The sequence below is a fragment of the Aegilops tauschii genome, chromosome 1, assembly GCF_002575655.3.
Source record: "Aegilops tauschii subsp. strangulata cultivar AL8/78 chromosome 1, Aet v6.0, whole genome shotgun sequence".
Taxonomy (NCBI): Eukaryota; Viridiplantae; Streptophyta; class Magnoliopsida; order Poales; family Poaceae; genus Aegilops; species Aegilops tauschii.
This window is the reverse complement of record NC_053035.3, coordinates 21,933,378-22,005,466: the sequence shown is the minus strand read 5'-3', so window position 1 is coordinate 22,005,466 and position 72,089 is coordinate 21,933,378. Positions and strand designations below refer to the sequence as shown.

General features: G+C 46.0%; 3 pseudogenes; 2 read left to right on the top strand and 1 right to left on the bottom strand.

Annotated features, from left to right (window-relative positions):
* The first annotated feature begins 14,468 nt into the window (after window positions 1-14,468).
* LOC141026974 (uncharacterized) lies at window positions 14,469-38,089 on the top strand (annotated as a pseudogene).
* Window positions 38,090-45,004: 6,915 nt separating this feature from the next.
* LOC141039260 (uncharacterized) lies at window positions 45,005-50,377 on the bottom strand (annotated as a pseudogene).
* Window positions 50,378-58,884: 8,507 nt separating this feature from the next.
* On the top strand, window positions 58,885-64,079 carry LOC141039259 (nucleobase-ascorbate transporter 2-like; annotated as a pseudogene).
* The last annotated feature ends 8,010 nt before the right edge of the window (window positions 64,080-72,089 follow it).

Genomic DNA, 72,089 nt, shown 5'->3' with positions numbered 1-72,089 from the left:
GGAACAGAGGAGCTCGGGGCCGAGCGAGCGCCGGCGCGCTCCGGTGACTCCGGCCGTCTCTGACTGTGCTCGGGCCAACGGAGAGCTCGGGGGAAGATACCGCGCTCGACCAGAGGGAACACACGCGCCGGGAGGACTAGGGCGGCCGCAGCTGGAGACAATAGAGGATGGGGCGGCGGCGGCCTTTTGAGCGGCCACGGTCAAAAGTGGCTCTGGAGATGAGGCGAGGAGGTGGGGAGGATCTCCGGAGTGCAGGGGAGCTAGTGGTGGAGAGAATTGGAGAGGAGAGGGCCTGGTTCACCGGAATTCAGCCGGTGGCCGTGGTGGCGGGGCGCTGAGGAGGGCTCTTGAGCTCGGGTGAGTAGCTAGGCAGGACCAGAGGAGGATGGGGATGGTAGTGGTGAGGTCGAACGGGCTCGGGGGTGGCTAATATATATAGCCAGGGGAGGAGGGGGTTTGACCCGGTGGTTATTGTGCGCATCTGGCCGAGGCTCTGCCGAGCTCATCGATCACGGGGAGGGCACGGGAACATGACGAGGCAACGATGCAGCGGTCACGGAGCAAAGTAGCCCAAGGGGGCACGGGGAGGAAGAAGACCACCACTGTTCGCCCGCGGGCACGTGGCGGCGAGCGCTAGCGAGCGAGCTGTGGGAGGGGGAACGGGGTCCAGGGAGGTATCAACGACAAGGCAGAGCTGCTAGACATGGTCACGTGTGCGAAGACGATGAGAGGGAGAGGGGCCGGAGCTAGAAGACATCCTGGACGCGGCCGCTGCGAGCAGAGCGTGTGAATTACCATGCCAGTGGCGCAGTCACCACGCGACATGTCACGGGGGCAACTGGAGGATATGGCAAACCTTGTCTGGGGTGTTGTCTCTCTACCCTGGAGGCTTTAGAAAGAGAAAGCTCGACAGAAGGCGCTCTGTAGCCAAGTGAGGCATCGACGAAAGTTTGCTGCATTAAAATTTATGAAGCCACTGTGCTCAATAGAGAACTGATTGGGGGCAAAGCTGTTGTCTGGGGTGATTAACTTATGAAGGACTATAATCCTGGGGCTTTTGGAGTACAATGGACCACAAACTAATATGGTTGTTGTGCAACTCACTTTATGGTCCAGAAACTTGATCTAGATGATCCACTCACTTGGAGTAGCCACTTGAGCTCAAAATTGTCAACGGAGCAAGTTTTGGACATATAGAGATGCTGTAAAAATTTCATACCAAATGGAAAAGCCAAAATGGTACTTGCTTCACAAACATCCTCTCTGTCCAAAAACTTGGAATAATTTTGGAGAGAAAATGGCTTGTTGAAATGATCCCAAATTTTGTGGATAGATGTTATAAGGGTAGGAGCTTGATCTGGTAATTTTTCAGAATTAATGAAGCAATACAAAATATACTTGCTTCATGTGACGCCCCCGATTCAATCGTACACTAATCATACACGCAAACGTGTACGGTCAAGATCAGGGACTCACGGGAAGATGTCACAACAGAACTCTAATAATAAAATAAGTCATACAAGCATCATAATACAAGCCAGGTGCCTCGAGGGCTCGGATACAAGTGCTCGATCATAGACGAGTCAGCGGAAGCAACAATATCTGAGTACAGACATAAGTTAAACAAGTTTGCCTTAAGAAGGCTAGCACAAACTGGGATACAGATCGAAAGAGGCGCAGGCCTCCTGCCTGGGATCCTCCTAAACTACTCCTGGTCGTCGTCAGCGGCCTGAACGTAGTAGTAGGCACCTCCGGTGTAGTAGGAGTCGTCGTCGACGGTGGCGTCTGGCTCCAGGGCTCCAACCTCTGGTTGCGACAACCAGGTAAAAAGGAAAGGGGGAAAAGAGGGAGAAAGCAATCGTGAGTACTCATCCAAAGTACTCGCAAGCAAGGATCTACACTACATATGCATGGGTATCTGTGCAAAAGGGCAATATCGGTGGACTGAACTGCAGAATGCCAGAATAAGAGGGGGATAGCTAGTCCTGTCGAATACTACGCTTCTGGCAGCCTCCATCTTGCAGCATGTAGAAGAGAGTAGATGGTAAGTTCACCAAGTAGCATCGCATAGCGTAAACCTACCCGGCGATCCCCTCCTCGTCACCTTGTTAGACTGCGATCACCGGGTTATATCTGGCACTTGGAAGGGTGTGTTTTATTAAGTATCCTGTTCTAGTTGTCATAAGGTCAAGGTACAATTCCAAGTCGTCCTGTTACCAAAGATCACGGCTATTCGAATAGATAAACTTCCCTGCAGGGGTGCACCACATAACCCAACACGCTCGATCCCATTTGGACGGATACACTTTCCGGGGTCATGCCCAGCCTCGTAAGATTAACACGTCGCAACCCTACCTAGGCACAACAGAGAGGTCAGCACGCCGGTCTAAATCCTATGGCGCAGGGGTCTGGGCCCATCGCCCATTGCACAAGAGCAGGCTTACGTTCCAATCCGGCGCGTGCCGCTCAGTCGCTGACGTCACGAAGGCTTCGGCTGATACCACGACGTCGAGTGCCCATAACTATTCCCGAGTAGTTGGTTAGTGCGTATAGGCCAGTGGCCGGACTCAAATCAAATACCAAGATCTCATTAAGCATGTTAAGTATCCTCGAATGCCGACCAGGGCCAGGCCCACCTCTCTCCTTGGTGGTCTCAACCTGCCCCGTCGCTCCGCCACAAAGTAACAGTCGGGGGCCGTCGGGAACCCAGGCCCACCTCTACCGGGATGGAGCCACCTGCCCCTTCAGCCCCCATCTCCGAACAGTATCATAAGTAATGTAACAGTATAAATTATATATCATATGCCCGTGATCACCTCCCGAAGTGATAACGGCCCAGTAGTATAGCATGGCAGAGGGACAAGAGTGTAGGGCCACTGATGGAACACTAGCATCCTATACTAAACATTAGGATAGCAGGTAAAGGTATCAACAATTGTAGCAACAATGACAGGCTATGCAGCAGAATAGGATTAACCGAAAGCAGTAACATGCCATACTACTCTATTGCAAGCAGTAGAGAGAAGGAATAGGCGATATCTGGTGATCAAGGGGGGGCTTGCCTGGTTGCTCTGGCAAGGAGGGGTCGTCAACACCGTAGTCGTACTGGGTAGCAGCGGCGTCGGTCTCGGTGTCTAGCGAAAGAAGAGGGGGAAGAAACAATAAATGTAACGCAAACATATGCATGAAAAGACAACGAGCGGTGCTAGATGTGCCCTAACGCGGTAGTAGGTGATACCGGCGAAGGGGGGAAACATCCGGGAAAGTATTCCCGGTGTTTCACGTTTTTGGGCAGATGAACCAGAGGGGGAAAGTTGCATGTTTGCTATGCTAGGGATGTGTGGCAGACGAACGGGCTGCATATCCGGATTCGTATCATCGTTCGGAGCAACTTTCATGTACAAAGTTTGTCCATCCGAGCTACAGTTTATTTTATATTGATTTTAAAAGATTTAAATCATTTTTAGCATTTATCTAATTATTTTAATTCGAAAAAGATTTATGACATCAGCATGATGTCATGCTGACGTCAGCAGTCAACAGGGGTTGACTTGTCAACCTGACCAATGGGTCCCACTGGTCAGTAACACATTTTGGTTAACCAATTTTAATTAACCTAATCAGGAGTAATTAGGGGTGGGCCCCACTGTCATTAACTGATTAATTAATTAACTAACAGTTTAATTAGTCTAGTTAATTGATTAGTTTAATTAATTAAAATTAGTTTAGTTAATTAATTAATTAATTATATTATTTTTTAAATCCTTTTTTTAAAACGTTCCCAGGGGTGGGCCCCAGCTGTCATTGGCCCATAGGCCAACCGGGGCGATTCGTTAGCGGGTGCGGGCGGGCAACTGTAGCGCAGCAGCTAGCGGCAGAAGAAGGAGAGCGGGGGCGCGCGCATGCGCGCGCTGCTGTAGCGAGTGCGGGCGCACGCCGGGCGGGGCGGGGCACGGCCGAGAGCGGCAGGGGGGCGACGACGAGCGGTGTAGCGGGCGAGGCCAGCGAGGCCGGTGCGCAGCGCGCGTGCAGTGGCGGCGCGGCGCGGCTCGGCAGGTGCGGTCAGGGACGCTAGCGGGGCGCGGGTGCGCGGCGCGCGCGGCCAGAAGCCAGCAGAGGAGTGAGGGGGCGCGGACGGGTGTGGCCACGACGCAGTGAGCGCGGTGATCGCGGGCGGGGGACGGCAAGCAGGAACAGGGAAGGAGAGGAGGGCCACGGATCACGGCGGGGAGTACGGATGGGGCAGTGGGGGTCGGGGTGGTCGACGGGGATGACGCGGCGAAGCGGGAGGCAGGCCGGCGGGGTAGACGACGAGGTGGAGGCGGCGGCGTCGCGGCGAGGCGGCATCGGGCGGCGTCGGCGGCCTCCTCCTCTCGATCCCGATCCAATCGGGAGAGAGAGGGTGGGAAGATATTTTGGGGGGTGTGGGGGTGTCGGTTGGTGAGTGGGGGAGTGGGGGGAGGTTATGGGGTGCGGGGTGGGCCGGCCAGGTGGGTTGGCCCAATGGCCTGCTGGGCCGGAGCCCCGGGGGGTTTCTTTTCCCCTTTTTTCGTTTGTTTTCTCTTTTGTATTTTCTTTCTTTTATTTATTTTCTCTTCTGTTTTAATTCAATTTAAAATATTTATGCATTTTATAAAACTGTGTCTTCTACACCATAATTATCTATGTAATATTTAATACAAACCGAACATTTTTTTAATGTTTGAAAACTTTTATTATTTACCAAATTTTGAATTTGAATTTTGGACCGGTTTTGATCTAACGATAGATTAGCAACAGTAACGGAGGTAACGTGGTCATTAGCAGAGTATCACTGTAGCATGATTATCCGGGCGTCACAATTCTCCTCCACTACAAGAAATCTCGTCCAGAGATTTTAAGAGGTGAAGGGGAAAAGGGATTTGGTTACGAAATTCTAACGAGTCTTCTCGGTCTTGGTTGCTCTTCTCGAAGATGTCGATCCATTACTTTGATGTCTTCATTTCTCTGCTTCAGGTGTTCATGATGCAGTCGTCATCCTTTTTTCGGGAAGAACTCCATCTTACTTACGATTAGGTAAGGGGCAGCTTGACAATGATAGGATGCTATAAGGGGTAATCATCTGAGGGCTGTCCCGTGCATGAGCACATGACCATCTCTCGAGTTGAACAAATAAAACACATCGAGAGCAAAGTAAGAAGACACAATATGAAGTTTCGAACGGATAGACAATCGTTCGATGTCGGAGAGAAATTGTGAAAAGGGGGTCCAGCAATGAGAATAAGTTTTGTGCTTGATGCCAGAATAGATCACTAGGCAGGTGGCCCGTGAATTACATACGAAGTCAAGCGCGAGGAATAACTTTGACAACAGGGTGTACAGGAGAGTCAGGTTTCGATCCTGGGGAACAGTGGGTTATGGGCCCACCATGTGGGTTAAAGTAGAAGGAGCGGTGACATCTTGCACGATCATGATAGCAAGGCATGTCAGAGGATAGTTTATCAGTTATGTTGGTAACAACATCGGTACCAAGGGAGAGGGACGAAGAGAACCATTTTCTGCTCGTAGAATGAGGCGGACCAATAGGCAAAGTTCTCATCCATCTGTGGTTACCGGAATGTTTCCAACAATAGTAGCAGGGTCTTGCTGACAGAGTTGTACACTGAGGTGTTTACATAAGCAGGATAATATTACTGCTAAAATCATATAGATCACAAGAAACGTTAAACCAACCAATGAAAAGGAAAAATATGATTATCTGATTAAACAGAACAGTGGGAAGGAAAATGTGTTTAAACACATTTTTCAGGGGTATATCCTTCACAAGGACAAGCAGAGCATGATATCCCTGGCATGATAAAAAGTAGGAAACCATTTAGGTAAGGGGAGAGGAATTTCATAACATTACCCATACAACGGTGTTTGGATAATCGATAAAGAAATTTTAGCATGGTGCTTTAAATGTTCTTATCAAAGATCGGAGTACCAGAGACATGCTTCGAGATAGCATTGACAAGGTATTCAAGCAAAGGTCAGACTTTGGACACACAAAGGATCCATCAGGAAAAACTTATTAAACAAGTCATTCAATTTCCTCATGAAAGAATGGTTAACCTTGTTAAAAGGGAAATTATAACACTAGGTCCTCCGGCCACGTGTGCTAGGATGACATCACCTTACCGGGTCATATAAGGAACAATGTTATGACTCTTGGAAAAATGTTCCAACCATCATATCTGACCGAGATTCAGGTCTGATTGGTGTTAGGATAACTCAGACTCAGGATGCCTCAGAAGAAAGGTGCAACACAATTTGTCGAGATGACATTGTAAGATTTTCGGGAATTGAACTACGGAAGCGAGTTCCGAAACAAGAGTTCATCATTAAACCAAGGAGAGGATGAGGAGGTGGCTGCTGGACTCAGCCACAATTCATTGAGATTTTCAAAAGATGGATTTCCACACTTATGTGAACAAGGAGATAACATTTGTCTGATCAAATGATATAATGAGGTATGTTCGAGGAAAACATACACAATTAAACATTGGTTAAAAAGGTGCACCTGAGATATGGGCTGGGTTGCATGACTAACGTCGGAATGGTGATTCAATAATCAATAGTCTAAGAATGAACGGCCGACCATTAACTTCAAAGTAATAGGTTGCTAGAAGGGCAGAATCCAAACAACACCGTTCACTTGTTGGTACCCCTGTTGGAATCAACACGAGGGCCAAGAAAGAATGGTGATGCTAAGAAGTATCACTATGCCAAGAAATTTTAAGAGGCGGAGCAATTCTCACAACCCTCTTGACATAAAAGATGGTAATACTCCAAGGTGAAGAAGAACAGATGCTGGATAGCGAGGAACTCAAGATTCAATCCAAAACATGAACACGTTTTGTGTTGAGGGAAGACAAGGATGCGGTCGATGATAACACAAATCATCTAGGGCAAGACTGGTATTTCTCACCATGAATTCAATTGATATCGTGGAAGAGCTCAGAATGCTGATGATGGTCACGACACATTTGTCGAGAGATTTTATGAAGATGTAATCGATCGGCGATGACATCAAGTCAAAGGAATTCTGAAGGAAAAAGGGGGGCGACGGCGAGCGGCGTAGCGGGCGAGGCCAACGAGGCCGGCGCGCAGCGCGCGTGCGGTGGCGGCCGGGGCGATCGCGGCGCGGCCCGGCTCGGCAGGTGCGGTCAGGTACGCGGGCGAGGCGCGGGTGCGCGGCGCGCGCGGCCAAAAGCCAGCAGGGGAGAGAGGGGGCACGGACGGGCGTGGCCACGACGCAGTGAGCGCGGTGATCGTTGGCGGGGGACGGCAAGCAGGATTAGGGGAAGGAGAGGAGGGGCGCGGCTCACGGCGGGGAGTAGGGACGGGGCAGTGGGGGTCGGGGTGGTCGACGGGGACAACGCGGTGGAGCGGGAGGCAGGCGGCGGGGTAGACGACGAGGTGGAAACGGCGGCGCCGCGGCGAGGCGGCACCGGGCGGCGTCGGCGGCCTCCTCCTCTCTATCCCGATCCAATCGGGAGAGAGAGGGGGGAAGATATTTCGGGGGGGTGTGGGGGTGTCTGTGGGTGAGTGGAGTGGGGGGAGGTTATGAGGTGCGGGGTGGGCCGGCCAGGTGGGTTGGCCCAATGGCCTGCTGGGCCGGAGCCCCGGGGGGTTTCTTTTCCCCCTTTTTTTGTTTGTTTTCTCTTTTGTATTTTCTGTCTTTTATTTATTTCCTGTTCTGTTTTAATTCAATTTAAAATATTTATGCATTTTATAAAACTATGTCTTCTACACCATAATTATCTATGTAATATTTAGTACAGACCGAACATTTTTTTTATGTTTGAAAACTTTTATTATTTACCAAATTTTGAATTTCAATATTCGACCGGTTTTGATCTAACGATAGATTAGCAATAGTAATGGAGGTAACGTGGTCATTAGCAGAGTATCACTGTAGCATGATTATCCAGGCTGTGCTCACATAGATGATGGGATAGGGCTTAAAATTGGAGGAGTGTGATGATATGAGCACCTGAAGGAGTGTGCAAAATTTCAACTCATTTGGGTACTCCTAGCTAGTACTTCCTTCACACTGTATTCTGTCTGATAGAAACTTCAAAAAATTGCTGAGGAAGATTCACTAGGCAAATGGAGCTGAATTTTGGTATGGAGTAATTATTTGGATGATATATCATGCCCAAAAAGTTTGGGAGCAAACAAGATAAGATAAATGACACTTCCTTCACAGAAAGTCACTCTGGACATAAATGAAGAAATAATATTGGGCAATTATTTTTGGGCTAGCACAGGAAAGTTTAGGCACATTTGACGAACATATGACCCAAAGAAATAATGAGAATTATTTGGGAATTTTGGGAGTGACAGAAATATAAGTTGCTTCACAACATAGGGCAAACATGACTATTCCTTTAATAGAAAAACGAATATTCCTCAGAAAAGAATTTTAGGGTTGGGCGAGAATGGAAATGACATGATCTTGGGAAATATTTAAGAATGATGAGTCACTTCATAGAATAAATGATGATGATTTCCTAGGTTGCAAGGCAACAGATCCACTCCACAATGAAAATCAGAGCAAAAAAAATCCAAAAGAAAAAGAAAGGGCCAAAAACTAGGTTGTTACAATGCTCAACCAAGTATGATGCATGACAAGGCTACATGATGCTAAACATGGGAAGAGATGGTGCAAACAAGAACATCACTTCAAAGCAAGTTTAAATGAGGCCGGAAACAACATATAACAATTCTGGTAAGTCCTCATATGCATATTTCGAAATTGGTCCAGATCTGAACAATCCTTATGTTAGATATGTTAAACAGCAAGTTAAGATGCTCAATGATGATCTACAAAACTTTCTAGTCAAGTTACATATAAAGTTCATTTAATTCGTCACTACGGCCTAGAAGATATGAGCAAAACAAGTTAAACATGTCATTGAAGCAACATGCATTCAAACATCAAGCACACGCACTCCAAACATGGATGTAACATGACATGATGCATCTACATGCAAAACCAAGCAAGTTTCATACAGAGCATGCTCCAAACGGAGCCACGGTTCAACACATACACATGAAACAAGTTTAAATGACAAGTTGTCCAAAACAGCAACTAGGCATATTGCAAGCATCAAAACAACATGCTACAAGAACAAGATTGGCACAAACATGATATGCTCTTCAAGTAAATGATTACCTGCTTCAAATATCATTAAGGTTCAGGTTCATAGGCATCAAGATTAAACCAATATGATCAATGCAAAAATCAACTTTATAACACATATCAGGACCGTGAAAAACATGGCGTACATGTGAGCAAGAATAACATGTTGACATGTTGGAGGCATGAAACAATGATGCTATAGTGCATGAACATAGCACAAAAAACGTGGCATGAAAGTACATGTTAAACACGGCAACACATGATTACTAAGCATCTCCATAGAACCTCTAGATCAATTTCATTCATCAAGACAAGTAGGCAAGTCATAACAGATTCTCAGACTAGTGAAAAACAGTTCGACTGAAACAGATTCATGTGCATACTTTGAGACAATAAAAGTATATTCTAGAGGAACTATTCATGGCATCGAGGAGCATGGCAAGCAGTTCATAAACACCCTTAACAAAACATCATTAATAAGCATGATCATTGGAGCAACATATTTGATGATAGCTTCAAGTGAACATGGAAAGATAATGTAATAGACTTGGTAAAATCTAGGCATGCTGACAGTCATATTTTCAAGAAACTTGAGGGCAACGAAAGAACCATATGCAGCAGGTTATAATTGCAAACAAGGGCATGGACGATAGATCATAATATTGTGTTCAAAACATGTTTACTCGACATCTCCAAAATATGCATAGATTTCATGGTAGCATCAAGTACACATGGCATCGCAATATAACAGATTCAGACTTCGCAGAATTCACTATGTCTCTGAAAACAACAAACAGTGAGTAGGCTACTTTGTGACCTCATGGCACTCACATCATAGAACATCATGGCACGAAATAAATACTAAAGGTAAGGGGACATAAAAATGCACCACACACATGTTGACAAGATGCTCATCTGATGCACGCATCAAATCACACGAAAATGACAATATGGCAAGTTATAACAATTTTTAGCAGTTAACAGCAACATGCCTTTTGCAACAGAGATTAACATGGCAAGATGGACTCTAATATGAATGCAACCAGCACCATCGTGTAGAGCATTAAGAGCTGAACACTTTGACATATAGAACATCACCATAGGAATAACATGCACAAAGTTATGGCATGTCAAACATGCTTATAAGATAACTCTCAGAAAAAGGACTTACGAGTTCTCTACCTCCCAAGATAACTGGATGGGGCCAACTTGGGACGGAGAGATCCGGGACGGCGGAGGCGTTTGGATGGCGGGAGTGGTGGATCTGATCCACCCGAGTGGATCCGGGGCGGAGGAGCTCCGGTGACGAGGCGGCGAGGCAACACAGCGACGGGGAGGCGGATCCGGCCGGCGCCGAGATCGGGGCAGCGCGGGCGGCGGCGCTTGGCGGCGGGGCGAGCTGAGGCGAGGCCGTGGCAAGGTGAACAGCGGCGGCAGCGCGATGGGGTGCGGTGCGGCGGCGTGGGGTGGCGGGGTTCGGCGGGGACGCGCGGGGCGCTCGATCCCAGATCCGGCCCGGGGCGGGCCGCTTGCGGGCTCCGCGGACCGCGGTGGCGGGGAGGCCGGCTTTGTGACGTGGCGGCCTCCGATTGGCTATAGCCGTCGGCGGGTGGCGGTGCTGGCCTCTAGGCTGGCGACAAGTGGCGGCGGGGCAGGTGGCTGGCACGGAAATTGAGGAGGGAGTTAGGGTTTCCAGCTTTAGAGGAGGGGGACGTTTTTATAGGGATAGGGCTATGGAGGTGCCGTTTTCGCCCACACGATCGTGATCCGATGGTGAAGAGCATGGAGAGGAGTTAGATGGACTAGTGGGCTGTTGTGGAGAGGTGGTGGGCTGCAAAGAGAAGGACAGAAAAGGTCCAATTTGTCTCGGAGTACCGAAACGTCCGGCGGTTAATGCGGTTAACCGTTGGGATATGAAATGACCTCCAAATGGAATGAAATTTGACTGGCGGTCTACCAACAACATAACTACACCGCAAACCAACTTTCAACCCATTCCGAGAACATTTTTATCCCACTTATAAAATAATATTTCGGAGGTGCCGCGGGCGCGTGCAAGTGTGGTTGGGCTCAGAACGGATAACAGAGAGAACTGGGAGATGGGCAACCACGAACGGATGCATGTTTTGAAAAAAACATGCAGATGCAATGCACATGATGACATGGAAAAATGCAAGACGCAAGCGAATGACATGGCAAAGACGGTGAATAAACGGAAGACATCTGGTGCATCGGTCTCGCGGCGTTAAAGTAGGTCCCAAAATATAGATTTCTTCTTCCACATGGGCGCGCGTCCCTCAGCGTCATTTGGAACAGATTGCCCGCCAGGAGCCTTTCCAAAGATTACATGTAAATCATTAACCATGGCAAGTATGTGATCCCCAATATGGAGGGCGGGCTTCTTCCGGTGATCTGCCTCACCTTTGAAATGCTTGCCTTTCTTTCGACCTTCATACTGCTTTGGAGGCATGCCATCTTTTTCGTGCACACATTGCTAGTCCTCCCATGCCTCTGGTTTATCTTTTGTCTTTCCATACACACCCAAGAAGCCTAGCAGGTTTACGCAAAGTTTCTTCGTCACGCGCATCACGTCAATTGAAGAGCGGACCTCCACGTCTTTCCAGTAGGGTAGGTCCCAAAATAAAGATTTCTTCTTCCACATGGGTGCGCGTCCCTCAGTGTCATTCAGAACAGATAGTCTGCGGGGACCCTTTACAAAGATTACTTGTAAATCACTGAGCATATAGCAAGTATGTGATCACCGATACGGATGGCGGGCTTCTTCCGGTGATCTGCCTCGCCTCTGAAATGCTTGCCTTTCTTTCGACATTGATGGTTGGTCGGAAGAAATCGACGATGCCCCAGGTACACATTCTTCCTGCATTTGTCTGGGTATATAATTTCGGTGTCATCTAAACAGTGCATGCATGCGTGGTATCCCTTGTTTGTCTGTCTTGAAAGGTTACTGAGAGCGGGCCAACCATTGATGGTTACAGACAACAACGCATGTAGGTCAAATTCCTGTTGTTTGTGCTCATCCCACACACGTACACCTTTTCCATTCCACAGTTGTAAAAGTTCTTCAACTAATGGCATTAGGTACACATCAATGTTGTTGTCGAGTAGCTTAGGGCTTTGGATGAGCACTGGCATCATAATGAACTTCCGGTTCATGCACAACCAAGGAGGATGGTTATAGAAACATAGAGTCATGGGCCAGGTGCTATGATTGCAGCTCTGCACCCCAAAAGGATCAATGCCATCCGCGCTTAAACCAAAACATACATTCCTGGCATCACCTGCAAAGTCCCCGCACCTTCTCTCGATTTTTCTCCACTGCGACCCGTCAGTGGGTCCTCTCAATTTCCCGTCCTTCTTACGGTCCTCTTTGTGCCACCGCATCAACTTGGCATGCTCTTTGTTTTTGAACAGACGTTTCGACCGTGGTATTATAGGAGCATACCACATCACCTTGGTAGGAATCCTATTCCTGGGGCGCTCGCCCTCAACATCACCAGGGTCATCTCGTCTGATCTTATACCGCAATGCACCGCATACCGGGCATGCGTTCAAATCGTCGTACGCACCGTGGTAGTGGATGCAGTCATTAGGGCATGCATGTATCTTCTGCACCGCCAATCCTATAGGGCATAGAACCTTCTTTGCTTCGTACGTACTGTCAGGGAATTCATTATCCTTTGGAAGCTTCTTCTTCATTATTTTCAGTAGCTTCCCAAATCCATTGTCAGATACACCATTGTATGCCTTCCACTGCAGCAATTCCAGTGTGGTACCGAGCTTTGTGTTGTTATCTTTGAAATTTGGGTACAACCTTTTTCTGTGATTCTCTAACATGCGATCGAACTTCAACTTCTCCCTTTCAATTTGGCATTTTCTCTTTGCATCAACAATGACCCGGCCAAGATCATCATCACGCACATCGTAAGGTTCCTCTTGATCTTCAGCTTCCCCCGTTGCAGCATCACCGTATTAAGGGGTGGGATAGTTGTCATCATCCTCTTCTTCTTCATTGTCTTCCATCATAACACTAGTAGAAAAAGGGTCAAATGTCAAGCACATTAGTGCCGGTTTGATTTTGAGCCGGCACTAATGTGTGCATTAGTGCCGGTTCCAACGGCTAGCCAGCCGCTTTCATTAGTACCGGTTCACGGCCGACCTTTAGCACCGGTTCGTGCCGTGGACCGGTACTAAAGTGAGTGCTGGCAGGATGTTGTCAGTCCGGGGCCCCTCCAGCACCTTTAGTGGTCGCTCTGTTCTTCCCCTTTCCCCTCTCCTCTCTGTTCTTCCCCTCTTCCTCTCGAGCTCATCACTCATTTTGCCCAAAACTTGTTAAGATTTGAAGGCCCCCATCCATTCAAATGATCACAAAGGTTAGAAACTTTGTCCTTTCATCTCTCATTGCTAAATTAGCTCTTGCAATGCTTTGTATAGTGATTAATTTACGAGTTTAGTAATTTGGTAGAAAATATATGTGCTAGTATTTGATTTATACGCAAATTGTGGTCAAAACTAACACTTAGTTTGCATATGTAGGTGTGGTTTACTTAGTGCCTTCTAAATCTCCGTCGTAACCACGGTCGATCGCCCGCACCGTTCCGTCGCCGGCACCACCTTGTGGTGAGCCTCTTGTTCATGAATGTTTTACATTACCAAATTGATGTTTGTGTGATTTGGATATATAGTTACTCGTATAATTATCTTACCCGTACGTTGTTTGTTATACATAGTGCCATGGTTTTGATATCCGTCCCCGTCGGCCCTCGTCCTTGTTATGATTCGGATGTGGTATATTCTCTTTTAAAACTAGTTGTTGCATTTCATGTTTATGACAAATTATGCCCATAAAGTTGACATAGATATTTTTGTCTAGGAGGTTTGTGAACCGGAAATTCCAACCGACCCTATTGTCGAGAGGTTAAATTTAGTTGAAAGAGAAAATGAGTATTTGAAAGAAAAATTACAAAGAATTGAGGGGGAGAAGATGGAATTGGAGTTGCATGTTGCCGATGTCGTCGATGATCACAAGATCAAGATGGAGAAAATGCGCTTGAAGATTAGAAAGATTAGAGAATATGCCATTGATAGTGAGGCTTGGTATCATTATGTTGTTGGATCAATTGTTACCTTAGTTGCGATCTTGATCGCATTTGTTGTTGCATTTAAATTCTTTAGTTAGAGACTTATTTGTTTGTTGCATTTAAGTCTTGTATCAACTTTATGCATGAACTTTATGTATGAACTTGTATTAATTTGGTTTATTCGGTGTTGTGTAATGAAGATGAGCCGACAATGGATGTACGATGACCGATGCTCTCCCGAGTTCATTAATGGCGTGCAAACTTTTCTGCTTGCGGCTGAGGCAAACAAGCAGGCGGATGGTTTTATGCCTTGTCCATGTTTAGTCTGTAAGAATGATCACAATTACTCTACGTCAAGAACCATTCACGTCCACCTGTTTAAGTCCGGTTTCATGCCCCACTATAATGTTTGGACCAAGCACGGAGAAAGAGGGGTTATGATGGAAGACAATGAAGAAGAAGAGGACGACGACAGCTATCCTGGCCATGGGTTCCCTGAATACGATGATACAACAATGGGGGAAGAAGCTGAAGAAGAGGCATCAGATGAGCCCGCTGATGATCTAGGTCGGGCCATTGCCGATGCAAAGAGAAACTGCGCAAGTGATTTGGAGAAGAAGAAGTTGCAGCGCATGTTAGAGGATCACAAGAAATTTTTGTACCCGAATTGCGAAGCTGACAAGAAAAAGTTGGGCACCACACTGGAGTTGCTCCAATGGAAGGCAGAGAATGGTGTATCTGACAAGGGATTTGGGAAGTTGCTGGTAATGATAAAGAATATGCTTCCAAAGGACAACGAATTGCCCGAGAGTACGTACGAAGCAAAGAAGGTTGTCTGCCCTCTAGGGTTAGAGGTGCAGAAGATACATGCATGCCCTAATGACTGCATCCTCTACCGCGGTGAGTACGAGGATTTGAACGCTTGCTCGGTATGCGGTGCATTGCGCTATAAGATCAGGCGCGATGACCCTGGTGATGTCGAGGGCGAGCGCCCTAGTAAGAAGATTCCTGCCAAGGTCATGTGGTATGCTCCTATAATACGACGGTTGAAATGTTTGTTCCAAAACAAAGAGCATGCCAAGGCGATGCGATGGCACAAAGAAGACCGTAAGAAAGACGGAAAGTTGAGAGTACCCACTGACGGGTCACAGTGGAGAAAAATTGAGAGAAAGTACGGGAAGGAGTTTGCAGATGACGCAAGGAACGTATGGTTTGGTCTAAGCGCATATGGCATTAATCCTTTTGGGGAGCAGAGCTGCAACCATAGCACCTGGCCTGTGACTCTATGTTTGTATAACCTTCCTCCTTGGTTGTGCATGAAGCGGAAGTTCATTATGATGCCAGTGCTCATCCAAGGCTCTAAACAACCCGGCAACGACATTGATGTGTACCTAAGGCCATTAGTTGAAGAACTCTTACAGCTGTGGAATGGAACAGGTGTACGTGCGTGGGATGAGCACATGGGGGAAGAATTTGACCTAAAGGCCTTGTTTTTCGTGACCATCAATGATTGGCCTGCTCTCAGTAACCTTTCAGGACAGACAAACAAGGGATACCGCGCATGCACGCACTGTTTGGATGATACCGACAGTATATCTTTGGAGAATTGTAGGAAGAATGTGTACCTGGGACATCGTCGATTTCTTCCGAGCAGTTATCCCGTAAGAAAGAAAGGCAAGCATTTCAAAGGTGAGGCGGATCACCGGACGAAGCCTCGCCACCGTACTAGTGCTGATGTACATGATATGGTCAAGGATTTGAAGGTAGTCTTTGGAAAGGGTCCTGGCGGACAACCTGTTCCGAATGACACTGACGGACGCGCACCCATGTGGAAGAAGAAATCTATATTTTGGGACCTGCCTTATTGGAAAGATCTAGAGGTCCGCTCTGCAATCGATGTGATGCACGTGACGAAGAATCTTTGCGTGACCCTGCTTGGCTTCTTGGGCGTGTATGGGAAGACAAAAGATACACCTGAGGCACGGGAGGACCAGCAACGTATGCATGGAAAAGACGGCATACATCAGGGGCATGCCAGCTACGCTCTTACCAAAGAAGAGAAGGAAATCTTCTTTGAATGCCTGCTTAGTATTAAGGTACCGTCTGGCTTCTCGTCGAATATAAAGGGAATAATAAACATGGCAGAGAAAAAGTTCCAGAACCTAAAGTCTCATGACTGCCACGTGATTATGACGCTATGTGCATTCCTCAATGCAATCTCTCAGAAGGTAATCGATCCAGAAATCATACCAAGGTTAGAGAATGATTTGGTGCAATGTCTTGTCAGTTTCGAGTTGGTGTTTCCACCATCCTTCTTCAACATCATGACGCACATCCTAGTTCGATTAGCCATTGTGAAGCTATGTGCATTCCTCAATGCAATCACTCAGAAGGTAATCGATCCAGAAATCATACCAAGGTTAGAGAATGATTTGGAGCAATGTCTTGTCAGTTTCGAGTTGGTGTTCCCACCATCCTTCTTCAACATCATGACGCACATCCTAGTTCAGCTATGCGAAGAGATTAGCGTTTTGTGTCGTGTATTTCTACACAATATGTTCCCCTTTGAGAGGTTCATGGGAGTCTTAAAGAAATATGTTCATAACCGTGCTAGGCCAGAAGGAAGCATCTCCAAGGGCCATGAAAATGAGGAGATCATTGAGTTTTGCATTGACTTTATTCCTGACCTTAAGCCGATTGGTGTTCCTGAATCGCGGCATAAGGGCAGACTGGATGGAAAAGGCACGCTAGGAGGGAATCAAAAAATATGTATGGACGGACATTCTCTCATTGAAGCACACTACACAGTTATACAGAATTCCGCCTTGGTGGCTCCAAACACCCGGAGCGGTCTGATGACTGGATTACACGTGAACAAACCAGGAGTTTTGCCGGCTGGTTGCAGACACATACCATGCATGACGCCTCTATTGAAGATGACATGTACTCGCTGTCCCAGTTACCATCTTCGAATATAATGACTTTCAAAGGGTACGTACGAGATAAATGGTAATACATTTTACATGATTGCCCAAGATAAGAAGAGCACCAACCAAAACAGTGGTGTCCGCTTTGATGCAACAACCAAGGCGGGAAAGGAAACATATTATGGTTACATAGAGGAGATATGGGAACTTGACTATGGACGTGATTTGAAGGTCCCTTTGTTTCGGTGCAAATGGGTCAATATGACATGATATGGGGTAACGGAAGACCCGCAGTATGGAATGACAATAGTGGATCTCAACAATCTTGGGTATGCAGACGAACCATTCGTCCTAGATAATGATGTGGCACAGGTTTTCTATGTGAAGGATATGTCTACCGAGCCAAGAAAAAGAAAAGATAAGGAAGCGAATGCATCATACGATGAGCCAAAGCGCCACATAGTTCTTTCTGGGAAGAGAAACATCGTGGGAGTGAATGACAAGACAGACATGTCAGAAGATTATGAAAAGTTTGATGAAATAGCTCCATTCACAGTGAATATTGACCCGAGGATCCAGTTAAATGATTAAGATTTTCCATGGCTACGGCGCAAAGGGACATACGGGAAAAAAAGTTGCACACCCAAAGATCTGGGATGTGATCGGCTTCGCTATCATCAATTTCTTCTGTGTTTCACACCCAGGAGGGAATCTCTGTAATAGTTAGGGTAGTTATGTGTTTTGGCATTTGAAACGCGAAGAAATTTTATGTGCAAACAAATTCTTTCATGCATTTACTGATTTTTTCCAGCTAAATGACCCTGAAATTGAAAAGCATTTCAAATGAACTCAGAAAAGGTTGAAAGTTGGCATGGTACCATAATTTCACCCACATAGCATGTGCAAACAAGTAGAGAGGGTTACCGCAAAAACTGGATGCACTTCATGTATAAAATGGACAATCTCTTTCGAAGTATCAGGGTTTCGGACGAAAACTCATCCGTTACAAAGGGATTTCATTTTTTAAATAACCTAAGCATTACCAAATTGAATATAATGATAAAACACACTAATATTAAACATAAGAAAAAAGAATCACTGAAAATCTATTTTCAAAGTTAAGTTATTCACAAACTAGTGATTCACACAAATTTCAAATAATTCAAAATGTAAACTATTCAAATTTGTAAACTACCGGCACTAACAGAAAGTTTGTAATTTTTTGTACCTAAAGCAAAAATAATCCCAAAGAAACTCTAAATACAGAAGAAAAAACAACTCAAAAATAAATAAACCAAAAATAAATAAAGCAAAAAAAATAAGAAAATAAAAAGCCCACCTACTGGGCCAGAGCGGACTGCATACGACTAGAAACCCAACCTGTAGTTGGGCCAGGATGCAGGCCCGCAAGCCCAGTAGGCCCACAGGCAGAGTAGGAGAGGTAGGCCCAGAAGGCCTGCTATTGAGAGGAGCTCAATGAAGTGCCCGCGTCGGGGCTTATAAACTGGTCCTGGCGCTCCTCAACTAGCGAGGTGGGACTAAACTTCTGCGCCCCTCGTCTGGCAGCGCACACCCTTTAGTACCGGGTGGTGGCAGCAAACGGTACAAAAGGGTGGGCTGTTAGTACCGGTTGGTGCCACCACCCGGTACTAAAGGTGGGCGCTTCCCGCCACCTCGCCTGGCCAAAATCGACCTTTAGTACCGGTTGGTGGCTCCAACCGGTACCAAAGTACCATCCTATATAAGAAACACTTACGAAAATTTCGTCAGTTTCCTCCCACTTCTCTCTGCTTCATAGCCGCCGCGCCGTCCCGCGCCGTCGCCGCCGCCGTCGCGCCGTCGCCATCGACTCCGCGCCGCCCCCGTCCTCGTCGCGCCGTCCGCGTCGCCGGCCCATCCCCATCCCCGCACCGGCCTGCGTCCCCGTCCCCGCACCGGCCCGCGTCGCCGTCGCCTCGACCTCGCCCGCGCTGTGAGCCTCTGTCCCCCCTCTCCTCTCCCTCCAATCGAAGCCGCCGCGCGCGCCGCCGGTGCCGTCGCCTTGGCTCGCCGTCGCCGTCGCCTGCACACACAACACATACACACACATACACACACACACACCATACACACACATACACAATTTTTGTTCTGTTTTTAGTTTTTAGTTTTTCTGTTTTTAGTTTTTAGTTTTTCTGTTATTAGTTATTAGTTATTAGTTTTTTCTTTATTAATGTTATAGAAATGTTAGTTATATAGAAATGTTAGTTATATATAGAAATGTTAGTCTCTTCTGTATTAATGTTATAGAAATGGTTGTTATATGGAAATGTTAAAGAAAAATTAGTTATACAATTTTAGTTATAGAAATGTTAGTTTTAGATATGGTCGATGTTTTTTTAGTTTATTATATTTTTAGTTAGAAAATTTAGAATTTGCATATAAGAAATCACAATCCAATCATTTAAAAAATGTTATTTTACTTTTGCGGCATATAGTATTTGTTGTCGATGATGCCTGGCCCGCATCCTCGCCGTCGACCCGTTCGCGACGACGTCCTGCTTCAGAGGACCCATGTCCGGGATTGGGCTCCGCCGGGCTGGCACTGGGAGGTGCTACTTGGAGGGGCGCGACGCTTGGTGAGGAACCCGGCCTCGGGTCCCGTCGTCGACCCTAATCTCCTTTGGTGGCGTTCGCGTGGGCAACATTCGGTGCAGAGGGAGCCGGCCCCGCCGGAGGTGGTGCGTCGTCGTGTCAGGGAGGAGGACGAGCACGTCCATCGCTACATGGCTACTATGGACGTCAGGTTCTCCAATACCTGGCAGGTTCTTTGGGCAGATGACCGGAGATATGATCCTGTGATGGTTCCTTGTCTTTGGGTGTCCACCGCCCGCGCCCCAGGAACCACGACTGGCCTAGATTCTTCTATAGTATTCGATCTTTATTAGCTACCTAGCCAGTGATGTATTCGAGATTATATATTATTTGAGGCGATGTATTCGAGATTATATATTATTTGAGACGATGTATTCAAGATTATATATTATTCAAGACGATGCATATTATGTACTGTATGATTCAGTTTTTCCTTATTGATTGCATCCATGCATTGTAATTTGACTACTAAATTGTTTTATATTTCTTCTGTATTAGTTAAATAAAAGCTATGGCGGACAATACCGGGAGAGAGGGAGAAGAGGCCCTGTTCGAGATCATACGCAGCCCTAGCAGGCCAGATGATCTGAATGAAGCAAATGACGGCTCCCAATATCTGAACAATACCGGGGAGGGTGATGATAAGATATTCGATCTCGACGACCGAGCTGATGAAGTCATGAACTATGATTATGATTATGATGACGCAGACAATGATTATGATGACGAATACAATGTTGATCTGGAAATAACAAAGACTACTGGCGAGGTATATTTATATAAGCATGCATCTAGTGATCATCACATGTTTTTTTATTTGAAGATATATTAACGAATCGATCTTTCTTCTTTCAGCCCTCCGGATCGAGCAAATCTGCTTCTACAGATAGCAGGACAAAGTGCGGCCCGAGCAAAAAGTTGAAGGAGGGTGTAAAGTACAACATCGATTCCATCAAAGCTAGTGGCGAACCCCTCACGCCTAAGAACATTGCGAGCAAGTTCGTTCGTCAGTGCGGAGTTCATGTGAAGGACCAACTCCCGATCTCCATTCAAGAATGGAAAGAGCCAAAAACTAAACGCCCATATGTTACTTGGGTCAATGACAGAGCAAAACAAAAGCTTTGGGAATCTCTGATGGAACATTTCACCCTACCAGATTATTTCACTGATGCAGATGTGTAGAAAGTCATGGACGCTGCTCTTAAGAAGATGGCAATTGCATTCAACACCCACAAGAAAACTGTATGGGCCAACTACCTCGCTGCAGAAAGGAAGACTCCAGAATTCAAGAGAACACTAGAGAAGCAAAGAGAACACTGGCCTGCTTTCGTGAAATTCAAGGAATCAAAATTATCTAAGGAACGGTCGAGAAAAAACAAGGCCAATGCCTCAAAAAAGACGCAGTTCCATAGGCTGGGTCCAGGTGGCTACGCGGTGGCAACGCCTAAGTGGGATAAGTCTGAGCAAGAGATCGAGGATGCAGGGGTCACTCCGGTTACTAGGAGCTGGCCCCCAGGTGCAGAACTTGGTTCTATGCGCATGGGGGGCGTTGGACCCGAAGACAGGCCTGGTTTCGAAGAAGGCAAGTCTAGAAGGAATAGAACAAAAGTTACTTGACGCAATAGAAGATGCTCGAAAGGCGGTGTTCACGCCCAACAGAGAGAATGACGAGCTTACGCGCGCCCTGGGAAATCCCGAACACCCGGGAAGAACACGAGGCAAGGGCGTTATTCCCTGGTATGAGGGCTTTTCAGAATGGAACGACGACTACATGACCCGTGCAAGAAAGAAGATGGAGGAGGAGAAGAAGAGGAAGCTGGAGGAGGAGAAGAGGAAGCAGGACGCGGAACGCCTTCAAGGCCTAGAAGCAAGGCACGCGGACTTGGCACTCAAATTCCAGCAGCAGATCGACTCACTTAGCCAGGAAAGGGGGTCTCAGCAGCGGCAGCAGCAAGCGGATGATCATCCAGCATTGGATAGGACTGTCCCATCCATGCCGAGAAGAAGCGTTGGTTCCGCCCCGGGCGACACACTACTGGATACATACCCTGTGGATGACATCATAGAGAACACTAACTGTGAGCTGCACTTCAAAATGAAGAACATATCCATGAAGGTGGCGAACGTCGTTGCTTTTACAATTACCCTCGAAGCAACCTTCCATTGTGCCCCGATTCCAGCGGGCTATGCTCGTGTCTTGGTTGATGAGGTGGTGGGCCCATATTCGGGGCTAGAGCTTGACATTCCTGGAGGTGACGACGAGCAAACACAGGGAGAGGCCATACATCGTATCATCCTATGGAAAAAGGATTGCATCATCTCTCAAAGTCCACCGACACCGCGTCTACCGACTCCTCCTCGAAGTCCGCCACCGTGTCAGCAGACTCCCGCTCCTCCAAGTCCACGAACGCGTGAGTAGACTCCTGCTTCAAGTCCGGCATAGCGTCAGGCCACTCCTCCAGTTTCAAGTCTGACACCGTGTCAGGCCACACCTCCTGCTTCAAGTCCGGCACAGCGTCAGGCCACACCTCCTGCTTCAAGTCCGACACCGTGAAAGTCCACACCTCCTGCTTCAAGTCCGGCACAGCGTCAGGCCACTCCTCCTGCTCCAACTAAGCCACGTCAGCCGTCTCCGCCGCCTAAGCAATCGCAGAAGAGACACGCCGCAGCTATGGTGCGTAGCGGTACGAGTCGAGGTAGTACAGAAAGTACAGGCGGAGACAAGCGATATAAATATGGTCCAAGCAGCCTCGCTCCTCTTCCTCAGAGGCCTTACAACATGACCGAGGAGCAAAACGATGCAATAGTGCGGGCCGAAGTGGACGCTCATTTTCGACCAAACCGGCAACGCCGCCGAGGGAGAAAGTGCCTGACGAAAAGATTGACCACTTCATTCGTATGGCTAGACCACCAGCTCCCAAGCCTGTTGACTCAGACTATGAGCGCCAAATCAGGAAGGCACATCGAGCACAACTACAGAAAGAAGCGAGCTCGAGCTCGAGCCAACAAGCAGCTGTCAAAAAATGCGGGAAAACCGTTCCCCAGCTTGGAAAACAGGCGGCGCAATCGAACCCCCCCCCCCCCCCCCCCCCCGCTTGTTGTGCCAACAACACATGAGAGTACGCGCGCCCAATATTATTATGGGCAAACCGTTTACGTTCCCGAGCTGGGCGATGTGGTAATAACCGGGGAGCATATAATGCAGGCTGAAATGCTCAAGATCACTGTTGGACAACTCCTCGATATCGAGCCCATGCCTCCGCTTAGAGAGGAGGAAATAAAACGGAAATATGTCCGCGGCGAACCTTTGGTCAAGCCCGAGGAGGTTAAGAACCTGCCAACGAGAATGTATGAATTGCATGATTGGTACATGAAAATTACCAAGATCTCTAATCGAGAGTCCCTCATGGTGCAAGTCGAGGAAGATCATTACTTCCATAAGAAAGCTCTGGCCGTTGAGTATTCAGAACTATTTCAGTTATTCAATCAAGATGCACTCGACAAATCTATCATCAGTTGCTATTGTCTGTAAGTGATTTCTTTCTGTAATTTAAGTCTCAAGCTAGCTCTAGTGCTCATTGATTGATCATTAATTATCTGTAATTATATATCCTCACTATATATTCTTTTCTGTGGTATTATGCAGGATGAAGATGTATGAAATGAAAAAAGCTGGACGCTATGGCATTGGGTTCATTGACCCAAATACCGTTAATGAATACACATGGAAATTGGAATGGTGTAGATAAGATGTAGAAAAAAACATGGTAGAGTTCTTGAAGCGCCTCAATAGCAATGAAGATATACTACTTCCTTACAACTTCGAGTGAGTCACACTGTCTTGTACTACAAATTCTGTTTTTGCTTACTAGCTACATGTTAATAAGTGTATAGGGTTTAGGGTTATAGTTGATTAGTGTTATGCACATGCCCGCTTAATTTATACATGCAAACATATGCGCATGCAGCTTCCAGTGGATCTTGTTAGACATTAAAGTTGACGAAGGAAAAGTTGAAGTACTGGACTCACTACTTCAAAAAAATAGTGACTACACCATCGTGAAGGGGATAGTCGACAGGTTATTTCAATCATTATTAACTATATCTCGGCCTATTTAGTTCGTCATTTCCTGATATGAACTATTTTTAGTAACTCCTTTATTAATTTTCTTTGCCGGCGGGTAGGGCTTGGGCAAACTAAATCAAGGTGACTCCAGGAAAATGGCGACAAAAGCTATGATGGTATCGACCCAAGGTAAGTAATGAAGTAGTACTAGCTAGCTAGCTACCATCTCTTTAATTCTTGTTTCAATACCATTAATTAATTAACATGCTTGATTAATTATTATCTGATTAAATTCTATTGTCGTAAAGGCCCTGAAGCAGGCGCCGGGGACTGAAGTGTGTGCATACTACGTTTGCAAGAACATTCGCATGATGGCGTCCGAAAGGAGCAGATCTGATAGACAGGACTGGGTACGTTTGCCAGAACACTATTCACAAATCTTACATGATTATCGATATCTAGTCACACAACTAATACACATGCATATTGATCTCCTTCTTAACAGTTCAAAGAGGTGCGGAACAATCTCCTATCAGAGGAGCGCATACGAGCACTTCAAGAGGAAATAGCGGGATTTTTGCTCGACCAGGTCATAGATCCCAAAGGAGAATACTATTACCCGCTACCTCCCCCATGAACCACTTGTCATCGTGCTCCGAAGGCACCAAGGCAACATGTAGGAGAAATTGTATATATATACATGTGTATGTGTGAATAATTAATGGTGGTTGTGAGACATTCGATTATATATATGACCAGTTCTACGAGAAAATCTATTTATATATATGCATAACGTGTACAATATGTAGTATCGTAAAATACCAGCAAACAAAAAAGAATTAAATGGAAAACACAAAATTAATGGAAAAATAAAAATTAAAACCAAAACCTCCCCAAACATTTAGTACCGGTTGGTGCTACCAACCGGTACTAATGGTCTACCAGCACCCGGGCCTGGCTCGTGCCACGTGGTGGCACTTTAGCGCCGGTTCATGCCGAACAGGTACTAAAGGGGGGGGGCTTTAGTCTCCACTCCATAGTGCCGGTTGCAAAACCGGCACTAAAGGACTTTACGAACCGGTGATAAAGGCATGTTCTGCACTAGTGTAACCCCTCTTTCTGCTTGGTCCAAACGTTATAGTGTGGCATGAAACCCTTCTCAAGCAGGTGAATGTGAAGGGTTTTCGAGTCAGAGTAATCCTTCGTATTCTCACAGATAAGGCATGGACAATACATAAAACCATTCTGCTTGTTTGCCTCAGCCACTTCGAGAAAATTATGCAGGCCCTTAATGTACTCGGAGGTGCGTCTGTCACCGTATATCCGCCGGTTCATCTGCGTGCATTATATATAATTAAGTGTGTCAAAAACCATTACAGAACATCATGAATAGAGAAGTGACCAAATTAATAGAAGTTCATCATCAAATTAAAACCAAAGTACAATAGTGATCAAATGTTATTACTGAAAACATAAATACATAAAGTTCGTACATACTTCTCGTTGAACAACATATAGCTCTCTAGAGCATCTAATAAACTATACATTGAAACTATGTAAAACATTCCAATCCAATAACAAATGCGATCATAATCGCAACTAAGGTAATAATTGATCCAACGGCATAATGATACCAAGCCCCAGTATGAATGGCATATTTTCTAATCTTTCTAATCTTCAAGCGCATTGCATCAATCTTGATCTTGTGATCATCGACTACATCCGCAACATGCAACTCGAATTCCATCTTCTCCTCCTCAATTCTTTTCAAAAAATTTCAAGTAATTGTTTTCTTTTTCAACTAAATAACCTCTCGACAAGAGGGTCGGTTGGAATTTCCGGTTCACATACCTCCTAGATAAAAACATCTATGTCATGTTGGTCGGCATAATTGTCATAAACACTAAATGAAACAAATAGTTATAAAAGATAATATACCAAATCTGAATCATAGACAGGACGAGGGCCAATAGGGGAAGATACCAAAACCATGGCACTATATAATAACAAACAATAATAAAAGAAATAAAATTATACAAGTATCTATCCCAATCATACAAGTAAGAATCTTTTTTATTTTAGAGAAGATAAGAACAAGAGGCTCACCACGGTGCTGCCGGCGACGAGATCGGCGCGGGCGGTCGACGGCGGTGAGGATGGGGATGGGACAGGACGGACCACCAAACCTAGACAAATCTTTAGGAAAATGGAGCTTGGAGAGGAGAAAGCTTAAGTGTAGCACGGGCATTTCATCGAACACCTGCACACGCCGGCGGGCCAAAAAACAGAGGAGTGAGCAGGCTGGGGTGGGGGTATATATAGGATTATCTTTAGTCGCGGTTGGTGGCTAGAACCGGGACAGAAGACTAACCTTAGTGTTGGGGATAGTTGCAGAAATTTAAAATTTTCTACACATCACCAAGATCAATCTATGGAGTCATCTAGCAACAACAGAGAGAGAGGAGTGCATCTACATACCCTTGTAGATCGCGAGCGGAAGCGTTCAAGAGAACGGGGTTGATAGAGTCGTACTCGTCGTGATCCAAATCACCGATGATCCTAGCGCCGAACGGACGGCACCTCCGCGTTCAACACACGTACGGAGCGGAGACGTCTCCTCCTTCTTGATCCAGCAAGGTGGGAGGAGAAGTTGGTGCAGATCCAGTAGCACGACGGCGTGGTGATGGAAGCAGCGGGATTCCAGCAGGGCTTCCCCAAGCACTACTGGAGGAGGAAGAGGTGTCACGGGAGGGAGAGGGAGGCACAAGGGCTTAGGGTGCGGCTGCCCTCCCTCCCCTCCACTATATATAGGGGCTAGGGGGGGCGCATGCCCGCCTTGGAGATCACATCTAGAGGAGGAGCGGCGGCCCCTCGGGGGGCAACGGCCCCCTTAGGGTTTCCAACCAGGGGTGCGCATGCTCCCTCGGGGGGGAAACGGCCCCCTAGGGTTTCCAACCCTAGGCGCCTTGGGCCATTGGGTGGGGCGCACCAGCCCACCAGGGGCTGGTTCCCATGCCACTTCAGCACATGGGGCCCTCCGGGATAGGTGGCCCCACCCGGTGGACCCCCGGGACCCTTCCGGTGGTCCCGATACAATACCAGTGACCCCCGAAACTCTCCCGGTGGCCGAAACTGGACTTCCTATATATAAATCTTTACCTCCGGACCATTCCGGAACTCATCGTAACGTCCGGGATCTCATCCGGGACTCCTAAGAACTTTCGGTTAACCGCATACTAATATCTCTACAACTCTAGCGTCACCGAACCTTAAGTGTGTAGACCCTACGGGTTCGGGAATCATGCAGACATGACCGAGACACCTCTCTAGCCAATAACCAACAGCGGGATCTGGATACCCATGTTGGCTCCCACACGTTCCACGATGATCTCATCGGATGAACCACGATGTCGAGGATTCAAGCAATCCCGTACACAATTCCCTTTGTCAATCGGTACGTTACTTGCGCGAGATTCGATCGTCGGTATCCCAATATCTCGTTCAATCTCGTTACCGGCAAGTCACTTTACTCGTTCCGTAATGCATGATCCCGTGACTAACTACTTAGTCACATTGAGCTCATTATGATGATGCATTACCGAGTGGGCCCAGAGATACCTCTCCGTCATACGGAGTGACAAATCCTAGTCTCGATCCGTGCCAACCCAATAGACACTTTCGGAGATACCTGTAGTGCACCTTTATAGCCACCCAGTTACGTTGTGACGTTTGGTACACCCAAAGCATTCCTACGGTATCTGGGAGTTGCATGATCTCATGGTCTAAGGAAACGATACTTGACATTAGAAAAGTTTAGCAAATGAACTACACGATCTAGTGCTATGCTTAGGATTGGGTCTTGTCCATCACATCATTCTCCTAATGACGTGATCCCGTTATCAATGACATCCAATGTCCATGGTCAGGAAACCGTAACCATCTATTGATCAATGAGCTAGTCAACTAGAGGCTCACTAGGGACATGTTATGGTCTATGTGCTCACACATGTATTACGATTTCCGGATAACACAATTATAGCATGAACAATAGACAATTATCATGAACAAGGAAATATAATAATAACCATTTTATTATTGCCTCTAGGGCATATTTCCAACAGTCTCCCACTTGCACTAAAGTCAGTAATCTAGTTACATTGTGATGAATCGTACACCCATAGAGTTCTGGTGTTGATCATGTTTTGCCCGTGGAAGAGGTTTAGTCAACGGATCTGCGACATTCAAATCCGTATGCACTTTATAAATATCTATGTCTCCATTTGAATATTTTCACGAATGGAGTTGAAGCGACCCTTGATGTGCCTGGTCTTCTTGTGAAACCTGGGCTCCTTGGCAAGGGCAATAGCTCCAGTGTTGTCACTGAAGAGAGTCATCGGCCCCGATGCATTGGGAATAACTCCTAGGTCGGCAATGAACTCCTTCATCCAGATTGCTTCATGTGCTGCCTCCGAGGCTGCCATGTACTCCGCTTCACATGTAGATCCCGCCACGACACATTGCTTGCAACTGCACCAGCTGACTGCCCCACCATTCAAAATATACACGTATCCGGTTTGTGACTTAGAGTCATCCAGATCTGTGTCGAAGCTAGCATCCACGTAACCCTTTACGACGAGCTCTTCGTCACCTCCATAAACGAGAAACATATCTTTAGTCCTTTTCAGGTACTTCAGGATGTTCTTGACCGCTGTCCAGTGTTCCATGCCGGGATTACTTTGGTACCTTCCTACCAAACTTACGGCAAGGTTTACATTAGGTCTGGTACACAACATGGCATACATAATAGACCATATGGCCGAGGCATAGGGGATGACACTCATCATTTCTCTATCTTCTGCCGTGGTCGGGCTTTGAGCTGTGCTCAATCTCACACCTTGCAATACAGGCAAGAACCCCTTCTTGGACTGATCCATATTGAACTTCTTCAATATCTTATCAAGGTATGTGCTTTCTGAAAGACCTATGAGGCGTCTTGATCTATCTCTATAGATCTTGATGCCTAATATGTAAGCAGCTTCTCCAAGGTCCTTCATTGAAAAACACTTATTCAAGTAGGCCTTTATGCTTTCCAAGAATTCTATATCATTTCCCATCAATAGTATGTCATCCACATATAATATGAGAAATGCTACAGAGCTCCCACTCACTTTCTTGTAAACACAGGCTTCTGCATAAGTCTGTGTAAACCCAAATGCTTTGATCATCTCATCAAAGCGAATGTTCCAACTCCGTGATGCCTGCACCAGCCCATAGATTGAGCGCTGGAGCTTGCATACCTTGCCAGCATTCTTAGGATCGACAAAACCTTCCGTCTGCATCATATACAATTCATCCTTAAGGAAGCCGTTAAGGAATGCCATTTTGACGTCCATTTGCCATATTTCATAATCATAGAATGCGGAAATTGCTAACATGATTCAGACGAACTTCAGCTTCGCTACTGGTGAGAAGGTCTCATCGTAGTCAACTCCTTGAACTTGTCGATAACCCTTAGCGACAAGTCGAGCTTTATAGATGGTAACATTTCCATCCGCGTCCGTCTTCTTCTTAAAGATCCATTTATTTTCTATCGCTCGCCGATCATCGGGCAAGTCTGTCAAAGTCCATACTTTGTTTTCATACATGGATCCTATCTCGGATTGCATGGCTTCAAGCCATTTGTTGGAATCTGGGCCCACCATTGCTTCTTCATAGTTCGAAGGTTCATCGTTGTCCAACAACATGATTTCCATGACAGGATTGCCGTACCACTCTGGTGCGGAACGTGTCCTTGTGGACCAACAAAGTTCAGTGGTAACTTGATCATGATTGTCATCATTAACTTCTTCTCTAGTCGGTGCAGGCACCACACAAACATTTTCTTGTGCTGCGCTACTTTCTGGTTCGAGAGGGGTCATCTCATCAAGTTCCACTTTCCTCCCACTTACTTCTTTCCAGAGAAACTCTTTCTCCAGAAAGGACCCGCTCTTGGCAACGAAGATCTTGCCTTCGGATCTGAGGTAGAAGGTATACCCAATGGTTTCCTTTGGGTATCCTATGAAGACGCATTTTTCCGACTTGGGTTCGAGCTTTTCAGGTTGAAGTTTCTTGACATAAGCATCGCATCCCCAAACTTTAAGAAACGATGGCTTAGGTTTATTTCCAAACCATAATTCATACAGTGTCATCTCAACGGATTTCGACGGAGCCCTATTTAAAGTGAATGTGGCAGCCTCTAAAGCATAACCCCAAAATGATAGCGGTAGATCGGTAAGAGACATCATAGATCGCACCATATCCAATAGAGTGCGATTATGATGTTCGGACACACCATTACGCTGAGGTGTTCCAGGCGGCGTGAGTTGTGAAACAATTCCACATTTCCTTAAGTGTGTGCCAAATTCGTGGCTCAAATATTCCCCTCCACGATCTGATCATAAGAACTTTATTTTCCTGTCATGTTGATTCTCAACCTCACTCTGAAATTCCATGAACTTTTCAAAGGTCTCAGACTTGCGTTTCACTAAGTAGACATACCCATATCTACTCAAGTCATCAGTGAGGGTGAGAACATAACGATAGCCACCGCGAGCCCCAACGCTCATTGGACCGCACACATCAGTATGTATGATTTCCAATAAGTTGGTTGCTCGCTCCATTGTTCCGGAGAACGGAGTCTTGGTAATTTTGCCCATGAGGCATGGTTCGCACGTGACAAATGATTCATAATCAAGAGACTCCAAAAGTCCATCTGCATGGAGTTTCTTCATGTGTTTGACACCAATGTGACCAAGGCGGCAGTGCCACAAGTATGTGGGACTATCATTATCAACCTTACATTTCTTGGCATTCACACTATGAATATGTGTAACATTACGTTCAAGATTCATTAAGAATAAACCATTGACCAGCGGTGCATGACCATAAAACATATCTCTCATATAAATAGAACTACCATTGTTCTCGGATTTAAATGAGTAGCCATCTCGCATCAAACGAGATCCATATACAATGTTCATGCTCAAAGCTGGCACTAAATAACAATTATTGAGGTTTAAAACTAATCCCGTAGGTAAATGTAGAGGCAGCGTGCCGACGGCGATCACATCGACCTTGGAACCATTCCCGACGCGCATCGTCACCTCGTCCTTCGCCAGTCTCCACTTATTCCGCAGCTCCTGCTTTGAGTTACAAATATGAGCAACCGCACCGGTATCAAATACTCAGGAGCTACTACGAGCACTGGTTAGGTACACATCAATAACATGTATATCACATATACCTTTGGTATTGCCGGCCTTCTTATCCGCTAGGTACTTGGGGCAGTTCCGCTTCCAGTGACCGTTTCCCTTGCAATAAAAGCACTCAGTCTCAGGTTTTGGTCCATTCTTTGTCTTCTTCCCGGCAGCTTGCTTACCGGGCGCGGCAACTCCCTTGCCATCTTTCTTGAAGTTCTTCTTACCCTTGCCTTTCTTGAACTTAGTGGTTTATTCACCATCAACACTTGATGTTCCTTTTTGATCTCCACCTCCGCTGATTTCAGCATTGAATATACCTCAGGAATGGTCTTTTCCATCCCCTGCATATTGAAGTTAATCACAAAGCTCTTGTAGCTAGGTGGGAGCGACTGAAGGATTCTGTCAACGACCGCGTCATCCGGGAGATTAACTCCCAGCTGAGACAAGCGGTTGTGCAACCCAAACATTTTGAGTATGTGTTCGCTGACGGAACTATTCTCCTCCATCTTACAAATGTAGAACTTGTTGGAGACTTCATATCTCTCAACCCGGGCATGAGCTTGGAAAACCATTTTCAGCTCTTGGAACATCTCATATGCTCCGTGCTGCTCGAAACGCTTTTGGAGCCCCGGTTCTAAGCTGTAAAGCATGCCGCACTGAACCAGGGAGTAATCATCAACACGTGTTTGCCAGGCGTTCATAACGTCTTGGTTTGCTGGGACGGGTGCTTCACCTAGCGGTGCTTCAAGGACATATGCTTTCTTGGCAGCTATGAGGATGATCCTCAAGTTCCGGACACAGTCCATATAGTTGCTACCATCGTCTTTCAGCTTGGTTTTCTCTAGGAACGCGTTGAAGTTGAGGTTGACATTAGCGTGGGCCATTTGATCTACAAGACATATTGCAAAGATTTTAGACTAAGTTCATGATAATTAAGTTCATCTAATCAAATTATTAATGAACTCCCACTCAGACAAACATCCCTCTAGTCATCTAAGTGATACATGATTCGAGTCAACTAGGCCGTGTCCGATCATCACGTGCGTCGGACTAGTCATCATCGGTGAACATCTTCATGTTGATCGTATCTTCTATACGACTCATGTTCGACCTTTCGGTCTTCCGTGTTCCGGGGCCATGTGTGTACATGCTAGGCTCGTCAAGTCAACCTAAGTGTATTACATGTGTAAATCTGGCTTACACCCGTTGTATGCGAACGTTAGGACCTATCACACCCGATCATCACGTGGTGCTTCAGAACAACGGACTTTAGCAACGGTGCACAGTTAGGGGGAACACAATTCTTGAAATTTTAGCGAGAGATCATCTTATTTATGCTACCGTCGTTCTAAGCAAATAAGATGTAAAACATGATAAACATCACATGCAATCATTTAGTGACATGATATGGCCAATATCATTTTTTGCTCCTTTTGATCTCCATCTTCGGGGTGCCATGATCATCATCGTCACCGGCATGACACCATGATCTCAATCTTCATCATCGTGTCTCCATGAAGTTGTCTCGCCAACTATTACTTCTACTACTATAGCTAACGGTTAGCAATGAAGTAAAGTAATTACATGACGTTCGAGTTGACATGCAAGTCATAAATAAATTAAGACAACTCCTATGGCTCCTGCCGGTTGTCATACTCATCGACATGCAAGTCATGATTCCTATTACAAGAACATGATCAATCTCATACATCACATATATCATTCATCACATTCTTCTGGCCATATCACATCACATGACACATGCTGCAAAAACAAGTTAGACGTCCTCTAATTGTTGTTGCAAATTTTTACGTGGCTGCTATAGGTTTCAAGCAAGAACGTTTCTTACCTACGCCAAAACCACAACGTGATATGCCAATTTCTATTTACCCTTCATAAGGACCCTTTTCAAAAGTGGGAGAGACAGACACCCGCTAGCCACCTTATGCAACTAGTGCATGTCAGTCGGTGGAACCTGTCTCACGTAAGCATACGTGTAAGGTCGGTCCGGGCCGCTTCATCCCACGATGCCGCCGAATCAAGATAAGACTAGTAACGGCAAGTAAAATGACAAAATCGACGCCCACAACAACTTGTGTTCTACTCATGCATAGAAACTACGCATAGACCTAGCTCATGATGCCACTGTTGGGGATCGTTGCAGAAATTTAAAATTTTCTATGCATCACCAAGATCAATCTATGGAGTCATCTAGCAACGAGAGAGAGAGAGGAGTGCATCTACATACCCTTGTAGATCGCGAGCGGAAGCGTTCAAGAGAATGGGGTTGATAGAGTCGTACTCGTCGTGATCCAAATCACCGATAATCCTAGCGCCGAACGGACGGCGCCTCCGCATTCAACACACGTACAGAGTGGAGACGTCTCCTCCTTCTTGATCCAGCAAGGGGGAAGGAGAAGTTGATGGAGATCCAGCAGCACGACGGCGTGGTGATGGAAGCAGCGGGATTCCAGCAGGGCTTCGCCAAGCGCTACTTGAGGAGGAAGAGGTGTCACGGGAGGGAGAGGGAGGCGCAAGGGCTTAGGATGCGGCTGCCCTCCCTCCCCTCCACTATATATAGGGGCTAGGGGGCGCATGCCCCCCTTGGAGATCCCATCTAGAGGGGGGCGGCGGCCCCTCGGGGAGCAACGGCCCTCTTAGGGTTTCCAACCATGGGGGCGCATGCCCCCTCGGGGGGGCAACGGCCCCCTAGGATTTCCAACCCTAGGCGCCTTGGGCCATTGGGTGGGGCGCACCAGCCCACCAGGGGCTGGTTCTCACACCACTTCAGCCCATGGGGCCCTCCGGGATAGGTGGCCCCACCCGATGGACCCCTGGAACCCTTCCGGTGGTCCCGGTACAATACCGGTGACCCCCGAAACTCTCCCGGTGGCCGAAACTGGACTTCCTATATATAAATCTTTACCTCCGGACCATTCCGGAACTCCTCGTGACGTCGGGATCTCATCCGGTACTCCGAACAAATTTCGGTTAACCGCATACTAATATCTCTACAACTCTAGTGTCACCGAACCTTAAGTGTGTAGACCCTACGGGTTCGGGAATCATGCAGACATGACCGAGACACCTCTCTAGCCAATAACCAACAGAAGGATCTGGATACCCATGTTGGCTCCCACACGTTCCATGATGATCTCATCGGATGAACCACGATGTCGAGGATTCAAGCAATCCCGTACACAATTCCCTTTGTCAATCGGTACGTTACTTGCGCGAGATTCGATCGTCGGTATCCCAATATCTCGTTCAATCTCGTTACCGGCAAGTCACTTTACTCGTTCCGTAATGCATGATCCCGTGACTAACTACTTAGTCACATTGAGCTCATTATGATGATGCATTACCGAGTGGGCCCAGAGATACCTCTCCGTCATACGGAGTGACAAATCCCAGTCTCGATCAGTGCCAACCCAACAGACACTTTCGGAGATACCTGTAGTGCACCTTTATAGCCACCCAGTTACGTTGTGACGTTTGATACACCCAAAGCATTCCTACAGTATCCGGGAGTTGCACGATCTCATGGTCTAAGGAAACGATACTTGACATTAGAAAAGCTTTAGCAAACGAACTACACGATCTAGTGTTATGCTTAGGATTGGGTCTTGTCCATCACATCATTCTCCTAATGACGTGATCCCGTTATCAATGACATCCAATGTCCATGGTCAGGAAACCATAACCATCTATTGATCAACGAGCTAGTCAACTAGAGGCTCACTAGGGACATGTTATGGTCTATGTGCTCACACATGTATTACGATTTCCGGATAACACAATTATAGCATGAACAATAGACAATTATCATGAACAAGGAAATATAATAATAACCATTTTATTATTGCCTCTAGGGCATATTTCCAACACTTAGGTCCTGGTTCCAGCCACCAACCGGGACTATAGGTGCTGGGCCAGGAGCGAGGACCATTGGTCCCGGTTCATGTTTGGACCAATGGCCCTCGAGGCCCGGCCGGCGCCCTGGCCTCACGATCTGGGACTGATGCACACTTTGGTCCCGGTTCGTAAGTGAACCGGGATTAATGCCCTTATCCCGGCTTGAACCAAAGCCCTGTTTTCTACTAGTGTATATTAAATCCTAAATTTTGACTCTTCATATAATGAAATGAAGGAGATGAATGTTTTTAACTTAACTGACAAATCGAATAATGCTTTCATTTCTTGGGCGTTTTGCAAAGATTGGTTAGCTGAAATAACAATTCTCCTTCATGTTATTCCTCAACACACATTCCCACTGCTATGCATACTTTATTGGGGGTGCCATTTATTTTCTCTTATTGCAACGCACGGGTAATTTTGCTAGTATGGAAAATACATGCAACAACAAAAAAACCTAAAATATATTTAAGAAAATCAACATTGCTAAACTATGCAACGGCATACAAAATATCCTCAAATACATTTTAAAAAGTCAAGAAGTGAGGACATGTAGATGAAGTTTAATCGCACGACAAAGGTGAGCACTTAATTACGTAAAAAATAATAATCTGTTAGTAGCCAAAGAAAAGCATTGTTATTACTTTTTGTGACGAATCAGTTGGGATCAAGGATCAATTTCCCAATATGTACGAACATACTTTGAAAATCATATATGTGGGCATCGAATAATTTATGGGAACTTTTAAAATAGAGAATGGCGAGCTTATAGAAATATACAGGCCGGTTAAAAAATAAAACAAACTTCTAATGTTAATGTTGGAATTTTAAAATATGATGGTGGCGTCTGGAACGCTGCGGTCCAAGTGGAAAAACGATTTGACCACAAAACCAAAAAGGGGAATTATTGGAAAGACAACGAAGATATCCAAAAGTTTAAAAACAATCTTCAAGAAGTTCCATGATTTCCCAAAAATTTTATAAGTACAAGGACAATCCTGAACCGAGCCATGTCTCATAATAAGGCATCCAACTCAGCGGCATGCTTAAGTGATGAACGCTTTACTGGTGGTGGTGCCGATGAGGTACATAGGTTTATGTGTGTGTGTGTGTGCACGTGTGATACAAAGGGAGTAAGAGAGGCAGAGGTAGCCCGTGTAGACACAGCAGCGAATGATCGACATAAAGTAATAAATTAAGTCCTCCGGGAATTGTGGAATATTCCAATCATATATACGATGTAGATGCAAACAGTAACTGTGAAAGTTCTAACCAGTAGAGAGCAATATCGGAAAGTAAAAAACGTTGCGGAAAAAACTAAAAGTAGATGATATATTGTAATAAAGTTAAATAGAAAACACATTTTGAATGTATTTAGTAATTACAAATGTCAGGAGCCGTTAAATATACATAACAGCGTCACCCCTTTTTGTTGTGGCACAATGCTCAAAATAAATTTTGAAAAAAAGAAGATGATCCACGATATGGTGGTCATAATAGGAAGTAGAGTAACATAAAACGCTACACTATGTAAATACTTTTCTTTCTGTGAGATTCAAACAAAAGAATACTTATATAAATTTTCTATGTACAATACTAAATCCTCAAAAATTACTAGCCTGTGCACGAGCACAGGTTGTTGACTAGTAATGTTAATCTGTATCTGGGGCTACTTTAAGAGGAGTTAGACATGTTAAGAAAAACACCGGCCAAGACATGGGACGCCAGCAAAAGCGAGTATTTTTATATGAGAACCGCGCTAATCACACATATGTCGCAGGCCAGGTGTGACACGGACATAGTGGATGCATGTAGTGCATGGACGGTACGACGTCTCAGCAGCTAACGTCAATGAAAGATGGCAGCTCTGGGAAAATTATGTACATGGGGCATAGAAGATAGCTCGAGAAGGACGACCCATGGAGATCTATTCAATGGTGAGGCTGAGCATCAAGGACCTCCACATAAGCGGACCGGCGCCGAAATCGATGAGCTGTTGAAAAATTGGGAACAGTGCCCCGCGCCAGGAAAGGCGACGAAAAAGGCGCCGGAGCCGCTGCTGAAGGTATGGAAGACGAGGTCTTTTTTCTGGGACATGGAGTACTGGCACAAACTCGACATGCCTCATAGCCTTGATCAAATGCATATGTGTAAGAATGTCCTTGAGAGCTTGCTTGCGACACTGATGAACATGCCAGATAAGACCAAGGATGGGCCGAAGGCAAGAAGAGACTTGCAAAATTTAAAAATCAGGGCAGATCTGCACATGCCGCCCCGTAAAAAGTTAGAGGAGAGAGAGACGGAGACGGAGGCGCAGGGGAAAAAGGGCAAAAAAGTGAAGGAAAAGGATTATTGCCCCCCTTCTTACTTCACCTTAATTCCGGCTGAGATCGATCAATTCTTCAAGTGCCTTACCGGAATCAAATTTATTTCCGGTTACTATGGGAAGATAAGCAGATTTCTAGACACGAAGAAGAAATGGTTCAACGGGATGAAGTCCCATGACTGTCATGTGATGATGACACAGATACTATGTGTTGCCCTTAGAGGGATAATGGACAACCACGTCCGCGACACTCTTATTGGTCTCTGCAACTTTTTCGACATCATCTCTCGAAAGACGATCAGTGTGAAGCAGCTCCGAAGGCTACAGGAAGTGATCGTTGTGATACTAAATGAGCTGGAGATGTACTTCCCGCCCGCATTCTTTGACGTCATGATGCATATGTGTGTCCACATTGTGAACGACATAATAGACATGGGGTCGTCATTCCTGCACAACATGATGTCATTCGAGAGGATGAATGGGGTCATCAAATGATTCATTCGTAACATGTCCCGTCCGGATGGAAGCTTCGTCCAGGGATATCTAACACAAGAGTGCATCTCTTTTTGCGAGAATTATCTATATGGTGGAGATCGGCCTGGTGTTGGTTTGCCTGTTAAGAAACACCTTGGAAGGCTCGAAGGAGAAGGTCACTCCAATGGTCGCAGCGAACTGCATGTGGATTCCTCGGATCGACGCAATGACTTTAACATAGCAAACTCATGAAATATCGTTTCGTTTTACTGCACAAAGAAACCATCACAAAGAAATACACTAGTAGAAAAAGGGCCTATAGTCCCGGTTGGTAAGGGCCTTTTGTCCCGGTTTTTGAACCGGGACTAAAGGGTCGTTACTAATGCCCTAACCCTTTAGTCCCGGTTCTTACACGAACCGGGACAGATGGGCCTCCATGTGGCCGGTGCGGCGAGCCCAGGCAGGAGGGCCTTTGTTCCCGGTTGGTGGCACTAACCGGGACCAATAGGCATCCACGCGTCAGCATTTCAGGGGCTGGAGTTTTTGTTTTTTTTTGAAAGGGGGGGTTGGGGGTTTTGGGGGGTTAATTTAGGTGTTTCATATATTGTGTTAGCTAGCTAATTAATAGAGAGAAGTGTCCTCTCTTATCTTCGTGCTTGGTCGACGCTACGTACTATATACGTATGGAGAGGACTAGACACGCTAGCTAGTAATCAAATGAAGGAAACAGAAGATCGTCATGAACATATGCATACAGAGAGAAGTTATATCGACCACCTCTCCTTCTCCGAGAGATTGGTCGAACAACAAGTTCTCGTATATCTATCTGACACTACCGGCTACATATATACAATAATTATCTCTTACAATATAATCTCCTAACTAAATTGTAAGAACACAGGGTCCACATAGTATTCTTCATTTTCAGTGATCACGTGGTCTAGGAAGAATGCCGCCAATTCCTCTTGAATTGCTCGCATACGATCTGGCTAGGAGTTCATCCCGCATCCGAAAGATCTAATTTGAAGAAGGGGGTCAATACATATATATATGAATAAATGAAACTCAACACAAATGATGGTAATAAAATAAAATTGTGAATATTATTGCTTACGCACCTCATATTGTTCGTCAGAGTAGCCCCGCTCACAGGTCGTGTAGCGGATGGACTCACAAACGTAGTATCCACAGTAATTATTCCCGGGTTCCTGCCACAACCACTTTACAAGAAATAGAGGTCAATCAAACTGATAAGCAAGCATGCTAAATGGTATTTATGAAACTAGCGCTTGAATCACTAGGAGATGCGCGGAACATGCTACTATAGTACTTACTTTCGGGTGTTTAAATTGCAGCTTCTTCGGCAGTCCCGGAGCTTTTTTGGTGAATTTTCTCCAAACCCTGCCAGACAAAGAAAACAATTACTTGATATCAGGAAATGAACAAAGTTGCTGATATGGTGGATAATGATCGATTTAACTTACTTCTCGAGCATTTGAGTCATGTCCGCATAGTCCTGGGGATCTTTTCGTCTCGAGTCTAAAACGGTTACTACTCCCTGCTCAAGCTTAATCTCTAGGAGAATATAGTAGAAGCTGCGCACGCATGCATAAGTCATCAATTACATTACTATAACCTGGACTAATAAGGGAAACCGAATATGCACAAGACAGTAACACTCACTTGAAGTTGTAAGGAAAAAGTATTATATCTTTGTTTTCATTTATTACCAATGATCGTAGCAAGTTGGCCTCGGTATTTTCGGCATGATATTTAACCTCAGTTGCATCTATGAGATTTGTGTTAATGAACCCAATATCACCGATTTGTCTTTTCTTCAATTCGGCGATTTTCAATCTACATAATATAGTGAGGATAATTATAAATACATGCAATGAAAGAGCTGACCTATATAGAGAGACTTAATGACAGAAGTAGTACTACTTACAGATAGTAGCAAGTGATCGTTGATTTATCGAGGGCCTTTTGATTGAAAAACTGGAATAACTCCTCAAATGGAACATTCAACAGTTCAATTCCAACGAGGTCATGCTCCGGTTTAACTCTCAACGTCAAAGTATTCGTCCCCCAGAATCTCTGCAGGTTTTCATGTACCAATCATGTAATCTTCGCATCATCGTTGTTAGAGATCTTTCATCTTTGACGAGAGGCTTCCCGTAATGGTATTTGTGTTCGTCCACCTCCAAGATATCATAATGTACATCGTCGGGTAGGTAATCTCCAAGACTGCTATAACTGGGCACCATCCTCGGATCATTAGCGACGATGTCGCTAGACACCTTGAGCAGGGGGCACGATTGGTTTGCTTGTTCGCCGAGCTGGGCAATTTTTTCCCAGCTCATCGTTCTTTTAACCTTTGATCACTGACAGTACTTCCCGACCGCTCCGCTTCGGCAAATGTCTTTGCAATAATGCGCTCATAGTTGCCTTTCGGCGGAGACTTTGGTGGTTTTGTCAGGGCAGCCAGAGTGCGCTTCACTTTCACCGGATCTACCTTCTCCTCCGGAGGTGGATGGTTATTTGCTTTCACCCCTTCAAAGAAGTTCGTCACTTCGGCTCGCACGATCTTCGTGGTTTCCTCCTCGGTCCTCGCGTATGGTAACTTCTCTGGAGTCTTCAGAGAAGGACCGAATCTGTATTGCCTCCCGCCTCTGGCTGTACTGCTAGACGCCGGCAGAGCAGACGGAGCGGCTGCGGCTGTCTTCTTTCCTTGCTTACGAGGCGGAGGAGAAGGACTATGATGCACTGGAGCAGCCGGAGCGGCGGCGGGTCTCTTCCGCCCTTGCTGACGAGGCGGAGGAGGAGAAGGCTGGCTGCTCCGGCGCGCCGGCGCAGGCGGAGAAGGAGGAGGAGTGCCGCCACACGCCGGAGAAGGAGGCTGAGTGCCCTGATCACTCACCGGAGGAGGAGGCGGAGTGCCGCCACGCACCGGAGAAGGAGGCCGAGTGCCCTGATCACTCACCGGAGGAGGAGGCGGAGGAGGAGGCGGAGTGCCCTTACTCGCCGGAGGCGTCCAGTTCGGAAGGTTGATGAGCTCCTTCCGCCATAGGCATGGAGTGTTCAGAGCAGAACCCACCCGAGTCTCCCCTTCACCGGTAGGGTGGTCAAGCTGGAGGTCCTCAAATCCCTCCGTTATTTCATCCACCATCACCCTAGCATATCCTTCTGGAATCGGCCGGCAGTGATAGGTTGCGCCGGGTTCAGGAGGTAAAACAGAGCCAACAGCCGCCTTGACTTTGAAGTTCTGCCATTGCGTCATAAGGTGGCAATGTTGAGACTCCGTGATAGCATCCATGGGGTAGCTAGCAGGAGCCGTCAAAACATGCTCCGGCTGAAGCAGCTCGGTGGAAGCCACGTTGCTTCTCCGCTGAGATGGTGGGATAGCTTTGGGGGTAGTTTCAGCATGTCGATTGTCGTCTCGTTCCTCTAGAACTTGAACCCTTTCGTGCAGCTTCTGAATTTGGGTCTACTCCACTTTTTTCCTCCTCTCCTTGCTTTTGTAACCGCCTGCGTCCGGAAAACCAGCCTTCCACGGAACGGAGCCTGGCGTGCCTCGTGTCCGTCCAGGGTGCTCAGGATTCCCGAGGGTCATTGTGAGCTCGTCGTTCTCTCTGTCTGGAACGAACGTGCCTTCCTGCGCTGCATCGATATAGTGTTGAAGCCCCTTGACTGGTATTCTCAAAAGCTCGTCCGTCCAAACGCACCTCCCTGATACAGGGTCCAATTTTCCGCCAGCCCCGAAGAACCAAGTCCGGCAACGGTCTGGCCAGTTCATTGTCTATGGTTCGATCCCTTTATCAAGCAGATCATTCTCATCCTTGGCCCACTTAGACCGGGCTTTGAGGTAGCCACCTGACCCTGTGCGATGGGGTGAAGCTTCTTCTTCGCAGCATTCTTCTTGTTTGTCGCTGACATCTTCTTACTCTTTTCCGATGTTTTGTGGGCCACAAATGCGGGCCAGTGATCTCTGATCTTCTCATACCGGCCGATGAATTCTGGTGTCTCTTCTTTGTGGACAAACGTTTTCAGCTCATTCTTCCACCTCCTGAATAGGTCTGCCATCTTCTTAAGAGCATGAGACTTGATTAATTGCTTTTTAACTGGCTTCTCCGGATCCTCCTCTGGCGGTAGGGTGAAATTTGCCTTCAGCTCAGTCCAAAGATCATCTTTCTGCATATCATTGACATAAGACACCTCAGGATCTTCCTTCTTAGGCTTATACCATTGGTGGATGCTGATCGGGATCTTGTCCCAAACAAGAGCCCCGCACTGAGCAGCAAATGCTTCCTTTGTCCGGATGGGTTCAATCGGTTGGCCATCGCGAGCGATTGCTGTGATCTCAATCCTTTCATCCGAGCGCAACTTTCTTTTCGAGCCTCGTCTCTTTACCGAAGTTGTGCTCGATCCGGAGGGCTAGAAAAAAGAAGAAAGACGAGAATTAATTAATATGTGTACATACCAAAACAAGATGCATCAATTAGCTAGTCAGCACAGGCTTAACTAATATATTTACCTGGCCGGACTCTGTTCAGTCACCGGAGTCGTCACCTCGGGCTCCTTCTTGCACCAGCATTGGGTCACCGGAGCCATCATAATCATGTCTTTCCTCCTCCACTCTTCGATCACCGTAGCCTGCTTCTTCACCCTGTTCTTCCAGACCATCATTGTCGTTAAGATACGACAACACATCACCTCTGGCTAAGATTATGTCCCCCAACACCTCTTCTGCTTCCTCGTCTCGTCCGTGCTCCATTGTTTCTGCAAATATTACAACATGGCAATTATTACACAAACATGACATCAGGTGGATATATTAGTGCAAACGTAGACCTAGCTTATTCCGGGTTTGGGGTGGCCTCGGCAACGCTTCAAGGGTAGGGGCGCGGCGGGAGGGGGTAGGAGACCGACATCGTTTTTTTCTAGGGTTTGGGTGTCCTCGAGAGTTTTGATCGAGCGAGAGGGCCGGGGGGTGCTCCCGTGGTATAAGTTATCACGGTCGAAGTTATCCGGGAGGGGGTTATATCGACAACGACGACATACATACATGGGAAAATAATGTTATCGGGGAGGGGGCAGGTCGAACCCCCCCCCTCGTGTTGAAGTTATCGGGACACGGGGTATATCGACAACGACATATCCGATAAAAAATAAGAAGACGAAGAAGAAATAAAAAGAGGAGAAGATTGAAGAAAAAAAGAAGAAATAAAAAGAGGAGAAGAAGAAAGGAATAGAGGAGAAGATAGAAGAAAAAAAGAAGAAAAAAAAGAGGAGAAGAAGAAAGGAATAGAGGAGAAGAAGAAAAAATAGATATTCTATTTTTTCTTCTTCTCCTCTATTCCTTTCTTCTTCTCCTCTTCTTTTTCTTCTTTTTTCCTCTTCTTTTTTATTTCTCCTCTTCTTCCTCTCCTCTTCTTCTCCTTTCTTCCTCTTCTTATTTTTGTTTTTCCTCTCCTTCTTTTTCTTCTTCTTCCTTTCCTAGCTAGATATATAAAACATTTCTAAAAATGTAACTTTTGCATGTATAAAACTTTTCCATGGATCATCATTTCTCATATATATCCACCTATAGCCACATACATATATAAATGGAAAAAAATGCTATGAACAAAACTATATATACTTGGTAAATATTCTATGAACATCGCTTCTCATATATATCAATGCATACATCCATGGATCATCATTGCTCATATATCCATAGTTATATATAAAAACTTTTTGTATATGAACAAAAAACTTTGTATGAACAATTTTTTTTTTGACAAATTTCGCACATTCTAAATTTTCCTAACTCTTTTACAACCACAAAAATTACTCCAACTTCATGACAGTACCCACACTCAGAGAACATATATAGATAAAACTTTTCTAAAAATCTAACTTTTGCACATACGTATTTTTAAAACATCATTACAATTGAAAAAATACACACATACATACAAAAAAACATGTAAAAAATACATACATACATATATGAACATACATAAAAAAATACATATATCTAAAAAATACATCGGGGCAGGAGCGGCGCGCGGCGACGACGTCGGGCGAGAGCGCGGCGACGGCGAGGGCGCGGGCGACGGCGACGGGCGAGGGCGCGGGGCAGGGGCGGCGCACGTCGGGGCAGGGACAGCGCGCGGCGACGACGTCGGGCGAGGGCGCGGCGACGGCGAGAGCGCGGGCGACGGCGACGACGGGCGCGGGCGATGGGGACGGCGGGGGCGGCGGGCGGCGTCGGGGCAGCCTGGGGGCGTCGATGTCGTCGAGGGGTCGTCAGGGGCAACTGCGAGATGAAGATGAAAATTTTCACAAGTGTTGGTTATATACCCAGATCTTTGGTCCCGGTTCGTGGCACCAACCGGGACCAATGCCCCCCATTAGTTCCGGTTGGTGCCACCAACCGGGACCAAAGGTCTCTTTTCAGCAGCCCAAAGGGCGGGAAGCGGCGGCCTTTGGTCCAGGTTGGTGGCACCAACCGGGACTAAAGGGGGGCATTGGTTCCGGTTGGTGCCACGAACCGGGACCAAAGGTGTGCATTGGTCCCGGTTCGTGGCACCAACCGGGACCAATGTCCTGCGCCTGCCAAAGCCGCGGTGCGGTGGGATGTTTAGTCCCACCTCGCTAGCCAATGAGCGGGAGGACCTGTTTATAAGCCCTACCCCTCCATCTCCATTGAACTCCTCTGAACTGCAGGCCTCCGGGCCTAATCTTGCACTATTATACCTAAGGGCCTGTTGGGCCTTCTGCGGGCCTGAATCCTGGCCCATGGATGGGTTTCTAGTCGTATTCAGGCCGTGGTGGCCCAGTAGGTGGCATTTTTTTTATTTTTTTCTTTATTTATTTTATTTTGTTTCTACTTACAACAAAATAATTATTTATTTTATTTTATTTTGTTTCTAATTACTTATTTATTTTACTTTATGATAATTCCTTTTGCTATTAAAGTTTCTATCAAAAAAAGTTCTTTATGAAAATTATTTTTGCTTTTAATGATTTTGAACAGAAAATACTTCGATAATTTTAGTTGCATCAATTTTATATGATTTTAGTTTCAATAATACTAGAGGTTTCTTATAATGTTTTGAACAGAAAATACTTTGTTAATTTTAGTTTCATTCATTTTATTAAAGTTTATTTTATTTTTTTTCTACTTATATATTTTAATAAAGTTTATATTATTTTGTTTCTAATTACTTATTTATTTTATTTGTTATTTTTCATGCACCATTTTTCATGCATTTACTAATTATTTTGAGCTATAAGACCCTAAAATTGAAAAGCATTTCAAATGAACTCTGAAAAGGTTGAAAGTTGGCATGGTATCATCATTTCATCCACATAGCATGTGCAAGAAAGTTGAGAGGGTTACGACAAAAACTAGATGCACTTCATGTACAAAACGGACAATGGTATCATACTCGTCTGTTACAAAGTTGGCATGGTATCATCATAATAGTTGCGGGAGAAAGTCTTCACTTTTTCTTCGCTTGTGTCATTTGCTTATTGCACCGTAACCATGGATAATCTTCATCGTTTATCAGGATGCTTGGGTCAGCCTTGACTTTGAAGGGAGGAATTTCATGAAACTTTTCATAATCTTCAGACATGTCTGTCTTGCCCTCCACTCCCACAATGTCCCTTTTTCCTGCACTACGGGAAATAGATAATTTGCGTCAGGAGGCGTATTTGCCGTCTGCTTTTCGTCGGGCCAGACGGCAAAGACAAGGTTTGCCGTCTGTTGTAGACGGCAAAGAAATACTAACGGCAAAATAGACATTGCCGTCTGTCAAACAAAATACAAACGACAAACAGCTCACTTTGCCGTCTGCCAAAACAATAACAGACGGCACAGACTTTGCCGTCTGTTCTTTTGCTCTGTAGACCGGCAAAGTAAGATGTTTGCCGTCTGTATTTTATTTGGTAGACGGCAAAGAGAAAACACATCACGCGGATTGATCACGCGGATCCGTGACGTGGCAAGATCCAAAATAGACATCCTCTTCCATCGTAGTCATCGGACACACGCACCCACCCACCCACAGGTCAGGGCCCCACCCTGAGGCCTGCCCCGACCCACGACCCCCACGCCCCATGCGCCCATCTCCTCTCTCTCTCCTCATCCCCTCAGCGCCCTCCTCTCTCCTGCTCCTCTCTCCGTCTCCCCGACCAGAGCCACGCCGCCGGCCAGTTTCCTGATATCTCCTGCTTCCTCCTCTCTCCCAGCACCCGCCCGCCCGTCCGGCGTCCCCGAGCAGCCGCACGCCCGCACGCCGCCGGCCAGCACCTGCCCGTCAACCCGTCCCCGAGCAGCCGCACGCCCGCACGCCGCCGGCCAGCACCTGCCCGTCAACCCGTCCCCGAGCAGCCGGCTCCGCGCCCGTCGCTCATCCGGCCGGCGCCGCGCCCGTCGCTCATCCGGCCGGCGCCGCGCCCGCCCGTCCCCGAGAAGCCGCACTCCACGCCGCTCGTTCGTCCTTCCAGCACCGCGCCCCTCGCCTGCCTGTCCGTCATCGTCAGCGTGCAGCACCGCCGTCGCCGCCGCGTTCAACTCCGTCGCTGCCGCGTGAAGGTCCTCCGTCTCCGCCACGTGAAGCTCCGCCAGCTCGCCAGCGCTTCATGAAGCTCCACCCTCCTCTCTTCCGCGGCTCGTGCTCCCTCCTACACGGCCGCCAAACAACAATAGGGCATGACCAAACGTTGACCATGACGACGCGCGACGCGGCCCTCTCAGCGCTGTTGGGCGAGCAGCTCAGTTCCGGCGAGCTCCGCCTCAATTTGATTTGGTTCTGTATGAGTTTGCTGCTTTACTAGTGTCGTTGTCCCCTTTTGCGTGTGCGTCCTTAGTTGATCTTAGTTTTTAATTCTGTCATTTAGGCTTGTAGTCTTTGCTGGGGCAGCGGTGGGGCTGTCCTCCGCGTGCTGATTTGGTACTGTGTAAGACAATTTGGTTTCTTTGCTATGTAATGGAGCCGGACCTCTTGTGCTCTTTTCCTCTAAAAAATGGTTGTTGGGCGAGATGCTCTGCTCCGGCGTCTTTTAAAAAGAAAGAAAAAACAAACTTTGCCGTCTGTAGTTTATTCTGACTTACGGCAAAGCACACTATTTGACTGACAGCAAAGAAAAGTTCTTTGCCGTCTGCTATTTTTGTGGCAGACGGCAAATTCACAGTTTGGCTACGGCAAAATCTTTGCCGTCTGTTCGATGAAAAGCTGATGGCAAAATATTCTTTGCTGACTTATCTTTGCCGTCTGCTTCCTGACGGCAAAATCTTTGCCGTCTGGATTTAGTCTTGGCCGTCTGTTGCTCACAGATGGCAAATTACCTGTTTCCTATAGTGCTGAAAGAACTATGTGGCGCTTTGGCTCATCGTATGATGTATTCACTTCCTTATCTTTTCTTTTTCTCGGTCTGGTGGACATGTCCTTCACATAGATAACATGTGCCACATCATTGGCTAGGACGAACGGTTCGTCAGTGTACCCAAGATTGTTCAGATCCACTGTTGTCATTCCGTACTGTGGGTCTACCTGTACCCCGCCTCCTGACAGATTGACCCATTTGCACTTAAACAAAGGGACCTTAAAATCATGTCCGTAGTCAAGTTCCCATATGTCCATTATGTAACCATAATATGTGTCCTTTCCCCTCTCGGTTGCTGCATCAAAGCGGACACCGCTGTTTTGGTTGGTGCTCTTTTGATCTTGGGCGATCGTGTAAAATGTATTCCCATTTATCTCGTATCCTTTGTAAGCCCATACAGTCGAAGATGGTCCCCTGGACAACGAGTACAACTCATCACAAACAGTGGTGTCACCTCTGAGACGTGTTTCCAACCAACTGCTGAAAGTTCTGATGTGTTCACATGTAATCCACTCGTCACACTGCTCCGGGTGTTTGGAGCGCAGACTGTTCTTGTGTTCATCGACATACGGGGTCACCAAGGTAGAGTTCTATAGAACTGTGTAGTGTGCTTGAGACCAAGAATGCCCGTCCCTGCATATTATTGAGTCCGCTCCTAGCGTGCCTTTTCCAGTCAGTCTCCCCTCATACCGCGATTTAGGAAGACCTACCTTCTTAAGGCCAGGAATGAAGTCAAGACAAAACCCAATGACATCCTCTGTTTGATGGCCCATGGAGATGCTTCCTTCTGGCCTAGCGCGGTTACGGACATATTTCTTTAGGACTCCCATGAACCTCTCAAAGGGGAACATATTATGTAGAAATACGGGCCCCAGAATGACAATCTCGTCGACTAGATGAACTAGTACGTGCGTCATGATATTGAAGAAGGATGGTGGGAACACCAGCTCGAAACTGACAAGACATTGCGCCACATCACTCCTTAGCCTTGGTATGATTTCTGGATCGATCACCTTCTGAGAGATTGCATTGAGGAATGCACATAGCTTCACAATGGCTAATCGGACGTTTTCCGGTAGAAGCCCCCTCAATGCAACCGGAAGCAGTTGCGTCATAATCACGTGGCAGTCATGAGACTTTAGGTTCTGGAACTTTTTCTCTGGCATATTTATTATTCCCTTTATATTCGACGAGAAGCCAGTCGGGACCTTCATACTGAGCAGGCATTCAAAGAAGATTTCTTTCTCTTCTTTCGTAAGAGCGTAGCTGGCAGGACCTTCATACTGCTTCGGAGGCATGCCGTCTTTTTCGTGCAAACGTTGCAGGTCCTCCCGTGCCTCAGGTGTATCTTTTGTCTTCCCATACACGCCCAAGAAGCCTAGCAGGTTCACGCAAAGGTTCTTCATCACGTGCATCACGTCGATTGAAGAGCGGACCTCTAGGTCTTTCCAGTAGGGTAGGTCCCAAAATATAGATTTCTTCTTCCACATGGGTGCGTGTCCCTCAGCGTCATTCGGAACAGCTAATCCGCCGGGACCCTTTCCAAAGATTACATGTAAATCATTGACCATAGCAAGTACGTGATCACCGGTATGCATGGCGGGCTTCTTCCGGTGATCTGCCTCGCCTTCGAAATGCTTGCCTTTCTTTCGACATTGATGGTTGGTCGGAAGAAATCGACGATGGCCCAGGTACACATTCTTCCTGCATTTTTCCAGGTATATACTTTCAGTGTCATCTAAACAGTGCGTGCATGCGTGGTATCCCTTGTTTGTCTGTCCTGAAAGGTTACTGAGAGCGGGCCAATCGTTGATGGTTACAAACAGCAATGCGTGCAGGTTAAATTCCTCCTGTTTGTGCTCATCCCACGTACGTACACCATTTCCATTCCATAGCTATAAAAGTTCCTCAACTAATGGCCTTAGGTACACATCAATGTCGTTGCCGGGTTGCTTAGGGCCTTGGATGAGAACTGGCATCATAATGAACTTCCGCTTCATGCACATCCAAGGAGGAAGGTTATACATACATAGAGTCACGGGCCAGGTGTTGTGATTGCTGCTCTGCTCCCCGAAAGGATTAATGCCATCCGCCCTTAAACCAAACCATACGTTCCTTGGGTCAGCTGCAAACTCAGCCCAATACTTTCTCTCGATTTTTCTCCACTGCGACCCGTCAGCGGGTGGTCTCAACTTCCCGTCTTTCTTACGGTCCTCACTGTGCCATCGCATCAACTTGGCATGCTCTTCGTTTCTGAACAGACGTTTCAACCGTGGTATTATAGGAGCATACCACATCACCTTCGCAGGAACCCTCTTCCTAGGGGGCTCGCCGTCAACATCACCAGGGTCATCTCGTCTGATCTGATACCGCAATGCACCGCATACCGGGCATGTGTTCAGATCCTTGTATGCACCGCGGTAGAGGATGCAGTCATTAGGGCATGCATGTACCTTCTGCACCTCCAACCCTAGAGGGCATACGACCTTCTTTGCTGCGTATGTACTGTCGGGCAATTCGTTATCCTTTGGAAGCTTCTTCTTCAATATTTTCAATAGCTTCTCAAATCCTTTGTCATGCACAACATTCTCTGCCTTCCACTGCAGCAATTCCAGTACGGTATCGAGCTTTGTGTTGCTATCTTCGCAATTGGGGTACAACCCTTTTTGTGATCCTCTAATATGCAATCGAACTTCAGCTTCTCCTTTTGACTTTCGCATTGCGTCCTTGCATCGACAATGACCCGGCGGAGATCATCATCATCGGGCACTGGTTCCTCTTGATCTTCAGCAGCTTCCCCCATTGCAGCATCATTGGGCACATCGTCTGGTTCCTCTTGATCTTCAGCAGCTTCCCCCGTTGCAGCATCACCGTGTTCAGGGGGCACATAGTTGTCATCGTCCTCTTCTTCTTCGTCGTCTTCCATCATAACCCCTATTTCTCCGTGCCTCCTCCAAACATTATATTGTGGCATGAAACCCTTGTAAAGCAGGTGGGTGTGAAGGATTTTCCGGTCAGAGTAAGACTTCGTATTCCCACATGTAGGGCATGGACAACACATAAAACCATTCTGCTTGTTTGCCTCAGCCACTTCGAGAAAATCATGCATGCCCTTAATGTACTCGGAGGTGTGTCTGTCACCGTACATCCATTGCCGGTTCATTTGTGTGCATTATATATAATTAACTGTGTCAAAAACCATTACAGAACATCATGAGTAGATAATTAGGTGACCAAATTAATAGAAGTTCATCATCACATTAAAACCAAAGTACATACATAGTTCTCATCTAACAACATATAGCTCTCCAGAGCATCTAATTAATTAAACAATACATTGAAACTATGTAAAACATTTCAATGCGAAAACAAATGCGATCATAATCGCAACCAAGGTAACAATTGATCCAACGGCATAATGATACCAAGCCTCGGTATGAATGGCATATTTTCTAATCTTTCTAATCTTCAAGCGCATTGCATCCATCTTGATCTTGTGATCATCGACGACATCCGCAACATGCAACTCCAATATCATCTTCTCCTCAATTTTTTTTATTTTTTCCTTGAACTAATTGTTTTTTTCTTCAACTAAATTTAACCTCTCAACAATAGGGTTGGTTGAATTTCCGGTTCAACCACCTCCTAGAGAAATAAAATCTATGTCACGTTGGTCGGCATAATTGTCATAAACAATAAATGAACCAAATAGTTATAAAAAGATAATATATACCGCATCCGAATCATAGACAGGACGAGGGCCGACGGGGGCGGATACCAAAACCATCGCACTATATAATAAGAAGGAATAATAAAAGTAACAAAATTAGACATGTATCTATCTGAAGTAAGAATTTTTTTTCTTTCAGAAAGAAGATAAGAACAAGAGGCTCACCACGGTAGTGCTGGCGACGAGATCGGCGCGGGCGATCGACGGCGGTGAGGACGGGGATGGGACGTGACGGACCGCTAAACCTAGACAAATCTCGGGGAAAATGGAGCTCGGGGGTCGAGTTTCGAGAGGAGAAAGATTAACTAGTGTGGCTCAGACATTTCATCGAACACCTCATGTGCATAGGAGGTGAGCTAGAGCGCCCAAATGCCCTCCCTTCGACGGCCAGAAAAAATAGAGCACTGTGGAGTGCTCTGCTGCGGCGATGGGGTATATATAGGCAGCTCATTTGTCCCGGTTCGTGGCCAGACCCGGTAATAAATCCGGGCCTTCTGCCCCGGTTCATGCCAATAACAGGGACCAATGGCTGTGGGCCAGGAGCGAGGCCCATTAGTCCCAGTTCGTGCCTCGAACCGGGACAAATGGTTCAATACGAACCGGGACCAATGCCCACGAGGCCCCGGCCGCCCCCCTGGACTCACGAACCGGGACGAATGCCCCCATGGGTCCCGGTTCGTGACTGAACCGGGACTAATGGGCTTGCCATGCCCGAACGAAAGCCATGTTTTCTACTAGTGATATCGTGACCCGTAGCTATGCAGGACGAACACCAAAGTTACTAGAGAGCACAACTCCACTTTTCTGGATTGGTTAAAGAGCATATTCTTGCTAATCCGCCGGAAGAGGACTCTAAGGACGGATTTCTCATATACACCGTGGCACATGGCCCCGCGGCCAACCTCGCGACCAATCAGGCATACGATATCAACGGATACACGTTCTACGTGGAGGCCAAAGATATGAACAGTGATTTTCAGAACTTGGGGGTGACGATGGCATGCATGACCGGCGACAACACCACAACTGAGAGATTTTACGGAAGGGTCGATGAGATCTGGGAGCCTGACTACTCTGGACTGCACAACACAACGATGTTATATATATATATATATATATATATATATATATATATATATATATATATATATATATATATATATATATATATATATATATATATATATATGTGTGTGTGTGTGTGTGTGTGTGTGTGTGTGTGTGTGTGTGCGCGCGCGCGCGCGCGTGTGTGTTTATTTTGTGTACGCACTTAACCGTTATCAGTGAAATGATGTGTAATATATATCGTCTTAGTTATATACATTAATGCATCCCATTCCCACCATGGATATGGTTGCGGTTAGCTTAGTCGTCTTTCGGAGGAGAAAAAGAAAAAGGAAACCTAAAGAAAAAGAAAACAACATGAAAAAGGAATAGAATAGTAAATGAAAATAAATAGAAAAAGGACAAAGAAAACACGAAATGAAAAGAAAAAGAAAATGTAAGTGAAACAAAATGAAAAAGGAGCTATAGCTACATAAGATAGCAGTAGAGAGGTTTTGTAACTCGCGCTATAGCTACTAATAGCAGTAGCGCAGTTTTTTAACCCGCGCTATAGTTACATAAGATAGCAGTAGCAGAACTGGGGTTATGTAACCCATGCTATAGCTATCTTACCTATACCGCTGGTTGGGGAACTGTGCTACTGCTATTCTAACATAACCCACTGTGCTATCTTCCTCCTCTCCTTCTTTCCTCCATCCCATTCCCCATTCGATTCCTCTCCTCCCAAGCCGCGTCGTTGCCCTCCGTCGGCCGTCGCGCGCCCTCCGTCGGCCGTCGCGCGCCCTCCGTCGCCGCCTGCGCCTCGTCCGTCGCCGCCCGTCTCATCGGCGCCCGCTCCTCCACCTGCAGCCATCTTCCCCAAGCTCCAGCTCGCCGTCGACATCTCTCCTGAGCTCCACCTCGCCGCCGACGTCTCCCCTAGCCTCTTGTAAGTCCTCCACCCCTCCTTCTCTCTCTCTGCCTAAGGGTTCTAGGGTTCATGTAGTTAGGTTAATGTAGTTAGGTTCGAGGGTTCATGAAATAGCTATGTTTAATTTACAATTGAAAATAGTAGATTTTGTGAATTCAAAATTTAGAAAATGATGTCGTGAATTAAAAATTCAGAAAATTAGGAATTCAATTATCAGAAAATGTCTTGATGAAATAGCTATATCCTGATGTTACTACTGTTCATGGTTGTAGGCATTTTGTGAATTCTGAACTCAAAATTATCAATATTATAAAATAGAACAGAAATAAAGTCAATTTTTTCTGTGTATACTTTCTGTATCAAATTAAGACGGAAATATTATTCTAGGAATTTTTATTGGTATTTTGCTAGGTAGCAAATTAGGACAGACATATTATTCTAGGAATTTTTATTGGTGGACGTCCTAGTAGGCAATTTAGGTGTCCTATAGGTGTAGTTAACATAATTCTATGTATTTAATTTTTTTAGTTAAAGCAATTGTTTCTATTTAAAGAAAAAACAGAATTGATTAACACTAGTTTCAAATATTGTGAAGAAAAAGTACTTCTTGTATTTTTCTTCAAGTTCTATATTTTTCTTCCTGTTATATGCATTTTACAAGTAATGATAACTTCTTGCACTCCACTTCAGTAACGATCCGAGTAAATGTGATTTGCCCTCGTTGATATGTTATATGCAATTTGGAAGTGTATGTGTGATTTGGAAAATGATGGTTATGTGTAGGGAAATGATCCGAGTGTCCTATGTTTCGCAGGAGTGTTGATACATTTCCATTCTGGTGAATTTCAGACGCTCGATATGTCCACTTTTTAGCAAAGGTCAAGCCGAAATTTCTCGTGAATTTTTGCATGACTTGTGCTAGAAAGTAGGCATATCGAGTGTCGGGATTTGCAGCAACGGGAATGAAATGGCATTCCGTCAAACCATAGACTTTTTTATGTCATTACGCATTTTATTATAGTTTAAGAATTAAACAAGGAGACTTAATCGTAGGAAACAGTCGAACAGCAAATAAACTGGGCCTTCTGACCACGGTGCAGACCAGATGGATTATGAGGGTGAACATGACTACCTCGACTTTTTGGCTAGTAAGCACAAACAAGGTTTGCAGGGCCGCCTCGATGATGGTACTGATGCCGACATCGACACCGATGGAACCGGCACCGGCACTGATGGCGGCGACGGGACCGGTGGGGAAGGTACCGGCACCGAAGCCGCTAACGAAAGAAGAAGCAGAAGAAGGAGAGGATACGAAAACCTAACAAATACGGCATCTGACGATTGCTGATCACAAAGATGGCCCCTGGCAAGTTTGAGCCATTAGAGCCGGAAGAACCTCGCAAGTGCTACGGGAACCAACTCGGGTGCATCCTATGGGAATGCACGAGCATCAATGACGATGACTTAAGGGGTAAAGAACATTTGAAGCAATTGCTCCTAACGAAGCTGCAGAAGAGATTCTAGTTCCCCGGCCGGGATGCTCACATAGAACACCCGTGGGATGATCCGAAGATGAAAGAGATTAACAATCACGCCATGGGCATGTTCTGCAATGATTTGTCCTCCTAGAAAGGGAGCGTCAAACGAGCTATTGATGCTAAAGAATCCATGTCCAAGATTCTGGAGGAGTATCTGACACTTATGGAAGAGGAGTTCCAAGAGTTCAAGGACACGTGCGCTACCGAGGCATCCAAGGCTAAGGCTAAGATATTCAAGGCACTTCAGCAAAGCAACAGGAGGAACCAATGCCTCGGAAGCCATGGCTACCTTGGCAAAAGGCCCATATGGGTTAAGGAGGACGCGGAATGTGAAGCTGCGGGGATCTCAGACCCCTTTGCGAAGTTCACCGACCCCTTGGAGCGTGACTTCATCAGGGCTCGCTACAAGTGGGACATGGAAAAGAAGGTTTTTTATACGAACCTGCTCCCAAGGAAATTGGAAAGAATACAGGTAATTATTCTTTTACCACACCTTAGATTTAGCTTCTGATCAATTCGACTACACATTCATAAACAATTCACATACCTCCTGTAGGAGAAGCAACACAGGCTTGCAGCCGAAAGCGAGTCCTTGTCGATGATGCCCAAGTGGGACACCCCTCTCAACCGGGCCTTGAACAAACTGAAGGAACTCCCTTTGCACCAGTGGCCGCAATATGGACATGTGCACGGCGCTCGAGATGGAGCCACATGGAAGGTCTTTTACAACGAGGGCCCGGAGGCCAAGAAGTAGAAAAAGAAGTTAAGTCAGGCGAACATCGATGAGAAGGTGAAGCTCGCGTTCGAGAAAAAAAACAGGTGAGGACGCGCAAAAAGAAGCTCAGGAGAAAGATGAGTTGCTCAAGCAGGCAGTCCATGCAGCTTTAGCTGCCTGCAGAAATGATTTTGCTAATAACTTGATCCTGGCTGTCATCAACTGGATGTAGGAAAATCCAAACAAGATGGCACATGATTTTCCCATGCTCAGCTTCGTCGAGAGTAACTCGATGAACATCACAACCGCACCATCACGTGCTCACAAAACCGCGCCCGCACCCGCACCCGCTCATAGCAACCCGTCCTCTATCTCTGGGGTGCTAGGCGGGCCTTCGTCTTGGCTGAGCTCGACGCCCTCACAGTAATTGCACGTCGCACCAACATATATCTAGAATATTCCGTTTTCGTTGCCTTTCGGATGTTTTATGCCGCATCTTTGCAGGCCGACGAAACCCCGTGCACCGTACTCTACATAATCAAAGGCCAGAGGGTGGACGTGGGAAAGGTAGTGATAACGAAGCACTTGGAACTCACGTTCCATGGCCAGCCGATCCCCGTTGGCCACTTCAGGGTTGACTTGTCGAGTGCGAAATCGGTACATGAGGATTTGCCTCCTCGAGTACGGCTTGGGGGTGAGGAGGACGATACCTCGACGCGGCCAGCAAGGGTTGGATGCTGCTATGGCCGAAGAATCTTCTTCGTCTGGAAGCGGCAAAGAGCACATCAATAACCACACATCAACAAGCATGTATGAACACCACCACCCCGCCTACGCAATTACCAGCACATGTAGTGCTGGGTGAGAGTGGCGGACGACGCGAGGAAGGGGGTCCAGTAGTGGATGATGTAAGCTCCCCCGTAGCAGAAAGAATGGATGATGAGATGGAGGAGGATGGCCCTCTTCAGTTCCTCAATACAAGCGCCTATGACGACGACGTAGATATGATGAGCCAACCATATGATGATTTGGGCTATCAGCATGCTGATGAGGAGACGGATGATGTGCCCGGGCAGGAACGTCCTAGTAGGGTTGATTGCAAGAAGTCTCTCTTCATGCAATCCTCACAGGACACGCCTGAAGATGCCGCCTCAACGCATGCTCAACTAGCCGAGGGTCATACAGTGCTTAGCCCGACAAAACTGATGGAGGGGTTAAGGAAGGGTCTGGAAGGTCAGCCCAAGAAAAAGGAGAGGAGGAGACCGCCGAAGAAAGGCTCTGTTGCCTACAAACAAGCCAAAGCTTCTAGCAGCCAGCCGACCAATTTTGCAGACCATGTACCGGTCATAGGTGCAGCGATGTTCCAGGTCGCGGGCCAGCCGATCCTGACGCCGGAACCGCTGGAAGCCATATTAGGGGATCTGAGGAGACTGCATGACCATATGGTGTCGACTGAGAAAAGCCTTCATGCCTCAAAGGATCCAGGATATCCGCTTTTACGCGGTTCGTGTGCCTCAGGGGAAGTGCTCGAAGCACTGCCCGAGGATGTATTCTTCCTGCGGTTTGATCATATCTTTGAGATGTTTCTCACTAGGCGGCTCGATTTTACAATCGTCCGCCTTTTTGCGCTACATATGAACTTCAGCATCAGGAGAGAACAAATCGAGGAATCTGTGTGACGGATCCTTACTACATGCACGAGGAGTTATGTTACTAGTAACAAAATATATATAGGGCTATTATGAATATTTACTTACGAATATATATAGGGCTATTATGTTACTAGTAACAGCCAAAAAACGCGCACCGGTGTGGTTGAAAAAGAGAAAAAGATAAACAACCCCACCCTGCACACCCGCTAACCCACGCCCCTCTCACTGTAACCACCGCCGCCGGTTCCTTCCCCCACGTCGGCGGCCTTTCTCCACCGCGAGCGGCCCTCCTCCTTTCCCGACGCCGGCCGCCTCCCTCCACCACGTGCCTCCCTCCTTCTTCCCCGGCGCCGGCCGCCGCCCTCCACCACGCGCCGCCCTCCTTCTTCCCCGGCGCCGGACGCCTCTCTCCACCCCGCGCCGCCCTCCTCCTTCCCCGGCGCAGGCGGCCTCCCTCCAACGCGCCGCCCTCCTCCTTCCCCGGCGCCGCCCTCCTCCTTCCCTGCACCGGCGACCTACATCCATCGCGCAGATCCCGCCGCAGTCCCAAAACCTAAACGGCGCCGCCGCTGTCGTCCCGCACTGGATCGACCCGCCGCTATCGTTCTGCTGCCGTGTACACGCGGTTCAACGCCTTAGCCACAGGCCGTTCAATGCCTCGCCAGCCTGCGGCTCCTCCATGGACGCCTAGCTCCTCTACTAGAGCCACCGCGGCCCACGGCAGCCCATGGTGGCGGAGTTCGTTGGGTCCATCAGTCCAACCCCAGGGCTTCAGGGCGGTCGTCAGTTCGGTCACCTGCGTCACTGCGTGCGTTGCTACCACGGCCATTTGCGTCACTGCATGCTCCGTCACCGGCCTCATGCGCACCGTGACCCCTGGCGCATTCCTTCCTCTCCCTGACGTTGCTCGTGCCCTCTCAGGCTTGATCTCCTGCTACAGTGATGAGCTCCTGTACATTGCTGAAGTTCCGTACCTGACGGCACCAGCACGAGGATGCAGCAGCCAGGCAGGACCCCAATTCGTGCCTCCCTCTCTCTCCCTTAGCTACATCATCACTGTTGCAGTGCTGCTGATTGATTTCTTGTAGTGAACTGTGATGCTCTACTAATGGAGAGAAGTTTGGGAAACTGCACAAATATTGGTATTTTGGAGTAATGAATTTCTTACTCCGTAGGTGCCTGCTGGTATATGCAAGTGAGGGCCAGCATTTTTTTCTTCAGATTCTTGTGTTTGTACAAGGGCTAAAAGTATTTACTTGTACAAATTGAAATTCCACATAATCCTCTGACTGCAAGTTTTACTTGTGACTTTGATGCTTCGTAGGTGCTTAAAAGTATTTAGGTGGGTGGTCCGACACCGCTGCGTCCAGCAGTCCAACACCGCCGCCGGAGGCCGTTCACTGTCGCAATGCCTACTTTCGCCCGCGACTCCTTCCCAGTCATCGTGAGGTACGCCCTGCTCGAAATCTTTCCTCTCCATCTCCCGGCAGTGAAGATTTTCATGCCCTACATTCGAACTGCCATTTTATTCTGAATTGAACTATTGCCGCTCTTGCTTCAGACCTGAGGGAAGAAGGAAGAACGTCTCTCTTGTAGGCAGTAATATTGCTCTCTCATATCATCTCTCATCTCGTAGGCAGTAATATTTTGATGAATGTGTTACTCAAAAAACAAAATTCTGTATTGACATTCAGTAGCTTAGAGAGAGTAGCATAGAGAAACGTTGTTGTGTTCTTGATGACAAAGAACACATGTGACAGTAAGTCCAGGTATTTCTACATGAGGAGTACAAAATTACTTTTACCGAGAGTTCACTTGAATCCTTGATAGCTACTGGCCATAGGAACTTAACCCAGAAAAAATGTGCAAAAAACAACCATTTTGTACTACCATTAGTCGTCGATGCTGTGTAATGTTTTATTTTTTTGCTACCCTAGCATTGAATTATCACAGCATTTTCAAGAGCTGCACTCTCATTATTTATTTCTTGTACTGTTAATTTTATTTTCAGAACCGAACTTGTACAGTGTACATGAGTTCCAATACATAATCAAGCATTCTTGCTGTGTTACCTTTCTTTCCAGATATATAGATTGCCAACTTTGAATCCGATTCTCAAATATATAGGTTGCCAGTCCCTCCGTCCAACCTTGTTTCTGATCCACCAGCTTTGCTGCAATTTCGAGCTACTCTGTCTGGGTTCCACTCTGAGGCGTGGTCTCTTGTCTTGTGTTCTTCATGGGAGGCCATCATACTGCGCTTCCAGCACTACATCCTGGCGCTGGGCACGGCCGTCATGATCCCGGCGGTGCTGGTGCCCATGATGGGCGGGAGCGACGTGAGTACGCCTCTGTGTTTCTTGATTCGCGCCACCCCCCATGGGTTGGCGCCTGGCGTCACAAGTTTCAGTGCCAACAATGTCTGGTGGTGTTCTGGGCTTGCCATCTCGGATGGGTTGCAGGGAGACAGGGTGAGGGTGGTGCAGACGCTGCTCTTCGTCACCGGCATCAACACGCTGCTGCAGTCGCTCTTCGGGACGCGGCTGCCCACGGTCATAGGCAGCTCCTACGCCTTCCTCATCCCGGTGATGGCCATCGTGCAGGACTCGTCTCTCGCGGTCGTACCTGACGACCACGAGGTGAGCAATCATTCATTCACTTTCACTTTCTAGTATCCGCACATTCAGAAATTCTTTAATGGTATGGTCTAATCAAAACCATCTTTGAGCAGAGATTCCTCTAGAGCATGCGGGCCATACAAGGGGCGGTTATAGTGTCCTCCAGTATTCAGATCATCCTTGGTTACAGCCAGCTCTGGGGTATTTTCTCCAGGTACCACCACACACTGTCAAGTACTAGTTGTACTAGTCGCCAACCCGTGCATTCGCACGGCCTAGTTACTTAATACTTTTACATGATAATCTATATAACATATAACTATTTTCTGCGTAAAGTTATATTGGTCGTCCCTTTAAAAGTTCTAAAGGATTCGGAACTTGGGGATTCATAGGAGAATTCATTTCCACTAATGAGTTAATTGGGTGAGAATACAATAGTTATAAGATGTCACCAAAAATAGTAAGTGTGCACTTTAATTCTATATACGATTTTACTCTCTTTATAATATATAAGGAAGTTTGAAATTATTATTTATCTCATTTCAAAAGTATAAAGAGTTGCCTTACTTGTTAGGTCTAGTCTGTATATGTATATGCTAGGACATCTATACATGTATTGTCTCAAAATGTTAGCATTTCTACCGACTATAGTCCCGTAGGAAAATGTTAAATTGCATGAACTATGGCCTGCTAAGCTAATTATAAATTTTCCCTACTGCTATGAATATTTCTCCCGTAAAATAGTTCATTCTTGTGAGCGTATTAAGAACAATATTCTCAGATATCTGATCCGCTTGACACTTACGATGGAATGGTGTGAATGAAACAATCAAGCAGTACACAACCAATAATTTGGGATTCAACAAACGCCACGACTTGATAGGTTTGGAATTTGAAGAAAACCAGAGCATCGGAAAAGCATTTTTTGCATAGCGAAGAACCTTACATATAAGGTATTAGTATCTGTGCACATGAATCACATGTTGTAATATGTATAAATTTAAAAGATAGATATATGTACTACATAGACGATAGTCTTAGGTGACAAATTTACTTTTATTGCCGTATGGATTAGATAGCAATATTTTGCATTGTTATTGAACAGACGAACCGTGCTGGCTTGGTTAAAACTTAAAAAGGGACATTTTATGAGCACTCGGCCATTCCAATCATGAATCTACAGCTGTCCATAATACAAATGCAAACAAAAATCTTGTGCATTGCGGGATCATTGGCTTGCTACAGCTATTGATAAATGATAGTTGTAGGCATGCATTGTTAAAAGAATCAAGCCGAGAAATTCTTGTACAGATAATTCCTTATTTAATACACAGTCAAATCAGACTTACTAAAACACAAAAAAATTACTATCCAATATGAAGTACTAACACGCACCATATCAAGAAGCGATACTCACCTTGTTCTATTTTTATCCTTGTCCATGGGGTAGCGAGATTTACAGCTTTACCAACCCCATCGCACATATATGGTGACCTATATTATAATGGGGGCAGAAATTAATGACACATTGGAAAGAGATATATTAGTAGCACATATAGGTGCAGTCTTATTAAGGGTTGCAGCTTGATTGGCCCCTCACTGGTGAAGAATAATGCATCGCCATATCCTTAGCATGGTCTGATTGAAAACTGCTAATACATTTCCTTACGTACTCCCAGTTTGAAATATGGATGTGGAGTGTCTTGAGCATAACAGTGGTTGTTTTGTTCACACAATACCTCATACAGATAGCGAGTGGGTCCCATGGATAGATGTAGTAGTGATATTTGGAACATCCAAAAGGACAGGGGCTTAGTGCATGTTAGACTGATGTATTAGCTGTGCAATTACAAATAAGATTGCAACCTGCGATATCTCAAAGCTATTAAATGCACCTGCTGGAAAATCTGAGAACCCCACAAAATATAATTTTCACGTTGTTTCTTCAATATAAAACATGCTGCCCGTGGTTAATGTCCTGTGTTTAACTGAACAATAAAACACACAATATGCTATGTCAGAAATTTCTAACTCTTGTTTGGTACAATGTCTATCAGACAAGTGTAGAGAATCTGTAGTACATCAGTTCATGCTTGCTAATCTGAATTTAGAAAATAATAATTCTTTCTCTTGTTAATAGTTTGGATTGTATGTATATGTATGCAGCGGGCGTACAAACAAACGAAATCCAATCGATTACCAAAACTTCTCAACACATGGTACTCCACATACCAGAGACGGATGTCGCGCACCGGCTACCCGTATGTAGAAGTTGTCCGCTGCCAGTCCATCTTACCCATGAGGCCATGCCACGATCTGCACTACAAAGGCGCCCGTCGGCAGGAAGATCTGGTTCGTCAGCCTGGCGTTGTTTGCACGTCAAGGAGATGGACATAGTTGCATGGCCTGGTGCTCCTGTAAACCTGTATAAGAGAGCACCTCAAGCAATAGAATCATTGAGTTCAATCTCTTTATTGCTTTCAATTTCAAAAACATATTCTGTTGTGTTGAGAGGAGTAACGTAGCTGTTGAGAGGGGTCTCATAGCTGGTGATTAATTCGTCCTCATCGAAACTGTGGATGGTGAAGCTCCTCCCTTTCTGCTGCTACTGCTTGCATGGAACGGGCTGGCAGCATGTGGCATGGTTGAACTTGAAGCTTGATGAAGTCTTCTGGGAGAAGCTTGACACGCGAATCAATCTTGGAGTTTATTTTCTTTGCAGGGATAGAGAAAGCATATCCAGTTAAGGATGAGAGGCATATCACGTCAGGAATCTCTGTTGATGGAACTAATCTTATCATATATTAGTATAAGGAAACAAAATCATGTGAACCGGGATCACCATTGATGTGATCAACCAAGTATAGTGAGAGATGAAAAGGAAAATCTAGCTACTTGTAGCTCAATCAGACCCAGACACAAATTTGTTTCTAGAACTGACACATGCCAGGGCCATAAGTTCATGCTCATGTCGACGGGAGAGATGAGGGCTTGACTACCTGAGATATACAGCCATGTAGCGCATTCTTCCTTCCATCTCATCACGCGCCGCTGGCCGCTGGAACCTGAGGTTGAGGACCACATCGAGAGGGGGCGCTGGACAATCCACGTGCAATATCGATGGATCTGGGGAGATTTTCTCTGTAAGAGTTTGAGAGGGACGTGAGAGTTTGAGAGATATACGTGACAGATTTGTTCCATGGATCTGGCCAGATTTTTTCTGTGAGAGTTTTAGAGGGATGTGGGAGTTTGAGAGAGACATACATGAGAGATTGAAAGAGTTAGGTTATTGATATGTGTTTTTTTTTCTCTTTGGATATATATACGTGAGAGATTGAAAGATTTGTTCTTATAAAAGTGATAGAGATCGCATTAGGGAAGGAAGAAACGGTGGGTTAGTTGTAGGATCGTATATTTATTTAATTTTTTTTTACAACGAACAAATGAATGTTGGCATTGGAGCATCTGTTTTTTTATATGGGTATACACCATAATAATACGGATCCATCAGATTAACGGCTCATAAATTCTGATTAACGTCAGAATTTTTAGGGAGTCGCTAATTAGTATAAGTATAGATAGATAGATATAGATAGATTAGTAGTGACTTGTTGCGTGCTGCATTTACATACTAGTTCAGTTTTGTTTACTGATGGATGTGTGTCCTGGGTGTAACTTTCAGATTGTTCAGTCCACTGGGAATGGCGCCGGTGGTTGCGCTGCTCGGTTTTGGCTTCTTCGAAAGAGGATTCCTAGTGGTATGGCTTGCTCTGCACCTGATTCTTCATTTTCTTAGAAAGATGACACTTCGTTCAGCATTGGTACTTATTTGATATTGTGTATATCAGGTTGGGAGATGCGTTGAGGTTGGCCTGCCAATGTTAATCCTCTTTGTTGTGCTTTACCAGGTTTGAAAAGCAACTCTAATCATCCAATTCTTTGCCAGTTAAACTAAAATTATTCCTTATTAGAAGTTCAGCATTGCTAACTGCCTTCTTGTTTCTTATCAGTATCTGAAGAATGTACAGATAAGAGAGATCCCCATACTGGAACGATTCTCCCTGTTCATTTGTATCGCATTGGTCTGGGCTTATGCTCAAATCCTCACTTTTGGTGGCGCGTATAATCATTTTGTACTACCATTAGTTGTCGATGATGTGTAATGTTTTATTTTTTTTGCTACCCTAGCATTGAATTATCACAACATTTTCTTTTTAATACAAATGTTTTAAAAGTTTCTTTTTGAACTTCTCCCAATTAATATACCTGAACTTGATTATGTTTCTAACATGTACTTATACCAGCTTCATTAGATTTTGTGTTAGTGCTTTTAACACAATCAGTTCAGATCTCGATAGACCACAAGTTCAAGTTCACTAGTATTTGTAAATGCTGGTAGCAGTACTAGTATTTAAAAATTTGTAACCTAAGAACTATGATTGCATCTTGTTACTTCTATGGAAGCATTGACCTCGTAATTTTATTGGACCAACCACTAACAGAAGAATTAAACATGGTGCTCAGTGTATTCTCTCTATCTTGGTTGTTCTTATAGTGCTTATAATCTTGACATCTTTGATGAATCCAGCCTGAACTGAAGCATGTCGGCAATACGGGCCTCAAAAGGACCTTCTCCCACTACTGTGTCGATCTTGAACTGATGTTGTTGTCACCTGTCTGTAGGAGATATGCCCTAGAGGCAATAATAAATGATATTATTTATCTCCATGTTCATAATTTTGTTTATGTTCCATGCTATAACTGCTATGGTTCTCGAGTCTGCAATAACACGAGGCTCGGAGGAAGAATCATATGCATGTGTGGAATAATAAACGGTAAGAAGTATTCTTAGTCTGGCCTCTAAGACTAGCTCAAGTGTTGCATGATGGTTCTGTTTTCCTGATCATGGGCATGTCAGTGCTAGCAACTTTGAGGGCACAATGTTAAGAGAACATTTGTGTTGAACGGACCCGGATTGATGTTATGCTATGAGATACATTCGTCACAAGTTAACGGTTTATAACACACAGATAGTTAATGTTTGCATAATTCCTTAGACCATGAGAGTATCGAGTTTCTTCATGCTTACTTCATGAACTTTGGGGTTTGTTAAACGTCATCCGTAACTGGATGGCTATTACGGCGGCTTACGGGTTCATGGGAAAGTATGTTAATTAACTTGATAGCTCGAGATTGGGAATTGCTCCTCCGACGATGGAGAGATATACTTGGGCCCACTCGGTATTACGGTATCCATCATCGTCTGGCCAGACACAGTGTGATTTGATCACTGGGATGCCGGAACACGGAAACGAGAAAAGAGAACAAAACCGGTAACGAGGTAACTTGCATGGTGGACAAATTGTTCGTCCATGGGGATGCAACAAATCTCACCTCGGGTGTTTGTGACATATCGCGAAGCAACAGGAATAGCACACGGCAACTGGAGGTTCACTCAAATATTTAGTCGTGTGGGTATAGCGGTCAATATGGGTGTCCACGGCTCCGATGTTGATCATTGATCGGAAGGGGTTCCGGGTCATGTCTATACTTCACCGAACCTATAGGGTCACACGCTTAAGGGTCGTCTATCTGCTGAATACTAGACAGGGAGTCTGAGAAAAAATCATCGAAAAAGTTTCGGATAGCGGAATCGTACCGCAGAGAGAGGTCATCGGATAAGTTTCGATGATACCGAAAAGTTGTTTCCGGATACACCATTAAGTCAAATTGGTTTCGGCACATGCCTGATAATTCTTGGAGGATGCCAGAATCATTCTAGAAGCTTTTTGGAATTTTCGGAGATAAAAACCGGAAATGTTCCGGAGCTGCCGGAGCCACTTCAGATGCGTTTCGCAGATGAAAATCACTAAAACCGGAATTGTTTCGGAACGCGTTGAAAATTATTTTAGTGGGTACTGGAAATGTTCTTAGCCCACATAAATATTTTCAGTTCGATCAGACGCTGAAAAATGTCGTCGTGAATAGTGAAAATCAGCTTTATGGTTACTTTATGGAAAGCCACCTTTTGGGGCTTTGCTCCAAAAGATCTTGGGGATGACATGGATGGATAGGAGCCATTTTTTGGGCCCCTCATGGGGGTGTGGCCAGCCACATGGGGTATCCCCCCTTGGGGACCCTCTTGTTCATTGGTTTCACTCCTAGGTCCTTGTGGAAGGACTTCATTCATCTGCATTTTGGGTTTTTTGTGAAACTACCCTACCGCCTTGGCATTTCCTATAAATAGAGGTGGAGGGGCAGCCCTCCACACTCATTCCTTGCTCTCATACACATGCCATGCATTATCTGGGTTCTTCTCTCCCTCCCACGAAAAGAGTTTCGTAGAGCCATAAGGCTGTCTGGGTTTCGGCAGGAACTAGTTCTGGACGGCGAAGCCTTGCCGGATAGATGATACCGTATGTGTGCAACTCTGTAGAGAGATCGTAGTTTCGGTCTTAGTTCGTGAGTGCCTCCCGAAGGGCTGTCCGTGTGACCGTCTGAGTTTCGAAGGTCCTCCCGAAGGGCTGTCCGAGTGACCGTTCGAGTTTCGAAGGTCCTCCCGAAGGGCTGTCCGAGTGACCTTTCGAGTTTCGAAGGTCCTCCCGAAGGGCTGTCCGCGACACCGTCCGGGGGGGCTGTTCGACCGCCTCCCGGAGGGCTATCCGAGGAGCAGATGAGGGTATACATCCTCGCGGTTGGGAGGTTGTAAATCCTAGCTGCGGGGCTCTGCACCGCCGATCGTCATCGGCTCTACTTCCCGCTGCGCTACGAGTCGGTAACGAAAAAGATCAACCCATGTATGCAGTCTCCATAGTGGTCCTGGGCTGGTGCGTAGGTCGGAAATTTTTTGTTTTCTGCTGCGTTACCCTACAATGGCATCATGAGTCGTGCTATGCGTAGATGCAGGTTGCGATCTAGAATACATAGAGATGTATGGATATTGCATAATATAATTAGGTAGTAGATGAGATCTATTGCTGAAAATTATTTATGCGGGTGACAGATGAAATTTGTTACCCGACGTTCTTGTTGCTTCCCTAGAATTTGTGTTTGCTCAATCTCGAGAAAGCATGGTGGAATTTGACAAATTTCTGGCAATCCGTGATCCTGATTGATCATGGAAGTGCTATCAGTTCTTTGGGTTCTGCCGTAGTCAAAAGAAAGATGAAATTCGCAGATGAAAGGGCATTGCAGATATGATCTGCACGGGGGTCGTGCGTGTAGGGGAACGCAGCAGAAAACAAAAAATTCCGACCTACGCACCAGCCCAAGACCACTATGGAGACTGCATACAAAGTTTGATATTTTTCGTTACCGACTCGTAGCGCAGCGGGAAGTAGAGTCGATGACGATCGGCGGTGCAGATCCCCGCAGCTAGGATTTACAACCTCCCAACCGCGAGGATGTATACCCTCATCTGCTCCTCAGACAGCCCTCCTGGAGGCGGTCGAACAGCCCCCCCCCGGACGGTGTCACGGACAGCCCTTCGGGAGGACCTTCGAAACTCGAACGGTCACTCGGACAGCCCTTCGGGAGGACCTTCGAAACTCGGACGGTCACACGGACAGCCCTTCGGGAGGCACTCACGAACTAAGACCGAAAGTACGATCTCTCTACAGAGTTGCACACATACGGTGTCATCTATCCGGCAGGGCTTCGCCGTCCAGAACTAGTTCCCACAGGAACCCAGACAGCCTTTCGGCTCTACGAAACTATTTCGCTGGGAGGGAGAGAGAAGCCAGATCATGCATGGCACTTGTATGTGAGAAGGGATGATCGTCTAGGCAGCCCCCTCCACCCCTATTTATAGGCCAAGCCCAAGGGTGGCTTCTCCAAGAAGCCAAGGGGGGAAATACCAAAAAGGCCCTCAAGGTGGCTTCTCCAAGAAGCCAAGCAAAAAGCACTTTCACTATTCATGACGACATTTTTCAGCGTCCGTTTGAACTGAAAATATTTATGTGGGCTCAGAACATTTCCAGTACCCACTAAAATAATTTTCAACGCGTTCCGAAACAATTTCGGTTTAGTGATTTTCATCTGCGAAAAGCAAACAAGAATGCATTTTCACTATTCATGAAGACAATTTCTCGCGTCCACTAAATCCGAAAATATTTCTGTGGGTCTTAGAATAATTCCAGTACCCACTAAAATGATTTTGGATTCGTTCTGAAACAATTTCAGATTAGTGAATTTCATCTGCGAAAAACAGCCAAAGCGGTACCGGCAGCTCCGAAACATTTTCGGTTTTTATTTCTGAAAATTCCAAAAAGTTTCCAGAATGATTCTGGCACCCTCCAAGAATTATCAGGCATGTGCCGAAACCATTTTGACTTAATGGCATACCCCGAAACAACTTTTTCGGTTTCACCAAAACTCATCCGGTGACCTCTCTCTGCGGTACGATTCCGCTGTCCGAAACTTTTCGGTGTCCGAAACTTTTTCGATGATTTTCTCTCAGACTCCCTGTCTAGTATCAGCAGATAGATGACCCTTAAGCGTGTGACCCTATAGGTTCGGTGAAGTATAGACATGACCCGGAACCCCTTCCGATCAATGATCAACATCGGAGCCGTGGACACCCATATTGACCCCTATACCCACACGAATGAATATTCGAGTGAACCTCCAGTTGCCGTGAGCTATTCCTGTTGCTTCGCGATATGTTACAAATACCCGAGGTGAGACATGTTGGCATTCCCGTGGATCAACAACTTGTCCACTATGCTAGTTACCTCGTTACCGGTATTGTTCTCTTTTCTCGTTATCGTGTTCCTGCATCCCCGTGATCAAATCACAAAGTGTATCGCCAGGCGATGATGGATACCGTAACACCGAGAGGGCCCGAGTATATCTCTCCATCGTCGGAGGAGCAAATCCCAATCTCGAGCTATCAAGTTACTTAACACTTTCCCAAGAACCTGTAAGCCGTCGTAGTAGCCATCCAGTTATGGATGACGTTTAACAAACCCCAAAGTTCATGAAGCAAGCATGAAGAAACTCGATACTCTCATGGTCTAAGGAATTATGCAAACATTAACTATCTCTGTGTTATAAACCATTAACTTGTGACGAATGAATCTCATAGCATAACATCAATTCGGGTCGATTCAACACAAATGTCCTTACTGACATTGTGCCCTCAAAGTTGCTACAAGATTGCCACCGTGTAGATAATATCTGCAATGCCCTTTCATCTGCGAATTTCATCTTTCTTTTGACTACGGCAGAACCCAAAGAACTGATAGCACGTCCATGATCAATCAGGATCACGGATTGCCAGAACTTTGTCAAATTCCACCATGCTGTCTCGAGATTGAGCAAACGCAAATTCTAGGGAAGCAACAAGAACCTCGGGTAAAAGATTTCATCTGTCACCCGCATAAATAATTTTCAGCAATGGATCTCATCTACTACCTAATTATATTATGCAATACCCATACATCTCCATGTATTCTAGATCGAAACCTGCATCTACGCATAGCATGGCTCATGATGCCACTGTAGGGTAACGCAACAGAAAACAAAAAATTTCCGACCTACGCACCAGCCCAGGACCACTATGGAGAATGCATACATGGTTTGATTTTTTTCGTTACCGACTCGTAGCGCAGCGGGAAGTAGAGTCGATGACGATCGGCGGTGCAGATCCCCGCAGCTAGGATTTACATCCTCCCAACCGCGAGGATGTATACCCTCATCTGCTCCTCAGACAGCCCTCAGGGAGGCGGTCGAACAGCCCCCCCGGACGGTGTCGCGGACAGCCCTTCGGGAGGACCTTCGAAACTCGAACGGTCACTCGGACAGCCCTTCGGGAGGACCTTCGAAACTCGGACGGTCACATGGACAGCCCTTCGGGAGGCACTCATGAACTAAGACCGAAACTACGATCTCTCTACAGAGTTGCACACATACAGTGTCATCTATCCGGCAGGGCTTCGCCGTCCAGAAGTAGTTCCTGCCGGAACCCAGACAGCCTTTCGGCTCTACGAAACTATTTCGCGGGGAGGGAGAGAGAATCCAGATCATTGCATGGCACTTGTGTGTGAGAAGGGATGAGGTTTGGGCTGCCCACTCCTCCTCTATTTATAGAAAAGCCAAGGGGTAGGGATGGCTCACAAAAACCCAAAATGCCCATGTAAATGTCACACATGAAGGGCATAATGGGGAGGGAAGTGGAGCTCCATGGATCCCCACACATGTGGCCGGCCAACCCCCTTGGGGGACCCCCATGAGGAGAATGCTTGGCCCCCAAGCCCTTCTAGAAGCCTTTTGGAAATATCCCAAAAGGTGACTCACCATAAAATATCCCAAAAAGCACTTTCACTATTTACGACGACATTTTTCAGCGTCTGTTCGAACTGAAAATATTTGTGTGGGCTTAGAACATTTCCAGTACCCACCAAAATTATTTTCAACGCGTTCCGGAACAATTCCGGTTTAGTGATTTTCATCTGCGAAAAGCATCTGAAGTGGTTCCGGCAGCTCCGGAGCATATCCGGTTATTATCCCGGAAAATTCCAGAAAGCTACCAGAATGATTCTGGCACCCTCCAAGAATTATCAGGCATGTGCCTAAACCAATTTGACTTTATGGTATCCCTTGAAACAACTTTTCAGTTTCATCGAAACTCATCCGATGACTTCTTTCTGCGGAACCTTTTCCGGTGTCCGAAACTTTTCCGGTGATTTTCTCTCAGACTCCTTGTCTAGTATTCAGCAGATAGATTACCCTTAAGCGTGTGACCCTATAGGTTCGGTGAAGTATAGACATGACTGGAACCCTTTCCGATCAATGATCAACATCGGAGCCGTGGACACCCATATTGACCCCTATACCCACACGAATAAATATTCGAGTGAACCTCCAGTTGCCGTGTGCTATTCCTGTTGCTTCGCGATATGTTACAAATACCCGAGGTGAGACATGTTGGCATTCCCGTGGATCAACAACTTGTCCACTATGCTAGTTACCTCGTTACCGGTATTGTTCTCTTTTCTCGTTATCGTGTTCCGGCATCCCCGTGATCAAATCACAAAGTGTCTGGCCAGACGATGATGGATACCGTAACACCGAGAGGGCCCAGAGATATCTCTCCATCATCGGAGGAGCAAATCCCAATCTTGAGCTATCAAGTTACTTGACACACACTTTTCCATGAACACGTAAGCCGCCGTAATAGCCACCCATTTACGGATGACCTTTAACAAACCCCAAAGTTCATGAAGCAAGCATGAAGAAACTCTATACTCTCATGGTCTAAGGAATTATCCAAACATTAACTATCTCTGTGTTATAAACCATTAACTTGTGATGAATGAATCTCTTAGCATAACATCAATCCGGGTCGATTCAAGACAAATGTTCTCTTAAGATTGTGCCCTCAAAATTGCTGGCATAGACATGCCCATGATCAGGAAAACAGAACCATCATGCAACACTTGAGCTAGTCTTAGAGGCCAGACTAGGAATACTTCTTACCGTTTATTATTCCACACGTGCATATGAGTCTTCCTCCGAGCCTCATGGATATTGCAGCCTCGAGAATCATTGCAGTTATAGCATGGAACATAAACATAATTATGAACTCGGAGATAAATAATATCATTTATTATTGCCTCTAGGGCATATCTCCTACAGACTCCCACTTGCACTAGAGTCAATAATCTAGCATATGCTAATGCACTTCACACCTGTGGCACACCGGTGTAAATATGCTTCGCTTGTGGTATAGCCAGATGTCCAACGGATCTGACGACTTCAGTTCCGTGTGTATCTTTGCATGTCCTCGCGTTTTCACGTTTTCACAAAATTCATATTTTGTGTGGACTTGGCTTTGTATGTATGTGAATCACAGGTCGAACCTGGATTCCTCAGACTAAGTTATGGAGCAACTATCTGCAGTAGTGTCCCATTGTCAAAAGCCATCTTGGAACTATACTAAGTTCATGAATGAACTATATGATTCAACATCTTCTTTGTCGCTTCTAAAGCGTCAACATACTTAGCCCTTGTTATTGAATTCGCCACAGTAACTAGTTTGAACAAATTTCAACTAACTGTGCCACCACATTGTGTGTTACACAAAACCCTTAATTTAAATCGAAAATCGCATGGAGAAAAGATGAAGACTGTATCGATGTAACATTTTACAACGAACTCTTCATGATCTCTGCTTGCGAGAAAACCATGTCATCTGTACTTACTCTAGTACTCTGTGACATCTTTGACTGTTGTCCCATGATCAGTAATTTGATCACTTTGGTATCCATACTCGCAGCACCTTGGGAGTATCGGACATATCTGGTTGTTTTACATACCATGGAATACATGATTAATCCAAACACAAAAGTGTGTGGAATCTGCATCATGTATTTTACTCATCAGTGTTTTGGGACACCGAGTCTTGCAAAAACTCTTTCCATGTGACTTTGGCAAGAATCACTCCTTGGCGTTTTAAATGCTAAAAGGTTTTAGAATCTTGTCAATATGTATTCATGGCTTAGCCCAATTAGGTAAATCTATCTCCATAGAACATCATGCCTAATATTGAGGCTATTTAGCCTAAGCACTTCATCGAAAAACTATTTTCAAATGAAGTCCTAATTTGTGTCAAGAAATTTATTTCCAATTACC